Genomic DNA, 62,299 nt, shown 5'->3' on the forward strand with positions numbered 1-62,299 from the left:
TTCGCCTGTTAATTGCCATTTTAATTACCGTTTGAAAAACCTTAAACTCCCGAAGTTCAGTTCGGACACCGCAAAATGTGCGCAATACATTGCCGAATACAAAGTTTTCATGTCTGTGTGTCAGTTTTGGGAATTTCCCCTATTCCTTTTATCATCTGTAACAGATTTTCCGTGTGTGTGTGTGGGGGGGGTTAAGAAAACAAACCTGTTTCTTAGCAACCGCTCCTACCCCTTGTCAATCACAGTGTGTGTGTGTGTGTGAGGTTAGAGCAGTTTTAATAGGCCGGGCGAAATTAAAAATTAAACTTCCAAATTCCCTCCCCTCCCCCAGCCCGTCTCCACGGCAACCACAGCAGTCAATCACTGCCGAAGTGGGCGGGTAGAACGGGGCTCGAGACTCCGGCTTCCCGCCCCCTCCCCCCCTCCACACACTCTTACTCACGCGCGCGCGCACGCACACACACCGCTTGTCTCCAATGGCAACGGAGCTGCCAATCAAAGCGGGGGGCGGGCCCGTGGCGTCTCGCTGTCCAAGAAAGACCCCAGCGAGCTCGCAGCCGGGAAAGAGCGCATAGATACAGCAGAGCGGGTCGTCCAGGCGATCGGCTCACGGGCCTCCTGACTGCTTCGTGACCTGTCGGGGGGCACCACACCCGTGCGATTAATATTGTGCTTGTGCGGCGGGGGCGGGGCAGGAGTCGTCTACACTACACTAAAAACACACAAAAAAAGGTGTAAAAGCAGAACCACGAGAGGTACTCGCACACGTCCTATACACGCAGCCTTGCACAGGTAGCGCTCCCCCTAGCGGACGGCTGCGGTATCACAGCCCCCCCCGGCGGATGACGTAACGGCGAGTACGGAGTCTGAGTGCGCGAGACTGCCGTGGCGTGCGGGGAGTGGGGGGGAGGAGAGAAGAAAGGCACACCAGCAAGACAGCTCGCCTCGGCTGCTCGGAGGGCCGGAACAGACCGGGCTTTTGTATCGAGTTTCTCTCTCTCTCTTTTTTATTTTTTTGCCCCCACCTCTCTCCCTCGGTCCTCCCCCCCCCCCCTCCGCCGTGGTGGTTGGTTTGCGCGTGGAGGAGAGTGGAGAGGCGCGAGCGACACGCTGGGCTCTGCGGTCGCGTCGCGTTTTTACAACTAGTTTATTATCAAAGTGTGGAGTTTGGTACACGGCGACCCGGTCGCGCACGGCGGGAGCGGCGAGGAAAGACGGGAGCGCCGCACGGGGTCGTGTTCCCGACTTTGGACGGAAAGGGAGGTTGGAGACTCGGGATTTTTCTCTTACACGTTCCCCATCTTCTGTTGTTCTGTTCGGAAGATCTCCCGACAACCCCCCCGTCTCTTTCTGTTTGTTGTGTTTTTTTTTTTCCTGGAGAGCGGACCCGTTCCGTCTGAATTCTCGGGGTGCGTTTCTCTCGTCTTGGGTTTGAACTCCGGACAAAAAAAAAAAACGAGAGAAAAACCCCCCACTAGTTCTGCGTCGCTTCCATTCTCGCTTCTCCTGGCTGCCGCGAGCCGACACGGCGTCTCGAGGTCTGTGCGCGCGTCTCTGCCCAGGGCTTCACCCCTCGCGACAGCGCGCTATGCGATCCTGCGTCTCGGGCTGCTCTCCGTCGTCGGGAACAATGCCGTGCGCCGCCAGGGCTCTCTGATCGCCGCGGCTCCCGGACTGGATGTAGCTCTGCCCGGCGTCGGTGTGGCCTTTTCGGTTTTTTTTTAAAGCTTTTATGTTGTTGTTTTTTTTTTTCTTGTCGTTTCGGAGACGGGTTATTGTTTCTTGCCGCTCCGAAACTAGGGGATACTTGCCGTATTTGATGGGCCAACGCGTGCATCGGTAATAACTTCCACTCCGTGTTTTGTAGAGCCCGTATATGTAAATACATATATGTTTTTTTCCTCCCAAGTCCGAGATTTCTTTTTCTAAGCGAGCGGATTGAGTTTTCCTCGGGTCGAGAGCCCCGTGTGTGCAGGGAGAGAGAGAGTGAGATATTTACAAACCCACCGCCACCGTCTCGGCATTACACACCACCAGCCCCGCTCCCCGAGAAAGACGGCGAGCCCGCTCTCGGAAAGATGGATGACCAGACCCGCATGCTGACGGGTCTCTCCGGTCTGAGCGGACTACAGCAGACCGACGTCGGGGACCCCGACTCGGTGCGCAAGCAGCAGGCGCTGGGGCAGCCCCAGCAGGACATCGGCGACATCCTCCAGCAGATCATGGCCATCACCGACGAGAGCCTGGACGAGGCGCAGGCCAGGTGAGGCGGCCGCAGACGCCGGGAGAGGAGTGAGGGGCGAGGGCGGGGAGGAGGAGGAGGGAGGGGGGGTATTGAGAGCCGAGACAAAGCGCCGAGCCGGGGTTGGGAGTGGGGGGGGGCGGTGGTGTGCTGCACGCGGACGCGAGTGGAGCCCCCCGTGTGGCGCGCGGACCCGGCCCGCGCGCTTGAGGCGCTGCGGCTCGTGGCAGCTCGCGGAGGCTGGTCCGCGCTGTGGCCGAGGTGGCTGTGCCTGGTGGTGCTGGGTGGTGGGGGAGGCGGCGTGAACGCGCACAGGGCGCTGGGGAAGACGGCGGACGGACCCCCACTCTCCTGCTGCTGTTACCCCCCGGCCCGTGTCCGTGTCCGTGTCCCTGCCCCGGGGTGGTGTGCGCGGGTCAGCCCCCTTGTTCACACGCGCGACGTGGCTGGTGCCCCGCTCGCTCGCGGACGCCTATCTCGGAGGTTGGCTACTGGGGGTTCGGGAGAGAGGTGCCACCCGAGAGTGTTTAGTGTTCCTCGCTCCCGTGGGAAGCCTTGCCGCTCAATGCGCTAGTGCTTAGGGTTACCCACTCTCCCCCGAGTCCGTGACATGGGGTGGGGGCGTGCACAGGGGGCGATCCGTGTGTCCTCGTGCAGCTCTCGGGTGGGTTTTGAACTCGGGGGGCACCCCCCGCGTGTGGATGGGGTCTCGAGTGGGCTGTGCAGCCCTCATCCCGCGGGCTGCTGTTCGGCACGTGTTGTCCAGGTCACCCCAAGAGCAGAAAGCCCTCCTGCTGGCGGCCTTAAGTGAGTGGGGTCCCCCGCGCGGGGCCGCGGTGCAGAGCGCTGTGACGTCGCGCCCCCGAGCTCGAGGCCCCCCGTCTCGGGACTCTGCGGCGGGTGTGGGGGAGCCCCGGCAGTCCTGGGATGCGAGTTTATCCACAGGTTGTGTGTTTGTGTGTGTGTGGGGGGGTTACCAGACTTTTCGCGAACCGCTATTTTGGGTTTTGGGGGCGAAGCCCGTTTCCGACCGGTCAAAACTGGGTTTTGTTTCTCTCTCGCGCCCAAGATCGCTCTCCGGGTTTGAAGACGTTTCTGAACGTCCGGGAAAGACTCTGGGGGACGAATGTCTCTCGGAAAAGTAAGACCCGGAGGTCACTGGCCTGTTCCTGATAGGTTAGCGGCCGCCGGCGGGTGAGCTGAGGTAGTGGGGTTCGTGTCCGTGGGCTGGCCCGGGACCGCCGTTTGGAAGACTGCAAGCGGGACAGAAAACAGGAACGTTTCTCATGGCAACTCGCTGTGAAGCCCACCTGAGAGAAAAGGTTGAGGGTGGCGCCTTGGTACCGGTCCGTTTCGGTCAGAACCTGTGGCGGGTTGTATCGCCTACCCGCACACTCGTTCAGTTCTGGTATGATACTTTTTTTCACAGCTAGCATTTCTGGTTAAGAGGTTTAATTAATGTCTGGATGCTGACAGAAAAGTACAGTTCGATATTCTGGGAAAAATATCTTTTTATATAAGTTTTGTGTCCAGTGGTTTGTATTATTAGTATATTAAAGCCCCCCCTCCCTGGCAGTTTGGTCTAATTTATTAAAAAGCGCCGTTTGACCAGCTGGGTCCCATTCTTAATTTATTCATTTGTTTCCTATCGCTCTGTATCGCTCCTCTGCGCTGCTCATCCTGATGTGTGGCCAACCGGACCCAATCAATTCTCCGATAAATAAGTGTGGCTTTGCAGCTGCCCGCAAATTGAGTTTCCATTAAGGAGCTCTGGGCCTCAAGCACGGCTTGGGTAGGAGGGGCAAGGAAATTATAATTGACGTTGAGAGTCTCAGCCGGAGAAATGAGAGGAGTGGATTTCTTTTCTTTCCCCTGCTTGTAGCTCGCAGTGGGGCCCTGGAAGTCCTCGTAGTCTCGGCCCGGTCTCTTTGGTTACCGGGCTTCTGGGATAACGACGGTGGCTTGGTGGTAGTTCTCGGTGTGTGGGGGTCCCCTCGACCCCACGGCGACCCGCCTTCGGGCCCGGTTGGTCCAGCACGGTCGCCGGACCCTCTCGGATCCTCGTCCCGTCAGGCCCCGTGTCTGCCCCCCCCCCCACCCCGAAAAGCTGTCCACATCTTTGAGACCTTCATCCAGTAGCAGGGCGGCTGGCTGTGCCGAAAATTAGACCAGACTGGGGTTACCTGTCGCTGAGGGGCCTCCTAGGGCCCCAAGCCAGTCCTGGAGCGAGCGCCACCTACTGTTGATTTTGCTGCTGGAGAACTGTGCCGAGGCTGAAAACAGTGGGGCGCAGATATCCGCGGATTTACAGGTCTCCTCCTGTTTGGGCCGCCACCTGTTCTACGGGTTGTCCGGTAGCATCTCGGATCCCGGGATGCTGTTTTGGAGCTTCGGGACATTAAAGCAGTCCCAAACTGGTGTGGGCTCTGGGCTCATCAAGCTCCCAGAATCTCATCCAGCCTTTTCTTAAAAGAGATCGGCTTCTCATCCTAGCAAATCTCCTTTTGCTCAACGACAGCAGGTGGCTTGAGCTCCACTCTCCAAGGAACACGGCACACGTCCTGACCTAGGTGTGCGTGCTTTGGGTTCTGTCTGCTGCTCCCAGTTCTGGAAGTAGTTGTGTGGCTTGGCTTGGTCTGCTCATTGCAGAGAGACCAGTATGTACTGAGAAAGGTCAGACTCCCAGTGTACAGCAGTCTGATCTGCACTGGGTTTTCTCAGCTGCAGCTGTGTGTGGAAACGGGCGCCTGGGGGCGGGTGATCGCAGGTTGTTAGCTCTTCAGCTTCGAATTGCAGAAGCCAAGGAGCTAAATTAAGAAACCTTTGTTTAAAGTGCTCTTCTGCTCTATCAGTGCCAACATACCTGTGTTCGTGAAACCTGGAACAGCTCTGGCAGCTGTGTGCTGGGAGTCTAATCTGGTTGCCTTATTATTCGGCGTCCTGCGTGTGGATCTGTCAGTTGGTGTGTTTGTGAGAGCTCTGTGTCTGTGGCACCCCAGGCTGTGATTTCCAGGCTAGCTGCTGTGAAGCCGCAGAGCTGGCGCCCAGCTGGGCAGGCAGGGAATGGCTTCTGGGTGCTTTAGTTTCCCACAGTGCGATCACATGACAGTCTTGAGCCTTGACGCGGTGTCACACGGCAGCTGTGCCCACACGGGAGCCCTCTTATCTTGGTACTACATCTGCATCTCAAAGTCTGTGTCGTCTCTTTTTCTCTGTCTGCATCTATTGCTCTGCAAGTCCTGTTTGTCCAGGACACTGACACACCCCAGTCACGGGGCTCTGGACTCTTCTAGTCCCTGTGGAGTCCAGGACACTGACACAGCCCAGTCACAGGGCTCTGGACTCTTCTAGTCCCTGTGGAGTCCAGGACACTGACACAGCCCAGTCACGGGGCTCTGGACTCTTCTAGTCCCTGTGGAGTCCAGGACACTGACACAGCCCAGTCACAGGGCTCTGGACTCTTCTAGTCCCTGTGGAGTCCAGGACACTGACACAGCCCAGTCACAGGGCTCTGGACTCTTCTAGTCCCTGTGGAGTCCAGTACACTGACACAGCCCAGTCACAGGGCTCTAGAGTCTTCTAGTCCCTGTGGAGTCCAGAACACTGACACAGCCCAGTCACAGGGCTCTGGACTCTTCTAGTCCCTGTGGAGTCCAGTACACTGACACAGCCCAGTCACAGGGCTCTGGTCTCTTCTAGTCCCTGTGGAGTCCAGGACACTGACACAGCCCAGTCACAGGGCTCTGGACTCTTCTAGTCCCTGTGGAGTCCAGGACACTGACACAGCCCAGTCACAGGGCTCTGGACTCTTCTAGTCCCTGTGGAGTCCAGGACACTGACACAGCCCAGTCACAGGGCTCTGGACTCTTCTAGTTCCTGTGGAGTCCAGGACACTGACACAGCCCAGTCACAGGGCTCTGGACTCTTCTAGTCCCTGTGGAGTCCAGGACACTGACACAGCCCAGTCACAGGCTCTAGACTCTTCTAGTCCTTGTGCAGTATGGTCAGTAGTATCGAGCATTGTTGTAAATGTAATCGTATTACCAGCTCATGTCACCAATATTAAAGCCAAAACAGTTATTGCGTGTCAATATAATTTTCTACATCAGTTCTACAGTTTTTAACGGTGCTCTTTGATGCTGTAAAACTCGAAATGGCTCAAACTGCTATGCAGCTAGAGGTCCATTGGTTTTCTGTGATGTTGGAGTGTCTCAGCCCTTTTTTTCCCCAGCTGTGCACCATTGGTGTTCTACTGCACCATTGCCTGGCTGTTAACGTGAACCTGCTTCGCTGCAGAGGTCAGGGTCCTCCCTGTGGGCATCTTGTTGTCCTTGGGAGAGCCTAGGCTGTGGTCTTATTCAGTCCCTGTTCTTGATTCCTCAGTTGGAGTCAGGGTCTTCCATTCTTAGAACTGGCAGACTTCGAAGGACTGGTCAGTAAAGGAGGAGGCAGAAAAGGGCTCAGATTCCTGTTGTTTAGCAGTCTGGTCTTCTCCAGGCTTCACCAGCAGGGCGACTCTCGATCGCTCTGGGCAGGCGGTCTAGCTGTGCAGGTTTACTCACCGTGAGGCTCATCTCTCTAGCGCCTGATGCCCCCACCCCCCCATACTAGAGCCCTTGAGTCTAGTCACAAAACCCGGTGTGGATCAGGCTTGCTAAACAGCAGGAGTTCGACTACGAGCCACTGTTGGCCTCTGCGGGTGCGTGTAGCGTTTCGCGGGGGGCAGGAGGTTGGGGTCGTGTTGTGGTTGCTGATGCGTGCGCGCTGTGTCCTCAGATCCTGGCGTGACGAGCGACCCCGCTGGGGGGCAGGAGAGGACCGTACTGCCCCAGGAGAGGGAGGGGTCGCAGGGGGGGGCACGGCAGGAACTGACCTGCCACTCAACTTCCAGCACAGGTCAGTAAAATAAGCCCCCCCCTTTCCTCCTCCCCCCCTCTCTCCCCCTCCCCACTTGCTCCGCGGAGTAGCTACATGGTACTGGCAGCAGGCCTGCACACCCTTCGCGAGGTGCGGAGGGCGCTAGGGGTTACAGGGGGGTCAAACCCGGCTCCCACTGGGCAGCAGTCCGACCCACCCCCCCCGCTTGTGCGAGCTGCAGGAGTAGGAAGCTCAGGTGAAATTTTCGGCTGGGGGTGGGGCATGTTTATTCAAAGCAAGGTGGGTTTTGGCTTACCTGGAACCTCGCGTGGAGAGTGTCTGCGTGAGAGCCGGAGCAAACCTGGAGCGGGTCACATCGCTGCCGGGGCCTGATGGGTGTCCCTGTGGCTCCGCTCTTCATGGAGCAATCCGTCACATAAAGAACTGCATGATCTCACACGGCCGACCCGCTATCCCGGCAGCGTGCAGTTTGTGCGTTTGCACAACGCGCCGTCTGCTGACGTGTGGGACTGGGCCATTTCCGGTCCCCGACGTGCCTCCGCTTTTAAGTCCTGCCGCCTCCAGTCCTCGTCGGGAGCTCGGAGAGGCTCATGGGTCTCGGTCGGAGGGGCCGCGGGTCCTCCGCGCGTCGTGCTGGAGCACGGGTTCTCGTTTCTGACGCCGGCCCCTCTCTCTCTCTCCCCCCCCCTCTGCAGGAAGCACGCGCTGAACTGCCACAGGATGAAGCCGGCCCTCTTCAGCGTGCTGTGCGAGATCAAGGAGAAGACAGGTGAGGCGGGTGGCGGCCGAGCTGGGCAGGTAAAACTGGAGCGGTTCCGGGCTGCCGCTGGACCCTGCGGGGCTCGTGAATCGACCAGCGGGCTGACCCGTGGGTCACTTGGGTCGATGGATTGGTTTTGTGGCGCCTTTGGGCTTTTTACAGTTTGACTGGGTGACGGATGAAACGGCTAGGTCACCGATTGTCTGGTTCTGGGTCGATGTGCTGTTGCAGTTCTTGGACGATGTCCTGTATTGTTTTTCTCAGTGTTTCTGTAGAAAATAGTTATTCCACCTCTTGTTGGGCACTGACTATCATTCTGGTTTTAATGTGATTTGTAGTTTTAGTGCTGTTTGACTTTTGTGTTATTAGTGTTATTTGTAGCATTCAGGTTGTAGAAGAACACATGTGGCTATAGAAGATGAGTATTACTATGTTTTGTCCACCATTTAAATGGCAAGATCTTTGGGTTGAGTTTCTGTGAGCTAGATTAATTATTAGAGATTATAGTCGGACTCACACTGACGGAGCAGTCTGAAAGTCTCCAGACTGGACTGACTTTACTGTGAGGTAGATTAGTTATCAACTGAGATTATAATCAGATTCACACGGACTCTGACAGAGCAGTCTGAGACTCTCCAGGCTGTACTGGGCTGACTTTACTGTGATCTGGATTAGTTACTGAGATTATAATCAGACTCGCACTGACAGAGCCGTCTGAGACTCTCCAGGCTATACTGGACTGGACTGACTTTACTGTGAGCTGGATCAGTTACATATATTGTAATCATACCCCTGTTAGTTATTAGCCAAGATTATATTTGATCTCTTTCCTAACTTCAGCTTCACTCTCGACTCGCTACCTCTCCCCCAAGACCACATAGACTTCTCTCATTGTCTCTGAACATGGACACTCTCCTCTCCCTCTCTCTCTCTCTCTCTCTCTCTCTCTCTCAGTATTGATGGGATGTGCTGTGAAAGGCAGCCTCTGCCGGCTGTCATGGCGATCTGTCAGTCAGCCTCTCACGCTGGGCTCTGATTGGCTGGGGACGGAAGGAAGGGGGGTGTGGGGGGGTCAGGAGGGGGGTTCAGTTACCCTGGCAACCAGCTGTCTTATTTACCTAATGTCATTCACTTTGATTTTTTACGTTTTGCCTTCGAGCCCCTGAGACGGAGAGGGAGAGAGAGCAGAGGAAAAGGGAGAGGGACAGAGGGAGGGAGCAGTAGTCTTATGAAAAGGGTAGATTGTTGTTTAAAAAGATATTGAGATTGTTGCCCTAGTGCGTTTACGCTTTGGGTATGTCCATAATTGCAGTCTCGAGTTGCGGGAATTCTTGTATGTGAACTGATCATTGCAGTCCGCTGCAGGCCTGGTCGGCCTCCTCCTCCTGACCCTCTTGTCATTACTCCTCTTCCTCCCCCCTGCTCTCCCTGTGTGTCTCTCTCTCTCTCTCCTCCTGACCCTCCTGCAGAACAGGCGGAGCAGGGCCTGGTGCTTTGATATGTTAATGGCGGAGTGTGGAGGAGAGGGGGAGGGGGTTGTGAATTCCTCAGGGATCAGTTTGTTGGATTGTTTTCATTGTGAAGGAAGTCTCCCTGCATGTGCCAGGTCTGTTCGCTCTCTCTCCTCTCCTCTTCTGCTTCTTGTTTCTCCTCTGTCTCTGGTATGGGGAGGTATGCAGTTGTATTCAGTCCGTGCCTCTGGCGCGCAATCTTTGTCCTTCTCTGTGATTTGACAAGATCAAGATCAGGCCATGCGGCCTGCCCTGCTCGTTTGGCTTTTTAGTACCCAGTTGATCCAAGGGTCCCATTTTGTTGTTCCCTGAAAGACGCCAGGTTTCAGCTTCAACAGCACGGCTGGGTAGCTTGTTCCATTTTCCCACAACCCCTGGTACAAAGAAGTGCCTCATGGCTCCCTGTTGGTTCTGATGAAGTCTCCTGGGTTGACTTTGTCGGTGCCTTTGAGGACTTTGAATACGTGTCGGGTTCCCCCCCTCCAGTATAGTGCTGTATGTTCTGTGTGCTGGTGTGTGGAGCAGGGTCCTTGTGTGTTCTGGTGCTCGGAGCTCATGGACCAGGTGTGCCGATAGTGTTGCTGAACTGGGGTTCGTTCTGGACCTCCTGCAGGACAGCTGTTCCCGCATGGAGGGCATCCCGAGGCCTCTGCACTTGATCCCCTTAGTCGAGCGTGAAATAACTTTGGCCCATCTGATGAGAATCTCTCCGTACGGTCTCGGGAGGGTCTGGTGTCCAGTCTGGACTTGGGAACTCTGGGTATGGAGAGTGTCTTGTGTCCAGCTTGGTCTGGAGAAAGACTTGGTGTGAGGAGCACGGGGGTCTGGTCGGGACTGGGGAACTCTGGGAGCGGGAGGTGCTGGTGTCCAGTCCAGCTTGGGATAAGTCTGTTCTGTAAGGCTCGTTGGACTGCTGGGAGATTCGCTTCCTCGAGTCACTTCGCCGCTGAAGCTGAGGAGGAAATGCAAACCATGAAGATGTTTAAATCAAGCTGTGCTGAAGTGGTCTCTCTATTAAGCAGCGTTTAATTAGTAAAGCCTGTAAATTATGGTAACGAGTGTGAATGGGGGGGTGCAGCTCTCGTCATCTCTGTGATTAATTGTGCGCAGCGAGGAGCGCAGCTGGTGATGTAGCACCCTCCCTCCCAGCGCGTGCTGGGGGCAGGATGGTGGTGGCGGTGGCAGTGTGGTGCACCCTCCCAGTGCAGGCATGTGCGGTCCACCCCAGCGCAGCACCGCGCCCTGCTGCCTGTCCCGAAGCCCAGCTCTGCCACGTCCCTCATTCCCCCGTCTCTCCCTGTCCTGGGTTTTCCCCTCTCCCGGCGCCCGCTCTCTCTCTCTCTCCAGGTGGCGTGAGGGAGCGCGCTGTGATTGATGAGGACCTGGGAGCTGCAGTAATTGCTCTCTGTCTGATCGCAGCTGGACTGGCAGCCAGCTGATACCCCCCACACACGCGCGCGCGGCCCTGACAGCTTCACCCCTTCCCCCTGCGACACAGAGCCCTCGACTGGGGTCACCTGCTGCCCCTGCTCTGGCCCCGCGCGGGTGTCTGTGTGGGCCACACGGTGGCCATCGCTGTCCGTATCGCCACCGCGTCCTGTTCCATCATTTGCGTGGTATTTATCCTTCACCTTCGCTGCTTTGTCTTCAGAGCAGCACGGGGACGAGTTTCTCTACGTACCCTGTTGAAGGGATGCATCTGCCTAGCGCCTAGCCTGAACAGCAGCAGGCTCAGAAAACGGCAGAGCTGTTGGGGGGGCTCTGACTCGCAGTTAGTTACGGCTTCCTCCCATTATGATGGGCTGAGTTCTGTAGGAGCTTGTGGGGTCTCTCCATATACACACGGAGGCAGATTTGTGGCAGTTGCGCATTGTGGTATAAACTTTTCCTCGGGTGAGTCTGTTTCCACAAAGATAGTTTTAACTTCATCACATGTGAGATTCTGGAACTAGTGAACCACAGGCTTGGCCTTGTCTTCAATCGGACTCCCTATAGACAGCAGACTGATCCATGCCAGTGCTTACCAGCTGCAGGGGACTTATACAGAAGCAGCACCAAGAGGACCAGTGGCCTGAAGCCTTTATTTGAGTGTTTCCCTTGGCTGCAGTGTTGTTGTGGGAAGGTGTTTGTTTGCGTTGTGAGGTGTGACGCGCTCCCTGCCCTCTCTGCGTGTCTGTCGATCTCTCTTTCCCTCTCTCCTTTCCCCTTCAGTCTCTCTTCTGTCCCCCTCCTCCCTCTGCCTCTGTCTCGGGGCCAGCACACAGCTCATTTAGGAGCGCCCCATCTCTTTAATTAATGATATGTAAATTTCTCTCGGATGGATTGCATTAGCATACCGAGGGAGAGTTTTGGCTGCCCGACTCGTAATATAGCCTAATTAAGGCTTAATTAAAACTGATGCCCGTCTCTGTGTGCCGTGTCTTATCTGGACGGATGGGCGGCCTGGGTGTGGAGAGGCCTGGTCCCTCTGACTGGGCAGAGGTGATGATGATGATGGAGTGTTACTGTGAAGATACAGAGGAGCTGGACTGAGTGTCTCTACAGTTACTCTACAGATCTGAGGATGATGATGGAGTGTTACTGTGAAGGTACAGAGGAGCTGGACTGAGTGTCCCTACAGATTTGAGGAGGATTTAGTGTTAATGTAAATATCTATGCAACGTAAATGTTGCCTTATGATCAAGGTAACGATTTGATTTCCAGCCCCTGTTTTTTTTCAGTGCAGGTGACCTGCATCTGCTACAAATCAGGTGTGGATTGGATCTGTGGATCTGTACTGGGGCTTGGACACTGAGTTGTACGTCCTGGAGTAGCTCAGGCTGCTTTGCGCGGGGAGGTGGATATCATTTCCCATGTTGTGTGGAAGTGTTGCTGACGGCGTTCGCAGCGATGGGCGAGTAGATACCGGAGTTGATGTTCTCCTGTTGTCTTGACTGGAGACAGCTGTGCGGAGAAAAGATCAGGCTTCTTTTCTTTCTCTTAGTGATCCCTGTCTGCGTTTTCTGTTGGCCATTTGTCTTCCCTTGAATTTCACGTTTGGTTCTCCCAGCCCCCCCCCCCGTTTCTCTCCTCCTTCTCCTTTGCTTCTTTCTCTGTTCCCTTTGTCATGTCCCGGCGTGTTTCTGACTCTTCCTGTCCCTCCCCCTCTCCCTCTCCCGGTCTGTGGCTCTGTCTGGGCTTGATACCAGGATCTGTATTGTTCAGCAGTGATGCTGTCCGGTCCCCCTGTCTGCCAGGCGCTTATCTCTCTGCCACAGAGCTCTGCTCTCTGTGGGCTTGTGTGTGTGTGTGTTGGGGGGGGTTCTCCTGTGTTTTGTATCTACATGCGTGCACCAACACTGATGTGAACAGTTCAGTAAAAATTCATAGAAGGACATGGAGAGATGTGGTGAGTTTTTGAGAGCTTTGACTTGATGCTACAGGCCATGTTGTCAGAGCATCTCTACAGGTCTGAGGATGATGATGGAGTGTTAATGTGAAGATACAGAGAAGCTGGACTGAGTGTCTCCACAGTTACTCTACAGGTCTGAGGATGATGATGATGGAGTGTTACTGTGAAGATACAGAGGAGCTGGACTGAGTGTCTCCACAGTTACTCTACAGGTCTGAGGATGATGATGATGGAGTGTTACTGTGAAGATACAGAGGAGCTGGACTGAGTGTCTCTACAGTTACTCTACAGATCTGAGGATGAGGATGATGGAGTGTTACTGTGAAGATACAGAGGAGCTGGACTGAGTGTCTCTACAGTTACTCTACAGGTCTGAGGATGATGATGATGGAGTGTTAATGTGAAGATACAGAGGAGCTGGACTGAGTGTCTCTACAGTTACTCTACAGATCTGAGGATGATGATGATGGAGTGTTAATGTGAAGGTACAGAGGAGCTTTATGTGATACCTCTAAGAAGCTTCTCATATCCAGCACAAACAGTATGTAAATATTGGTCAAACGAACTTGCGTGTGCGGCTCCCCTTGCAGTAGGAGGAGGGTGAAGGGAGCACTGTGGTTACTGAGCCGGATCTGGGGACCCGGGACGAGGGGCCGCGGCTCATTCCTGGCTGGGCACAGCCGAGGGCGGCTCAGGTTACATGATCCGCACCGCTTGTCAGACGAGCTGGCACCGTCGCCGCAGGAAGACAAACTCGTTTAGAATCACAGGTTACAGGGACCGCGCGCAGGTCCAGCGCTGGACGTTGGTGTAAATCAGTCTGTAACGGCCGTGTGTGAGTGATCTCCTGTCACAGCCTGAGAAACAGGGAGCCTCTCCAGTAATGTTTCTCTTGTATATGTCTTGTTAATTGTTATTGCTTTGGCAACACTGTAATTCATGGGTCTGGCAGATAACATGCTGTGAATTTGAATTTGTGCGTGATTTTGTCAGGGTGTTTGCCTGGGATAATATTTTACCCATGAACACAAAGTTACAAACGAGGGCAGCGGGCTTGGCTCATCGTGCTTGTATGATCGCTAGAAACGACCCGATCCTCTGATCTCATCCTTGAATGAAACCAGTGTACCTGCCTCAACCACACGTCAAAGTAGTTTGAGACTCCACTTTGTGTAAAGACATTCCTCCCAATCTCATTTTAAATAGTTCCATGTGGTTTCTACGTGTGTCCCGTGGTTTGTGTTTCACTGATTTTGAAGACCTCTGGGTTGACTGCCAGTGCCTTTCAGGTCTCCTGGTAGTTGTCTCTGTTCAGGACTAAAGTGGTTCTGTTCTTCCAGCTTGTAAGTATTCCTAGAATTTATCTGGTTGCTCTTCTCTGGCCTGCTATCTGAGCAGAAATAGGTTTTCTATAGTGACAACCAGTGCTGTACGCAATATTCTACATGAAGCCGTTGTGCGTTGCATTGTTTTAACATAGTTTTTTTAGTAGCCACTGTTTCCTGTTTAAAACTTGTAGTTGCTTTATTCGCCTGTCCAGAATTCAGTCACGTGCATTACCTTGAGTGTCTACTGACTGTAATCTGAGAATTAATCCATTATATATAAACTGGAGCCAAGGCCTTCTGAAAATCTATGGGCTCTGTGTATCCATTACTGTTGCTGCTTTTCCAAGAGCTCTCTCAGGTTAAGTAAGGTTTTCATCAAGTCAGAATTTCCTGGTTCTCAGTCCTTGTCCTGGGGGCCCCCTGTCTCAGCTCGGGTTCATTCTAACTGGGCCTTTAACTGCCTGCTGCCTGGAACTGATCTGCATGCTGGGCTTCTCTCCACAACAGGGACTGAGAACCACTGGCTGAGAATCGGTCGTATAGACGATCCTCTAGCTTAGTTCTAGTACTTGTTTTTCCCAAAACCTCGCGTGTGATGGAAGCCAGAGTTGTGATCTTTTGGCCCCTGGTAGGAGTGGGCGCAGCCCTAGCGCTCCTCCAGTCCGCGGGTGCCTTTTATTGGCATGCGCGTCGGTGTTTGCGTGTTCCAGTTCTGGCTGTGTTTAGCAATGTGTGGGGCACTGTGAGGGATTGAGGAATTAGAGGAGAGCACTAATCTGTGATAATCTCCTGTCTTTCGCACAGTGGGGTGTGAACTGGCCTTTCTCAGCCAGCAGCACCGTGCGCGCGCACGCACTCGTTCACGTGCAGTCGGAGAGGAGCTGGGCTGAGTGTCTCTAAATTTTTCCTGTGGATGGCTCTGTTCTGTGCTTTGTAGATGTTATAAGGGAGCTGGGAACTCTCCTGGCGTGGGATTTCAATCATGCTGGAAATTATGGCCCACTTTTAAAATTAGGGTTGCCACCTTCTTCCACAGTGAGTTCCCAGCAAAGTGTCGCACGCACCTTGTCTTTATTTCTCCTGTGCTGTACGAGACTGATGGTGTTGTCCTGGGACTGTAGGGCACTGCTTCGCCTGATACTGCGCTGTGAATACAGGGTTATGCGTCGTTAGCCTGTGCAGGGCTGCTGTACTGTATTTGTGCGCTGTTCTACTGTACTCTTGTTCTGTAACTGTACTGTACAGGGCTGTGCTGTCTGTCATTATTCTCGTTTCATGTTATAAATGAGAGGAGCGCCTCGGAACTACTGCTTAATTGCCACCTAATTTGCATAACTGTGCAAATTAATGACCTCTCAAATGAGCATTCATTTTTCACAAGGTCTTTAGGAGCTCCTTAAGAGCCCAGTGTAATTAAAACAGGAGACAGGCAGGCATGCGGGCCCGCTGGCAGACTGTGAGAACCGGTGCCAGTGCCAGACGGGCACACCGCACGTGCACCCCGCGCTCTCTGGTCCCCCTCGCTCCCCCCCCAACTGTGGGCGCGTGCGCAGGGATGGAAGTGTCGCGTGTGGTGCCTGCATCGCCCTTGCGTTGAACTGATTTCGTGGTGGGAGATGTGTGTTTTTAGTGCCGATTGCGTTCTCTCCCCGTTTGTAGATCGACAGGCATGAGTTGGAGCCGTGTGCGACGAGAGTCCACACCTCTCGCTTTGTTCCTCATTGCTTGGTGGCGGTGCCCCCACCCACTCCACGGCGGTCTGATCCGGTCCAGGTTTTGCCAACTGCGGGCTGTGCTAATGAATCGGGAGCATCATGGGATTTTGTTTTGGAAATCGGGGACAAAGGGGTTGTATTGTACCCCCAATTTGGATGTGGGTTCTCTCATGAGCAGGGTGGTGACCCTCATACGGTCACGGCGCTGGAGATCTCGCGTGTCTTCCCATCTTCCTCTGAAACGGTCACCGTGGCGGTACCCACAGCGCAGCTTCCTCCGATGGGAGGGGCGAGGAGCCGGTGGTGCTGGACTCGCTCGCGGGCACTCGCCACCTCAGATCTCTGATGTCTGGATTGTAGGGCTATCTCTGCGCCCCCGGATCGCTCCAGGAGCCCCTGGCGTTGACTGCTACAGCCGTTCCTCAGAAAGTCAGCCAGTGCGGTGCAAAGTTAAGGTGGGGAGCAGTAGGGAGACCTGTTAGGTGCTGAAGATTGCAAAGCGCCTTTCGGACTCTAGCCATGAGCTTATTGCAGCCAAGGAATCTGCTAAACTTAGAAGCGCATCAGCGAAGAGACTTAGCAGACTCTGTTTGCCAGCTGTAGAAGCCTTATGTGATTAGAGACAGCCTGGAGCCTGTCCTACGGGGCTTGATGTGGATGTTTCGGCTTATAGCCCCTTTAACGCCTCCGCGGGTCACGCCCAGCCCTCTCCTGTGTGGGACTGTCCACCCTGATCTGGCCTGGTGGAGGCACTGCTGAGAGTCCACCCATTTGCTCCTGCGTCCGTGCCCCGTCGGCCAGCGCGGGCGGTACTTGCAGTGCCTGCCAGTCTCTCTGCGTCCAGCCTGTCCGTCCGTCTCTTAATCTCTGCCCTCGGCCTTGCTCGCTTGAGATCTTGCTGCGTCTCGAACAGGGGATGAAAATTGTGCTTTTTCGTTTTTTTTTCTAAAGGTCACTCTGTCCATCTCTAGCACTCTCTCTCTCTCTACTTCATTGTTTCTTTTGCTTAGCTCTCTGCCTCTCCTCCTCCTTTCATTACTTTTTTTTCCTCTTTCCTTCTCTCCCCTCTGCCTCTCGCCCCCGTCTCTGCCCCCAGTGAAAGGCAGTGAATACTCCAGGGAGCTGATGCAATTAAAATGCTAATCCTGTCTGTCTAGAGCGAGCAGGGAGACTGACAGCGTATGAGGGATTGCAGCTCACAGCCAGGGCCGGACTGAGAGGGAGAGAATAGAGGGAGCGAAGGGGGGAGGGGGCCGAGAGGCAGGCAGAGATGGAAAAGAGGATAGGACAAAAAGGAGGGGGTGAGTGAGAGCTAGGAGGAAGTAGGCAGGGGCAGGTGTAGCACTGTGCTTCCTCACTGTACAGTACTGCACCGGCTCACCATGATGAAATGCACAGACTTGTGTCTAACTGTAGAATGCTGCAGTGTCACAGTGAGTCACTACAGTACCCTGAGACACTGCAGTCCTGTACAGTAAGACACACAATCTGTCCAGTTCGTCCTAGTGAGCCACTATAGTGCCCTGAGACACTGCAGTCCTGTACAGTAGGACACACAATCTGTCCAGTTCGTCCTAGTGAGCCACTATAGTGCCCTGAGACACTGCAGTCCTGTACAGTAAGACACGCAATCTGTTCAGTTCATCATAGTGAGCAACTATAGTACCCTGAGACACTGCAGTCCTGTACAGTAAGACTCAATCTGTCCAGTTCTTCATAGTGAGCCACTATAGTGCCCTGAGACACTGCAGTCCTGTGCAGTAAGACACACAATCTGTCCAGTTCGTCCTAGTGAGCAACTATAGTACCCTGAGACACTGCAGTCCTGTACAGTAAGTCTCAATCTGTCCAGTTCATCATAGTGAGCCACTATAGTGCCCTGAGACACTGCAGTCCTGTGCAGTAAGACACACAATCTGTCCAGTTGTCCTAGTGAGCCACTATAGTGCCCTGAGACACTGCAGTCCTGTACAGTAAGACACACAATCTGTCCAGTTCTTCATAGTGAGCCACTATAGTACCCTGAGACACTGCAGTCCTGTACAGTAAGACACACAATCTGTCCAGTTCTTCATAGGAGCCACTATAGTAGCCTGAGACACTGTAGTCCTGTACAGTAAGACACACAATCTGTCCAGTTCTTCATAGGAGCCACTATAGTAGCCTGAGACACTGTAGTCCTGTACAGTAAGACACACAATCTGTCCAGTTCATCATAGTGAGCCACTATAGTAGCCTGAGACACTGCAGTCCTGTACAGTAAGACACACAATCTGTCCAGTTCTTCATAGTGAGCCACTATAGTACCCTGAGACACTGCAGTCCTGTACAGTAAGACACACAATCTGTCCAGTTCTTCATAGGAGCCACTACAGTACCCTGAGACACTGCAGTCCTGTACAGTAAGACACAAAATCTGTCCAGTTCATCATAGGGAGCCACTATAGTAGCCTGAGACACTGTAGTCCTGTACAGTAAGACACACAATCTGTCCAGTTCTTCATAGGAGCCACTATAGTAGCCTGAGACACTGCAGTCCTGTGCAGTAAGACACACAGCCGTGTGTGCAGCCCTTCACAGTGAGCCAGTGCAGTACTCTGACATTGCGGTCCTGTACAGTAAGGCATAGAACAGTCTGTGCAGTTCATCACAGGGTACTATAGTGGCTCACCATCATGAACTGTGATGAACTGCACAGCCGGCTTATAGCCCCTTAAACACCACTGTGTTCGTGTCTCTTACTGTACAGGACTGCAGAGTCTCGGTACTATAGTGGCTCACCGTGAACTATATCGAGACTTACTGGGGTTCCCTGGTCTTGGGGACCCTACAACTGCTGAGTAATAGAATGTACCCCTTAATTAGCTTAATACAGTAAATGTTTTTGTTGGGTTTGCCTTTTAACAATTGCATTTCAGAAGAGTCTCTAAACATTTGAATGAAAAGCAATGTTCCATTTGAGCAACTTGAAAGATTCGGTTAAGAGCTAGAGTGAGGGAGGTCGCCATGGCACCGGCAGGGACCTGTAGTAAATCGTATTGAGACACAAATTGTCCTGTACTGTACAGCAGGTACTGTCCCGCCCTGCTGCTAGCTGTCCTCCACTGTCCTCAAGTACAGTGGTTTCCCATGGAAACCTGGGGCAGCTGCTGTCCCTAGTTAACCCAGTGGATCGGCGGCATTGCTTTGTAAAAGTCAACTTGACCCAAATCATTTAATTAAAAAAAAGGCGCATTGAGGCCAGGAGACGCCAAAGATGAATTAGTTATGCCTCTTTAAATAGAACTTCCAGGGCGACAGTCTGATGGTGCTGGAGTGCTGTAAGCAGATCCTGAACGCCCAGCTCGCTCCTCTCCTTACAGCCCGCCTCTCGTGGAGCTGTCCCGGCGTGTGCATTGGCGTCGCCGTGGTGATTGGACAGCGGGTCAGTGATGCAGCGAGCGGACTGTGACACTGGGGAGGGCGAACGAAGCCGCAGGCTGGGTGAGGGATGGAAAGATACTGGAGGAGGTCGGGAAGATGAGCTGTTGAGGAGAAGGGGGGGGTGAGACTGAGGGAGAGGATGGCGATGAAGGTGGAGCGTGTGGGTGGAGGGTGACAGGAAGTGATGGCGGGGTCTGCCCTCTCCCCTGCTCTGCCACTCCACTGGCTGTGTGCTTATGTGTGAGTAATTAACAGTCATCAGTGTTTAATTACAGTGATTAAACGAGTCACAGGAAATTAAGCTGCAGCTGGGGGCGGGGCGTGTGGGAGGCGAGCCGTGTGTTGGGGGGGGTGACGGGGGTGAGAACTGTGAGGCGTCCCGTAGCGATGCCATGAGAGCACCAGCACCAGCTGCAGAAGCCCACAGTAACACTGCGAGAGGGAGGAGCTGCAGGGCCAGTGGAATAAGTGGTGTTCGAATTCAATTCAAGATCAGCTCCTCCGACTCCATGGGCTATAATAGTCCGCCAGGAGTGGGGTTCGAACCCACGCGGACTCTTGTCTACTGGTTCTTAAGTCCAATGCCTTAATCACTCAACTGTCCCGATGCTGCTCTCTCAATTCAGTTCAATTCAAGGTGCTTTATTAGCATGACCGATGGGTAATAATAATAATTGCTTACACTTATATAGCGCTTTTCTGGACACTCCACTCAAAGCGCTTTACAGGTAATGGGGACTCCCCTCCACCACCACCAATGTGCAGCCCCACCTGGATGATGCGACGGCAGCCATAGTGCACCAGAACGCTCACCACACATCAGATATCAGTGGGGAGGAGAGCAGAGTAATGAAGCCAATTCATAGATGGGGATTATTAGGAAGGCATGATTGATAAAGGCCGATGGGAAATTTGGCCAGGACGCCGGGGTACAATCGGTGTTGCCAAGGCAAATAAAAATAATAAAATTAACATGGAACAAAACACAAAATAAAAGTCAAATTAAATCTACAGACATTTACAACAAAGACATGTCGTAAAATATTGACATACACTGTAAACATATGGAGCATTATTGGGAGACAGGCTCACTGTTCCTCAGGCTGTGACAGGAGATCACATACTGGGCTGCCAGTTCAACTGAGTTCCCTCCTCCCTTCCTCTCTCTCTCTCTCCTTCTCCAGTTTCCCCTCTTGCTCCCCCCTGACCCTTGACTTTTTCTTTTTAAGAGGAGACGGAGTGCCCCTCCCCCCCCCTACCCCGCGGCAGGAAGTGGCCAGTCTGGGCCTGCTGGAGTCCTGCCCATGGGTGGCTGTATATCAGGGTGCAGCGCCCTGTGTTAGTGTATGGATCTGCAGTGTCATGTTACTATGTGAAAGTACAGCCCAGTGCAGGATCTTTGTAACTGCAGTGTGCTGTGCTACACTGAGTTTGCAGTAGTGCCATGTTTGTATGCTAAACTTGCTTATGGCACATTGCGGTCTAGTCAGCTGCAGTAGGATTGTTAACCTTATGTACCCGCATGGTTTGACACTTTAGGCTCCCACATTGGTGTCTTTTGCTCTACAGTGCTGGATGTTATGGAACTATAGAACAGTACTTTGTATGCTGAACCATGGCCAGCAGTCCAGCAGTTCATATTCAGTACAGACCGACAAGCCTTAGTGACAGGACAGTTTACACAAAGGGTTATAATTATAATATCTGTTACAGTTATGTAGCGCTTTTCTGGACACTCCACTCAAAGCACTTTACAGGTGACGGGGACTCCCTTCCACCGCCACCAGTGTGCAGCATCCACTTTATGGGAGCTGTGGGAGTGTGGAACAAGCTGCCCAGATGTGCTTTCAAATGGATACCGTGGCTTCCTTCCAGAAAAGACTGAGATGCTCAGAGCATTCTTGGGTGTTTAGGGCAGGTGAAGAGGAAGTCCCTCTTTCTCCGGCTGCTCTCTTGGGCTCTCTGTGGACCCTGGCTGGGTTCTGCTAGTGTTGGTCAGGATGACTCTGATAACGGGGTCCAATCTCCTTCAAGTTGAGAGCTTTAATTTTGCTTCTTGTTTTCTTGGCTTAGTGTGGACTCCTGCATTATTGCTGGTGGGGTTTCTGTCCTGGGTGGCTCAGTTCTGGGGGGTGGTGGGTGACCCCCCAGGGCTTTGTGGACCCTCGGAGTTTGTTTTTGTGGGGAGTGGGGCGAGGAGAGCCTGTGTGGGGGGTTTTCCAGAGCTCTGAGCCTTCGGGATTTCCATCCATCCCCGAATCCCTGAGCCTTATTGGCTGTATGGCACGAGGGGCTGTATCACGCTGTCAGGCCTGCGCCCCGGTTTTCCTTGGGAGGGCTTTTTTTTATCAGATCAACTATAGCAATCCTTGTCCCCACTGGGCTCCCTGTCGGGCTGGTGTAGTAGCTGCAGTGGGACTCCGGGGGGCGCTGTCTGGAAGAAAGGTTACGGGGTGGCGTTGCCAGTCCAGGAGCGCATTCTTTTCCCCAGTCTGAGGGAGGAGCAGGGACTGGCGGCTGCTGCAGACTGATTTGGGGGGGCCAGTGTGGGGAGGGGGGGGGGGGATCTGAGAGTTGGGGAACAGATTGAGCGAGAAGGGATCGGGGCGGCACACGCGCCCAGAGAGAGGAAGAGAAGTATTGGATTGGGGAGAGGGGGTAGAGGAGAGGTCAAAAGTTCACGTGGCGGAGCTGCTGCATTCCAGAGCAGTGAGAGCGGGGGAGGTGGGGGAGGGCGAGGAGCCGCAGCACAGCCCCCCTCTCAGGAATGTACGGGGGGGGGCAGAACAGAGGGAGGCGCTCCTGCCCCCCTCTCCCCCCTGCCACTGGGTCGCTCTCGGAGCAGGTGTGGCACCCGGCAGCGAAGAGAGGGGAAACTGAAGGGGTGTATGTTTTAAACGGAAGCTGCAGGTCTGTCCTCCTGCTCGATCTCATGCGAGAAGCAATGCGGGCAGAACGCAAGCCCTCCGCCGAGAAGCGCCCGGCGCGCGTCGTCCGATGGGACACCTGCCTGCCCGCGAGCGGTTTTCTTCCCCGCTTTTCAGGGATCTGCCGCCCTCGCAGGTCCGCGGGCCCCCGGCCGCTGCTGATCTCCAGTTCCGCCGTGCGCTTCGTGGCGAAGTTGCGCTCCTTCAGTTTAACCTGTGGAAGACTAGCCCCCGTGTTAAAGCAGTTCAACTGCACAGTGCACGGAGCCGACGTGCTGCCGGGTCAAATCGGAGCGCAGGAATGATTTCCCTGTGTGCTGCTTGGGCACAGCACCGACGGGCAGGTTTACATAGCTGTGCAATTAACCGTTTCGTCCAACACAAACACGACCCCGTTATTAACCGCGATGTCGGTTGTGCAAAAGCAGTGGAAGAGCGCCATCTGCTGGTGCGTTGTGAAACTGCAGGGTTTTTTTCCAGGGAAAGTGTGATGAATGACTTTTTTACAGTTTTTAAAGTTTTTCTCTGTCCGTAGTCAAGGTGCTGTAGTTAGCGGGCAGCGGTTTGACCCCTCCCTCTTTCTCTCAGTCCTCAGTATCCGTGGGGTACAGGAGGAGGACCCCCCAGACCCCCAGATCATGCGGCTGGACAACATGCTCTTGGCAGAGGGCGTGTCGGGGCCGGAGAAGGGCGGCGGATCGGCGGCTGCGGCGGCGGCGGCGGCGGCAGCGGGGGGGTCGCCGAACGACGGCAGCATCGAGCACTCGGACTACCGCGCCAAGCTGGCGCAGATCCGCCAGATTTACCACTCCGAGCTGGAGAAGTATGAGCAGGTGAGAGGGGTAGGGGGGGGACACCCACTGATTCTGATTTCAGCCTGGGGTGCACGTCCAGTGTGTTGACTTTACTCTCAGTGGTGCTGCACTGGGAGGTCAGTGGTTTCTGGGGGGATCCCCTTGCCAGTCTGGCATTGGTGTTCAAGCATCTTCCTGACGTTATACTTCATGCATTGTAACACGCCATCCCTTGGCGCTCTTTCTCTCTCTCTCTTTTCTCCGGACGGCTTGTCCGCGTGGCGCTGGGCGTGCTCCCCGGCCAGGCGTGCAGCGAGTTCACAAACCACGTGATGAACCTGCTGCGGGAGCAGTCGCGCACGCGGCCCATCTCGCCCAAGGAGATCGAGCGCATGGTGGCCATCATCCACCGCAAGTTCAGCTCCATCCAGATGCAGCTGAAGCAGAGCACCTGTGAGGCCGTGATGATCCTGCGCTCCCGCTTCCTGGACGCCAGGTCAGTCCGTGTCTGTCTTTCCCACCTGGTGTTTGTTCCCTCTCCGTCGTTACTGCTTCCCGCGGCAGGTTAGCGCCCCCTCACCGGCCTGTCTGGGGGCTCTGGCCCGTGTTTGTGTCGCAGGCGCAAGAGGCGCAACTTCAACAAGCAGGCCACTGAGGTGCTGAATGAGTACTTCTACTCCCACCTGTCCAACCCCTACCCCAGCGAGGAGGCCAAGGAGGAGCTGGCCAAGAAGTGTGGCATCACTGTCTCTCAGGTGAGATCGGGGCCTGGGGGAGGGGCTCAGCGTGGAGGGGGAGGAGCAGGGGGGCTTGGGCAAGAGGAGGATCAGGTGGAGGGGCTCAGCATGGAGGAGGAGGAGCAGGGGGAGGAAGAGGAGGAGCAGGGGGGGCTCGGGCAAGAGGAGGAGGATCAGGTGGAGAGGCTCAGCATGGAGGAGGAGGAGCAGGGGGAGGAAGAGGAGGAGCAGGGGGGCTTGGGCAAGAGGAGGAGGATCAGGTGGAGGGGCTCAGCATGGAGGAGGAGGAGCAGGGGGGCTTGGGCAAGAGGAGGAGGATCAGGTGGAGGGGGTGGGGTTCAGGGAGGGAGGAGGAGGAGCAGGGGGAGGAAGAGGAGGAGCAGGGGGGCTCGGGCAAGAGGAGGAGGATCAGGTGGAGGGGGTGGGGTTCAGGGAAAGAGGAGGAGGAGCAGGGGGAAGGGTACCTTACGAAGCAGAACAAACACTAGAGCAAATAAAAGTTACACCTCTCTGTGAGTCACCTGTCCTACACTTGGTCACTGTTCCCATCCCTCTCTGTCCCAGGTGTCTAACTGGTTCGGCAACAAGAGAATTCGTTACAAGAAGAACATTGGTAAGTTCCAGGAGGAAGCTAACCTGTACGCCGTTAAAACCGCAGTGGATGCGGCCAGTGTTTCTGCGCAGGCTAGCCAGGCCAGCTCTCCGGCGACACCGAACTCAGGTACCGTCTCCAGCCCTGAATCGGCACCCCTCCCAATCACCGCACCCCTCACCGCACCCTGCCTCACAGAATATTGGCCTGAAAGGGCCTAGGGCACAGCCGAAACCAATAGACAGACGGACAGATGGACAGACGGACACACTGGCCGCACAGACCTGCTTTCTGCGGAGATCAACAGTACTCTGCTGCGCCCTCTGCTGGCTACAGACAGCCCTGTGTTACAATCTCAGCTGTCTGTGATGCTGCTACACTCTTAACCCAGGCCAAATTTAAAATTCAGACTGGGGAAAAAGTAAAACCTGGACCGTCTGTAGTTGTCAGGAGCTGGAGCAGAGGAACCCAGGTCCATTCCAGGCTTTCCTAGTCCTGACCCTCTTGACACCCACCCTCCAGTGTATCTAGTTTTGTCTCAATGAATTAATTGGCCAAATGGCTTAAGTTGTCCATGTGATGTTTTCACCTAATTTCAATTTCATTTCAAATGACACATCTCAAATTGGAATTTAAGGAAATTGGATTTTAAATTTAGAAGAAGAAAAAAGTAATTTCCTTGCTCGGTCAGAAACTCATTAAGAAATTGACTGGAGACTGGGTTCAGAGTGGACTCCCTGGGCAGGGTCGGACAGGTCTGGTGATGGCACACGCATCTCTTCTTAAAAAAAAACGCACACACCACCCCCCCCCATGACCCTAAGAGGAGGCCATCCGCTGTTCCCTGTAGAGAGAGTAGTTCTGTAGTTCTGCTGTGGCGTTTTACTTCACACTCGTTCAAAGATGAAAATCGAGGTGTAAGAACCGGGCCTTTGTGTGGAGGTGGCCCTGAAAGGCAGACAAGGCAGAAAGTGAGTGTCTTTACTCATGGGCCAGCTGGAGAGCTGTGCGCCCCGTTCACAAACAGCCAGTGCTCCTGTTGGGGGTTTTAACGAGCTTGCGCTTTCCCAGCCTGCTGGACTGTCCGTCTGTCTGTGCGTCTGTCTGCTTACTCACCAGCACCCCCCCCTCCCCTCCAATAACCAGCTCGTCTCCTGTGTGTGACTAACTTCAGGCACTCAGACACATGGCACCATGGGGGCAGCAGTCCTGGGGTGATGCCAAGCTCCTGGGCATGCCTGTGTATGTGCCTGTACGTCACTGTTGCCCATTTGTCTTCTGTCTTTTGATTCATTTAATTTTGTTTTACTTTGGTTTAATCATCGCGTGCCAGGAAACACACACCTCCCATTGCCCTGAGGATATTCTGACCTGGGGTTCCCAATCCTGGTGTTGGGGGACCCCACACCTGCTGGGTTTGGATCACCTCAGCATTCAAATAATTGAACCCCTAACAGACCTAATGAGCTCAAATTGTAATCCAGAACTAATTCAAATTTTTCAGTCTCTGAATATATTAGAGGTAGTCTCGTAACTATGAACTTTCTTAAGGTACTTGCAAAGGTTCTAACCAAACAGCCTTTTGGTTCATTTAAAGGGGAACTGCAAAGCTATTTCAACATTTTGTGTTTATAATGAATTGGCAATGATGAGTGCTTTTCAACCCACAATGAAACTACCAGGTATGTGGTCACGTGTACAGCCCTTTAATTGCCATCACAAAAGTGACTAAGTTTCAGTGTATGTGCTATATTGTCACCATTGTCTGTGATTCAGAGGCAACAAGTGTCCCCATTACATTGTAAACGTGCTTTAGACCAAACAAATTCTCCTACTGCATTGATAGTAAATATTTCCATGGACCCGACGTATACAAAGCAACGTGTTTTTGACATACTTAATGGTTAAGTATGGCAAAAAAAAAAGAGCAGCCTGCCAACCAGCTAAAATAAACTCACAGTGAATGTTGTTAGGAGACCATGTCACTGTAAGCCAATGAGAAACTAGTGAGCGGGAAGGGCTGATGTCACATTACCGTTTGAGGAAACTCTCGTTCTCGCCCGTGGCAATAGCAGCGGGTTGTGACGACATGGCAGCCATACACGGTACCTTTCACGCTTCTTTACTTAACCCAAAATTTGAAAAAAATTTGTGATACCATCAGTTTTATTTTGTTACCAAGGTTTTATAATCTGAGAATAGAAGTCTGAGAATTTGGGACTGCAGTTCCCCTTTAAAAGGTCTTTAAGAGCTCAGCTGCAGTGAAAACCCAGTGGTGTGGAGGGGTTCCCAGGACTGGGGTCCCCTCCTCTAGCTCTTGAGCTTGTTCATGCACAAACCGGCCAGTTACCAAGGTGTTCTACAGCTACCAGCGTCGGAGTAGGAATCAGGAATACAAAGTTGACATCTGCATTGAAAGCAGGCAAGCGCAAGGGTTGATTTTCGGCTGGCGTAGGGGTGGAGTTTAGGCTGATCAAAGGTTTAATCTAGGCTGCCATAGGGGTGGAATTTAGTCTGGCGCAGGGGCAGAGTTTTAGGTGGAACATGGACACAGTGGGGAAGGGTGGGCAGCACAAGTGCAAAACTGCACCCAGGCCTTGTGAGTGATAAACTGTAGCCCTCAGCGTCTGCGCTAGGGGTGGGAGAGTGTGTCCATTGCTCTACCTGCTAGCCTGCAGCCACGGAGCACATGTTCCGGGTGATCGCTGAGCTATGGGCCGCTCTGGGGCTGACTCGGCACTGGCGCCAGACCTCAAGTGTGAGTCGCAAGGCTGGGCTATTAAGAGAATTTGTTTGAAAGCCCTGGGCACAGAAAGTAGTGTGAAGTGCTTGAGCATTGTAGTGTGTTCCTGAATATTGAGGTTGTGCTTTTCAGCTTTCTGCGAGTGTAGAGCACAGAATAGGCACAACATGACCCCCATGACCTGTGACCTGCGTGGTGCCTGCAGGGTCTTCACAGCCACATGACCTGTTCCATGGTGGGGAGACGTACCTGGCCTTGCGCTCACTCAGTGGGGTGCCTTCTCAGGCCTGCTGGGTGCCCTGCTACCCCCAGTATCCTAACATTGCACTTCTCTTGCCCTGTGATATAATAATGTGCAACATAGTTCCACTGGACTCCTGTCAGCTACCCCAAAACATCACCTCCCTAGCATAATATCACTTATACTACATGTTGCACCACCACCCTACCCCTGATACAGCAGGAGTCACCCCTCTATGCTGTCTGTCTCACCCAGAGCAAGCAAGCTTCTAGTTCTGTTCCCAGGAGGGCCGCAGCATCTTCTGGCTGCCTGTTACAAATGGCTTGCAATTACTTAATTATACTAATTATCTAATTAACTGGGTTCTCATGTAACACTTCCTCCTGATGGCTCAGAAACCAGGGGATTGATTTTCAGGAAATTGTGCCCTGACCCCAGTGCAGTGGATCTAAGGTTCCGAATTATAGCTATTAATCAGATCAGTTAAAGAGCAGTAGACCACAAGTGCATCCAGAACAAGCCGTGAGGAGGAGCTGGAGTCCCTGTCTGTGTAGAAGTATAGAACAAAGTCGTGCCCCTTCCCCCAGCACCAGCTGGTTCTGTAAGATTTCAGAAATGGCTCCTTGAGTTGATCGTGTTTGAAAAGAGATTTTTACATTTGTAAAACCCCAAAATCTGCCCACACATTAAAAACACAGCTTTGTTCACATGACCCCTTTTTGTTCACTTCAAAAAGTAAGTGTACAGGAATCTCAAAGAGAATTGCTGTTAGTCAGGCTCCTAGTCCACAGCACTCTGATCCACCCCAGGTTTTGCAGCGTTACCAGTCAGCCTCAGCTGCTGGGCTTGTACATGAATTGCTCCCGTGAGACAAACAGATCTACCACTTGACTCAAGTTTTTTGTGCGAGATCTCTGCCACCTGGTGTCACTTTTAGCAAGAGCACTGCAGGTGGTAAGAAATGTGGAGAGTTCTAGGTTACTGTACAGTAGGAATCAGATTGTCAATCCTCTCCAAAATGATCGTTTTACTTTTTTTCATATTTTCTCTTGCAAGCGCAGTCACAACAGTTTTGGGTGTTTGTAAATCCAGTGTGTTTGAGGTGTTTAGGGGTCTGAGTGACTCTTGATTCCTGTAATGGTCCCCTGGGATTGGTGTGCAGTTTGTTTGCGTAGCAATTTTGTGTGATTTTCTTAAGAACCACCCCACTGTGTGCCTGGAAATTAGAAAGAATCTGAAGCAGGAGAGCATCTGCAGCTGGTGTAGCTTGTGGAAGAAACTCTTATGTAGCAACCGAGGAGATAAATCGACTTAAGTGTGTGCAGTCCTGGACAATTTATGTGACATTAAATAAACTTTAGTTTAGATTTTGTAGGGTTGGTTAGCGTGGAGCACCTCTTGTCTGAGCCGGTTTGTCTGCCTTCCCCCCTGTGAAGAGCCTGGAGCCTGCCCTGTGTGTCTGTGGGTGCGTCTGCCACTGTCCTTGTCCCAGCTAGTGCTTCTCTTTCATCGTCTGTCCAATGCAAGATTGCAGGGCTGGTTTGCTGAAGTTCTCCCATTGTGCCCAGTGAGTGACAGCACCTCCTTTCTCCTCAGGTGGATACCCTGCGCCATGCTACACACCTGACGGGCGGTTATGAGGAGCTGACAGGGAGCGCCTTGTACCCTCCACGACGCATCAATGTGAGTAGTTGGGGGTGTACTCACAGACACCCCTGTCACAGAGTGAAGGCTGAGAGGCGGGGATGATATTCAGCTTGTAAAGAGCTATACACACACCTCCACTGTGCATTTATATTATTCCCTCTCTCAGTGCAGTGTTAATGTACTGGAGTGTCCAGTCAGTGTGTCTGTATGAACCCCTCTCTCTCAGTACAGTGTTAATGTACTGTAGTGTTCAGTCAGTCAGTGTGTCTGTATGAACCCCTCTCTCTCAGTGCAGTGTTAATGTACTGTAGTGTCCAGTCAGTCAGTCTGTCTGTATGAACCCCTCTCTCTCAGTGCAGTGTTAATGTACTGGAGTGTCCAGTCAGTCAGTGTGTCTGTATGAACCCCTCTCTCTCAGTGCAGTGTTAATGTACTGTAGTGTCCAGTCAGTCAGTCAGTCTGTATGAACCCCTCTCTCTCAGTGCAGTGTTAATGTACTGTAGTGTCCAGTCAGTGTGTCTGTATGAACCCCTCTCTCTCAGTGCAGTGTTAATGTACTGTAGTGTCCAGTCAGTCAGTGTGTCTGTATGAACCCCTCTCTCTCAGTGCAGTGTTAATGTACTGTAGTGTCCAGTCAGTGTGTCTGTATGAACCCCTCTCTCTCAGTGCAGTGTTAATGTACTGTAGTGTCCAGTCAGTCAGTGTGTCTGTATGAACCCCTCTCTCTCAGTGCAGTGTTAATGTACTGTAGTGTCCAGTCAGTCAGTGTGTCTGTATGAACCCCTCTCTCTCAGTGCAGTGTTAATGTACTGTAGTGTCCAGTCAGTCAGTGTGTCTGTATGAACCCCTCTCTCTCAGTGCAGTGTTAATGTACTGTAGTGTCCAGTCAGTGTGTCTGTATGAACCCCTCTCTCTCAGTGCAGTGTTAATGTACTGTAGTGTCCAGTCAGTCAGTGTGTCTGTATGAACCCCTCTCTCTCAGTGCAGTGTTAATGTACTGTAGTGTCCAGTCAGTGTGTCTGTATGAACCCCTCTCTCTCAGTGCAGTGTTAATGTACTGTAGTGTCCAGTCAGTGTGTCTGTATGAACCCCTCTCTCTCAGTGCAGTGTTAATGTACTGTAGTGTCCAGTCAGTCAGTGTGTCTGTATGAACCCCTCTCTCTCAGTGCAGTGTTAATGTACTGTAGTGTCCAGTCAGTGTGTCTGTATTAACCCCTCTCTCTCTCCTCCAGTCTAACGGCAGTTGGCAGGACAGCACTAACCCTTCCTCCGTCACTTCGCCCACTGCTGAGCCGGCGAGTGTCCACTCTGATACCTCCAACTGAGCACCAAATCACAGATCTGAGCACGGACAACTGCATCTCCTCTCCACTCCTCGTCATCCCTGCTGCTCCAGACCCCCCACCCTCCCCACAATACCTGAAACCTCAACCCCACCAGACCCGCGCCACGTCCCACTGCAAGGTCAGCGACAGTGCGTTCAGCTCCTGGGCCGGCGAGTCTCAGGACGGACACGAGTGGACAAGCCATCCACACCTGTGCTCCAGGTCGGATCCATCTCCAGTCGGTGGGGGGTGGGGGGGGGCACAAAGGTAACCCCTGACCCCCCTTGATCCCGCAGGCCGTCTGTCTCTGCACACACATCGCCACTGTGTCTCAACCAGACTGGACAACAGAGACAAAACACAAAACTGAAACTGACAGCACTGGACACAATGGAGCAGACACCGACACCACAGTACGGTGGTAGAGCTGTGTGCGCCACGCAGGCCCTGACACTTGATTGTCAGGGGGTAGAGTGAAGAAGCGAGGGGGAAGGTGGGGAGACACCCCGTCTTCCTTGGATGAGGTCGCACACTTTTTAAAAGTGCATGGACTTCCCTGTGCTGTCCTGGGGGCGCAGGCCCAGCCGAGGTGTTGGGGAAGCTGCCGGCGCCCCCAGTGTCTGTATGCTACAGGGGTTACTGTAGGCGTGCGTGCGCGCGCACGGTATCGGGGTTACTTCCTTAGTAATTAAGGATCAAGGCTCCTGACCAAATTAAATAGTCCTCATATTTCCAAACCATTATTCCTTCCAACACATCTGCTTGTGCCAAAAGTCCTGTCCCAGTACTGTTCCTGAGAATGCCCACACTGCGGCAGATGGGGAAGTTAACCGGATTGTGTATGGAGCAGAGGCATGTGCGCGGAGGGCCTACGGAGAAGCCTACCAGTTTGTGTCAGAATGGACTGTGGTGGGCAGGTCTTGGGCACGCTCCCAGTCTGTACCGATCTCCTGTTCTTCCTGACGTCTGTGGGTGCCAGGCTTTCCCTTGGGTGGGAGCTGCGACCAGAGCCCCGCTAACATCGGATCGCAGCGTGGGGCTTTGGAGACGCTGCAAAAAGCATGTCTGGCATTCGTCGGCATCCGTGAACGTGACAGCCTGACCACGGTTTCTATCCAGACGTGAGGCACACAGGGGATCACAGGAGACCGGGGACCCGTGCCGTACTGCTGGGGATCTCTTCTCCTTTGGTGGCTGGTCAGACAGATGTGTCTTTTCTAACACCCCGCAGGGTGTGTGGGGTCTGAGCTGTCTGGGTGTTGAGGTGCAGGGCAGAGATTCTCGGGGCTCTGGGCGGAGCCTGTGGTTGCGTTCAAACCACAAATGGGATCCCTGAGTTTCCTTGGGATCTTAACTCTCCTGGGTTTTGTTCCCAACCAATTCCTAATTTGTTAGAATGAACGAATTTAACCTATTGGTGGGGAGGGGGGGGGGATAAACATCTGTTAATGTTTTTTTCGAGTTATTCAAGTTTTGAGTACCGGGAGCGCAGATTGATTTGAAAGAAGTTATTGCGTGCTGCTTGGGAATGGAGGCCAGAAGAGGCGGTTCTGCGATCAGCACTGGACCTTCTGGGCCGGGTTTGGTTAGCTGCTCTGGGCCAAAGAGCTCCGCCCCCGGTCTCCCGTCTCGGAGACCCTGCTTGGTCCGAGGCCAGGGTGATGGAGACCCCGGGGGTCTGGAGCTACTCTGTGCAGGTCGAGTCGGTCCAGGATTCCTGCTCCCATCAGCCGTTAGTCTTTCCCTCACCTTGTCCCATTTATTTTCACATGTTTAGTTGAGAAGTTGTAGCCGATTTTTCATTTTTAATGCTGTTTCACAAAGAAAAGCACTGGGCACCAAAAATATGAGCTAGATGAAATTTGGGGAAGGGGGGGGAGGAGGGCATTAGGGTGAGTTAGGGGGGGTGGGTCTATAAACTTTAAATAAAAAAAACTGAGAAAATGTGACCGTCTTCCATGCATGTCGTCTTCTTTAGGTGTGTTTGTGTCGACTGTGTTGCAAACCGATGCTTTTCGTCTTTTCGCGTTGCAGAAAAATTATGTATTTCAAACCACAAGTGACAGTGACCAGATATCTCACTAAAGCCCAGCTCCTGCAGGCAGCCTCGCCTGGTGCCCACACCGGTCCACTCGACTGCTCCGGTGTTTCACAATGTCCCCCGCCGGCCTTTCCTTTCCTTTCCCTGCTTCATTTGGTCAAGAAACGGCACTGTCATATTGAGTGACGCAGCTCATTTCCCCAACTTGTCAGGGCCAAAAAATAGTGAACTGTTGAAGGTTAATCAGAATCGCCGAGTGGCTCTTCTGGAAGCTCTCCGAGGTTTGGTGTGTTTTCAGGCACGTTCTGCTCGAATTGCAGATTTTGCAATAACAGTCCTGTGCGAGGGACAGTACTGCAAGCTGCAGGAAAGGGACAGGCAGCTTCTGTTTTTTTGGCTTAGTTGCTTAATATCCCATCTTGTCAAAAAGGACAATTCCAGAACTGACCCTTGCTCAGCTCACACTGTGATCTGTCTGTGTGACTCCGAATGTGCAGCAGTGAAATCCGCTCCAGGTTTAACAAGTTGCGGGCTCCCAACTCCCACCAGGTATTTCACCTTGTTGCGCAAAGGTACTATTCAATTTGCGATGATGTGTGTGTGTGGTTAATATCAAGTAGAAGAACCACGTTTAGTGTTATAATCTACTCCAGAGCCCCATACCTTTGAATGCCTGAAGTGGATCAGACTGCTGTGCGGTGCAAGACTGTATCCTTGAACATATCAGATGTGTTTCGCTTTCATGTGATCTCTCTGATGTCTGTCAACCTAGCCTCAGCTTTTTTAAGAACATATAAAAGGCCATATGACTGTAATAGTATTGTTTCAGAACCAAATATAGTATTACCAACTTGGTAATGAGTAAGGAAATCAATGTGTATGAGTGAGGGGTACAGGAATGTAATTTGGGGTTATCAATGGATGTGCCCTGTTTTTAAGTCAACAGACGCCTTTTGAAAAATGTTTCTCTTTTTTTTGTTTAAAACACTAAAGACTTTCCGAAGCACCAGGAAGTTTGTGTTTTGTTTCTGCCAGTTCGTGGTTTCTCTAGAACTGCTGTTACTGCTTCTTTCGTTTTAACTTCTGTTAATACACCAAATTGTCTTCCCTGTCTTCTCCCGGCTGTGCATCGATGTCAGTGTACAGATTGTGGGTTTTTTTTTCTTTCATTTGACGATTTTTAATGTTTGGCATATAGCTGGGGAGACTGTAGACCAGATTAAATCAACAGGCCCTCTGTGCCCTATCGGCCATTCTGACTTAGCTGGGAAGATGCGCAGTCTGATTTAATGTGGGCTGATCTTTCAGTGATTGTTTTAGTGAGTTTTGCTGTTTTTTGTTTGGAGTGCTTTTTTAAAATGTTTTCTTTTTTTTTAACCACCTTCGTTTCCCCCCCCCCCTCCCCCCCCCCTGTTAGACTGTGCCTCCCAGCGGCCTGTCCGCACAGCGCTCGTCTCTGGGAATGTCGGTTGGGTGCTTCCGGGGATCGGAGCGGCGCCTTTCCGCCAGGGACCCCGGCCCTCTCGGGGAAGGGTAAAGGGGGGCGCTGGGGTGCGGTGACTGAGCCGGAACCCGCTTGAGCCTGAATCGAAAAGGTCCAGCTTTCCCTGCGCGCTCCCTGGAGAGCCGTTGGGATGAGAGATTCCCACCTCCGATCCCTCGGCACCGAACCCGTGAGGCCGCGCTGCACCGTGACCCGACCCGACCCCTCCTCCTCGCCCCCATCTTGTGTAGAGAAGTTAGCAGGCCGAGCCCTGGGGCTCCACTTATACCTCACGCGTGTAGGACACCTGTTCTGGGAGGAAAGAGGAGAACTGTAGTGTTGCTTATTAGAAAACTAAAAATAAAATCTAGTGTTTTTTTGGGAGTGTTTATTTGCTTTTTCTGAACTTTGCCAGGGCAGAGATCCGAGTTAAGAGCTAGATTTCCTGGTCTTCTTCCGAGCGGTGCAGCCAGGACTGGGGGGGTGGTGGAGCAGCCCCCGCTTGTCTCTACCTCCTGGAGCGGAGTTGCCCTCCTGCTCATGCCTGGTTTCTGCAGTAGCTCCACCCTGAGCGGGCAGGCGTGACCAGTATCCTCTCTGTTCTTGAGACTGTAACCATCGAGCCGTGAACGAGGGCGGTGTTGAAGAGGAAGGAAAGGCGACTGTGGGGTGATGCTGGCTGTTCCACAGATCAAGAGGAGCCAGCCTGCCTCCATTCTGGCTCCACACCCAGAGTGGTGCAGTGACACAGGAGCCAGAATGGCTGACAAAAGGGTCTCGATTTCCTGGCTGATGGGGGCAAGTTGCTCTCATGCAGATGGAGGCAGGTGGCAATAGCGTTAATGGTGCGAGGGGTGGCGGTGTGCAGTCAGGCCGTTCCTGTTTGGCCATGTGCCTATAGAATGTGGTCGTCTACTGTCCTGCATGGACACTGACCCCTAGAGGGTGCCACTGGGTGGGATGGTCCCAGAAGCATCGCTGATTCACAGAATCAAGCCCAGACATGGCCGTGTGGTTTAATAGTCTTGTTCACAGGCAGGCGGCGGGTTCAAGGCTGGCGGGATGTGCGAACCGATAACCTGACCAGTCTTGTTGGGGACCAGCCTCTGCGCCAGCCCGTGGGCAGAAAGCTTTGTTAGAAAAATGCTGCCCCTGTAATGAGCAGACTGAATAATCAGCTGTCAAACACCTTAAGGAACATCTGTCTGACTGAGGAATTGGATTAACTGTTCAGTCTGGAGCAAAGAGCTCAAGGCACTGCTCTTCTCCCCTGCTCCTGCCCCTGCTCCCAGGAAGTGAGTTCGTCAGGGCGACCGGACACCCCACGAGCTTCTTCCGTTCCCATGGGATATACAAATTTCCTCGGATCCGCAACAGTACCCTTTTTAGATTCCCAGATCCCCGAACATCCAAGTGCTGTTTCTCATGGGAATAATTGCCGGGGTGGGAGATGGGGGTGGTCTCCGGGACTGGAGGGCCCCTGCCTCTCTCTCTCTCTCCAGGCTTTCTGATCGACCTGAACGCCAGCTGCTGTTTGAGCGAGACCCGGAGCCCCTGTGGACGGGCCGCTGCCCCTCCAGGCGCGGGGGACTCCCCGTCCTGCCTCTCCACCGCGGCCAGGGACGGTCCCATCGCCGCCGGCTCAGCCCCAGACCCCGGCTCCAGCTCCCTGCGGCGGAGAGCGGCGCTTGTCGGGGGTCTTTTACAAGTCGAGCGCGGGTGTGTGTGAGGTCCTGTTCATCGGCAGCGGTGTAAATATCGGTGTTTTTATACTGGTTACCGAGCTCCTGATTATTTTTTTACTTTTTTATACAAGGGTGTGATGAGGTAGTGGCTCGCTACTATAATAAAGGTTACACAATGTTATAATATTAGCAGGATTCTTATATATACATACACATACATACCCTTCCAAATTGTAACTGCCTGTACCAAAAATACACTTATGTGTGTGTATGTATGCACAGTTTGACATTGTAATTTTAGAAATGATGTATATACTTACACCTGACGCAGGAAACTTAACTCTAGGTTTTGCTAATATACAGTATATATACATATATGTATTGTGTATATACAGAATTTAGTTTCAATGTTTCAAGTCTTGTTGGTGTGTTGTTACAATTTTTAGAACTGTCTTGTGGACTGTAAAAAAAAAAGTTAAAAATTAAAAAACTGCAAACAGAAATCCAAAGGCTTCTGGCAGCTTTTTAAGTATTGTTCTGTCCTCCCCTCCCCCCTTCTTCCTTCTGACTGAGGGGGAGCATTTGGGTTTGCATTTCCCCTAATTCTTTAGGTGCTGGTGATATAAAAGATTTAAAGCGATTTCCAATCAATCCCTCCACAGAGTGTAACAATCCACTTTCAGTGTAGATCACCTGCTGTTCACAGTCGGAGGGCTCTTAACATCTGCAGGAAGAGCCGTTCATCAAAGGCTGGACTTATCTCCTGGCAGAAGACTTTGTTAACGGATCACCGAGAGCCAATAATAACGCCCTGCTTCAGTAGTTCATCGGCTTGATGAATCAATTCATTCGTTCATTAAGCGGGAGAGCCCAGTGCTGGTGCTCGCTCCCTGGTCCTGCACCATCCTCCTCGCCTCCAGAGGCGGCTGAGCTCCGGGTTGTGTAGTCGACCCCGTCGACAGGCCCCCCCGCGTGACGGCGGGATACGACGGGGGGGGTCTTGCACGTGTGCTGCTACAGGAAGGTGGCACGGAGTCGGTTCCCTTGACGCCAAGGCTGTGTCCTCTGGGATGAACTTCCAGAACGTGTCCCAAACACAGAACGGGAAGTCGTGAGCGTTATCCGCGATTCCAGGGAGGAAGAGCAAGGGGCAGTGGTCCTCCTCCCAGAGGGAAGAGCAGCAGTTCAGCCCGGGAGTGTCCTGCAGGCCTCTCCGCGGGGGCTCTTTAATTCCAGGAAGGGAGGGAAGACTCTTGAGGCGTTCCTGGGGGTCTCCCCCTCCCCTGAAGCCAGCGTGTGGTCTGCGGTTGGCAAGGCAAGGGTAAAAGGAACAAGTGCAGGAGCGTGCAAGTGCCTGGAGTCTCCTGACACATCGGAGGTGAAAGGTCAAGTTACCCAGATCTATTGTGCCGATTCCTGGTGGGGGGGCTGATGAGCGAGAGGAGCCTTTGTTGATGGACGGTGGGTGTGTACATGATTTCTGCCCCCCCCCCGCACGGGGAAACACTAAACTTTTGGAGCCCTGAGAAGGAAAGGGTTGTTGTGGGCACGTGCAGTACCCATTCTCGTGTGTGTGTGCGCGTGCGCGCGCGCATGCACCTCTTGCAGTCAGGCTTGATCTGCTCCTCCCTGTGTTCGCGTGCAGATCAAGCTGTGCCGGTTGCCCCTGCCTTCCCGGGGGACCGAGTCGCCTCGCGGATTAAAAACGGAATTAATCTGGGAGCAAAGGTTTTTTGCAGACACGCTACCTACTGCTTAAATTTGCGGTTTGAGCACAAATCGAACCCTTTCTGGCAGTAGTTCCGGCATGCGCTAGGCATTGGATTGACATAAAAACCCTTCCCAGTTACTACTGGATTTCTAACGGTGGAAGCATTCATTTTTCCTCCAAATGTGGAAAAGTGATCTTAAGAACTGTTTGAGTGCAGTAGCATAGGATGCCCACACGGTGGCAGTAGATGGACATTAGAGCCACTATCCATACAGAGTAAAGAGCAAAGTCCCGAAGACCATGGCAGAACAGTTTTAAGGTGCAGCTTTATTGCAACACAACAGCTTATATCAGAGGTCAACCATCAAGATCTTTCTCTGACACTGCAACAAGCTAACAAGTTGTATGGTACTTGCTCCCTTATAAACCTTGTACACAAATGATTATGTATATTTTATCAGAGTATGCATGATTATATCAGGCGTTATCAGTGCACGTTTGTCATTCTTTTTCACCTATGTAGTGATAGGAGTGCTGCATGCAGTGTGCAATACAGGTCCACCAACCAACAGAAATAGCACAGAACTACCCCACCCTGAAACACACAGTCAGCCCAGCTGACCTCTCCCAGAGCAATACTGAGACACAAAGCAAAGCCTTCAGGGGGAAGCTCAGTGCATTTACAACAGAGAACAGGAAGTGCAACTTTACACAAAGGGTTGTGGGAGTGTGGAACAAGTTGCCTAGCTTGCTTGGCTGAAGGATACCCCGGGACTCCTCCGAGCAGGGACTGGATGAGATCCGATTGCTGCGTTACAGGCTGAACGAGCTACATTGGCCTGAGGCCTCCTTCCACCTGCCTGTACAAAACCTTTTATAACGAGTCGATCAAAACCTTTAGAGAAAGAGAACTGGGTGCTGTTTCAATGCAAGGATAAATAAGATATGGTAGGCATCAGCTCCTGCTGAGTCATAAGACAATATTCGAGTCACCATTCAGCAATAATGACATAGTCTCCTGCAGCTGTGGTTATTGCAGTGATGTCATCTAAACACAGGATTGTTATTTTTTAGCATAATGACTAACATCAGCCAAGCCAAAAGGATCTAGTGCATTTTTAACCATCCTAAAAGGTACTGCTACTGTGTACACAGCCAGTGCGCGTCACATGCACACAGATGGAAAGAGTAGAATGTGTTTAAGAAAACAGATGCTGGACAAGCGCTGGAGGGCGCAGCTTCAGTAATAACAGGATAGTTGCCTGCTGTCCTAGAAACCATTTCCATCAGGGTCTGTACAGGGGGCACAGGGGTCCAGTCACTCGCATCTTGCTCTGAGCAGTGGGGCTGCGCTCACCTTGGACCATGAGCCCGGAACAGGACTGGGACTGGGAGTGCGCCAGATGCTTCGAAAAGGGAGTTCAGCCCATCAGGAATATTCGTACACGGGTCCAAGGCCCTTACACTGGTGCTGTCCGGGGCCAGTATTTTCGGACAGGGCACCGCCCTGGGCTCTGGTGCGTCCTGTGGCTCGCACCCTGCTATGGTGAGGGGTTCAGGGGTGCGGCTCTGGTGCGCAGTGCGTCTGGGGTTCAGGGGTGCGGCTCTGGTGCGCAGTGCGTCTGGGGTGCAGACCCTGGCAGGGCGATGGGTTCATGCGCTGGAGGCAGCTGCCAGCTCCGCGGTTCCTCCTTCACCTGTGGTCCTGGCGGAGGCCGGGCCGGGCCGGACCGGGGCGTCCGTCGCCCCCCTGGCTTCAGATCTCGGAGCTGCTGTGGTGGCCGGGCGGCGCCCCGTCTCCGTTGTGGGGTTTGCTGTCGCCGTCGTCGAGGATGAGCAGCTGGGCCCCTCTTGCCCCCTCATCATCGTTGAAGTGGGTCTTCACCGTGCCAGCCTGCGGGACACACAGACACGCACACCCCGACACACACACACCGGGTTAGCATTCACAGCACCGGAGCCCCACACCCACCAGGACAGCACCCCTCCCTCCAGTCTGATCTCCCTGCCTGCCCCTTTCGCGTCCTCCCCCTGTCCCAGTCCCCCCCCCCCCCCCTTTTTACAATGTAGAGTCGCCAGGAGCGGTTACACCGTCGCCCCCTCTGAACCACACACTGCCCCCCCGCTGGTCTCGCTACAGTGACCAGGCAATGCCATCTCCTGCCAGCGCCGGCTGGCCTCTCTCCGGCCTGCACAGCCCTTGTGTGAGAGACCTTCGTGTCTGTCTCGTTTCCTGCTGCGATCACCACATCTGGGAACAGGCATCCTGGCCAGACTGGGCCCTAAGATCCCCCAGATGAACTTTCAGGCTGGCAGCTCATTAGGCAAGACGGCCCCAGTGGTCTCCTGTGGCTCAAAACCTTTCTTCTCGCAAACAGACGGCCTACTGAGGCTCAGGACTGAGAGACTGTCCGCTGTCAGTTGTGAAAGCAAGTCAGTACTCTGCATCTGCTCAGCAGTCAGTTATCTGAAGACAAAACAGGGAGTTAGCACATGACTGAATATTCCTGTTACACTACAGCATGTTGCCTCCTGGATCCTTGGTGCTGAAAGGCTGCTGTTTAACTGCACTCTCTAGCTTTCAACAACCTGCTCCTCCGCGAATTGTGCAAATTGAGAAAGACCTTTATAGAAAACCAGGGGCTGTGTGACCTCTCCTGATACTGGTACTAAAGGAGACACAGCAGAGGTCACTTGACCTTTAGCAAGGGGTGACAGCACACGTCACGTGACCTCTGCTGTGGCGTGCACTCCAGGTCACGCGACCCCTGATGTAACGTAGTAAAAGTCATGTGACTGCGTCCCAGCAGTGCCGAAAGGCTGTTGCTTTGCTGCACTCTGCAGCTCTCAACGGTATGCTCCTGCACAGATTTTGCTGATTGAGCCAAACTGCAGTTTCGAAATGCACAGGCCAGTTAAATAAACCAACCTCTGAACAGGTTCTCCCGGAGTCGGAGATTATCTCGGCAGCTGACTGGGTTCACTGGGAGTTAAACACGAGATTATAGCTGCCAAGTCTGCAATTTCCCCATGTGCTCAAGGTCACTGCAGACTCTGTAAGCCAGTGAGGACGAATACGTGACTTTTCTATGCACAAGAACCCTCTGTGCTGCTTTCTCAGCTCCCCACACAAACCAGACATCTTTTGATCCCCCTCCTCTGAGTAATCAAGTTAGTGGGCTGGTCACATCCAACACACATCTTGAGCAGGATGGCCCGCCCTAGTTCTCCAGGCCCCGTTTCTAACGGGTCAGACACGCTGATCGCGAAGATGGGTGGGGGAGACACCCAGATGCCGGCATCGGAAAGACTCTATCATTTCAAAAGTCACTGGGAGCCGAGGGGGATTTAGAAGCAGATGACAGAGACGCCGCTCATGTCTCGAGAGGCCCGGTGTCTGAGTGCAGACAGGGCAGCTCACCCGCCCGACAGAGAGCTCAATCTGCACAGCTGTGCGCCACAGCAGCCTGGAGCAACAGCTCTTCAGTGCTGCACCGCTGGACGTTTTGAGCTGCAATGGCTCTTTCAAGGGGCTGGAACAGATCCAAGGGTCGCTCTGCTGATGATTAGCTCAGTTCAGAAACTGAGAGCTGGGGAACAGGGGTACAAGGAGCAGGTCCAAGGAGTCTCGGGGAAATCGCTGTACAAGTTTGTCCGTCAACCAAGAAATACACGCAGCCGTTTCAAAGACAAAATAATTTTTTTAATAAGAGGGTCTAGAGGCCAGACAGTTCGTCAACTCATCCTCTAACAAGCGCCACGATGAGGGGTTTTGACAAAAACAAGCCAAGAATGGATTGTTGGCCCTCAATTGCAGTACAGCTTCTGCCTTTTCTCACAATTAGATTGAATTATAACTGTGAAAACATTGTCAGACAAATATTGACCACAGCAGCCAACTCCAGAAAACAGCCCTCAGTCCAGTCTCCCCCTGAGTCTGTCCTCAGTCGTCTGTCCTCAGTCCTCTTGTAGTTTAAGAGCTTCACACAGAGCAGCTGAACTCACCGGAGTCAGCGGTCTATCACTCAGAAAAGCACTTTAGCTACAGACTTTAACACAGACAGCATTTTATTTGCCCTGGTTACCTATTGAGGAGTAAATGAGCCTGTTAGCACACAAATCTGCAAAACAGAGATTTATGGAACACTGGGGGAGTTTTATGGAGTTGGCCACTAGTCTTTAGCACCATATGGCTGCAGGGTGAACAGTCCTGTTCCTGGAGGGGACAGCGTGGACAGAGCTGCCTGCTGTCTTTCTGACAGCTCTGGTCTTGAGGACCTTTAAATCAGTTATCTGTTTAAACGAACTAGCTGGATAACTCATCCCAACTTCAGATACTGAAAAGTCGCTTTGAAAAGTAAAAAAGATCCTGTCGGCACACCGGCCTGCCGTGACCAGTAATCAACACTCCCTGGAATAAAGGGACACAATGCCAAGCACAAAGCTGAGCAGACACAAACACTGGATCGTGTGTGTGCGCCCCGTAAGGCAGGGCCTCTCAACATCCGCTCCGTCTGATCTGTTCCACTCCACGGACTCGTTAATTATCAGTAATTAAACACAGTGGCAGAAAACGTCCGTAATGGAGTGGACTGCAACAGGGTGCAGGCTGCATGGGCCTGCTGCAGGGCCTGATGCAGATGCTCACATAGTCTCCATGTCTCCAAATGAATTGAAAAGCTCCATCATCAGAGCAACTGTCCTCGACAGACAAGTGACACCTGGACAGCCCGGCTGGACGCGGGGGCGCCCTGAATCCACTGTAATTACTGATAATGATCGTCCACGAAACAGACTGTTCAGTATTCCTCACATCTGCTGAGATGTGCACATGAAAGAGTTGCAAATTCCCTTTAAAAATCATATCATGCACTTAGAGAAGTGATTGAAGTTTTTTCTTCTAATTTGTTTGAATAGATATGTATGCCACAGTCAAGATAACATAGTATCAAAAACATTATTTACAATATTTATACATCCTGGGTCACAAGCACATCTAAAATAGTCTATATATGCTTTATATATTGTTCTAAAGTACTTTAGGTAGCAGAGAAGGAGGGGGTTTTACAAGTCACCTCCTATTTTAAAATTAACTCCCAGTTTTATCTCCCCATTTTGTATCTGCGAAATTAGTTTGAAATTTACATTTTTTTTAAACTGTTTTCAAAGTGCATTGACCAATAATGATTGTATTCTACTCTAACCCCTCAGTTCACAAAATTTCAATTTTGATAGCAAACAATATTTCTATTTTAAATGATTTGAAATTATATAAACATCCATGGAAAATAAATCTTACATACAAAACAACCTTAAAGCGGAAGTTGTAATTGGCTCTTCTGCATTACATGATTTGTGCTAGTTTCATATCCTGCTGCACATCTAAGCTCAGCTCTGTTGGCATTACTTATTTTTCCCACTCTGGCTGGGAACTTGCTCACGAGCAGAGAGGAAGTGAGATGGGGGAGGCATTTTTCCGTTGCTTCTTGAAGCAAACTAGCGTGTGCAACACTGAAATGCTTCCCCCCAGCATTTCCTCCCTGGGAGCACTTTTTTTTTTGGTCAGGACACCTTTACTGATAAACGTGCAAAATAAGGTGTGAAATGAAAGTGGACGAAATTGTGCAGGAAAGCAGCTTAAACGGGGCACAAGATCAGGATGAAACAAGAACCTGGACGATGCAGACTAATTCTCGCACCTGGCCGAGTGAAATGGATCAACTATGATTACAGTCGTACCCCCTCTGCCTGGTGCAGCCTGCACTAAGATTCGCACAGCATTCGGCTGCAATGGAAGGGTGACACGAAGGATATTCCCAGTCTCCCAGTATGCGCTGGTGAGACCTCCGCCAACGAAGACACAGCACAGAGCAGTCCCAGAATCCCGCACGCAGCCTGTTTCCTGGGGCGAGAGTCCGTTCTCCAAGTGCTCCGACATCCACGTCACACACCTGCCGAGCGAGTGAGTCCACGCCCCGCCTCTGTCGGGGAGACTTCTCCGAGATCCGCGCGCCGAGAAACTGGGCCTCGTCTCTCAACTCCTTTATTTCTGACAAGTTCTTACGGCTTTGTACTGCAGCAGCAGTCTCCAGGCGCATTTCCACTGAGCTCTTGTGTTAAAGTGTTAAAGACTGGGCCCCCAGGGATTTACAACAAATAGCAATTTTTACAAACCTGAAAAAGTAAGACTGCTCATCATACAGTCTTTAGAATTACATTCCATCTCCTGTTCTTATGTTTGTCACTTGTCCTCGTTCTAAGAATCCCAGGGGGATTTTGGGGCACGGTCCGGGTTCTGCTTCGGTTTACCCTAGAAGAGTCCTTCGCCCCAGGAGATGTAGTGCATTAAGTCAGTAGTCCAATAAAAGGAGCAATTTTAATCCATGAATTTCCAGCGCATGTGCTCCCACCCCAGTCCTACATCACGCACCTGAGACACCCTACAGGAGCAGAACTGGACTTGGACCTGGGCTCGAGACAGCACTCCGGTGGTGAGTGCCTGCTCTGTGGACAGACTGATAGATGGACAGGCAGAGACACAAGGAGGTGCGGACTCTCAGACTGACAGGGGTGCGGACACACACAGAGCGGACTCTCAGACTGACGGGGGTGCAGACACACACAGAGCGGACTCTCAGACTGACGGGGATGCGGACACACACAGTGGACTCTCAGACTAACAGGGGTGCGGACACACACAGTGGACTCTCAGACTGACAGGGGTGCGGACACACACAGTGGACTCTCAGACTGACAGGGGTGCGGACACACACAGTGGACTCTCAGACTGACGGGGATGCGGACACACAGTAGACTCGCAGATTGATGGATAGACAAACAAGCTGCTGGCTAGACAGAGCTGGAGACAGACACTTAGGAGATTCGGGGACCAGCCGCCAGACAGGTGGACAGGGTGTTCAGAAAGGACGGGCGGGCAGAAGACAGTAGATCCCATCTCTATCTTTGCTGTCCACACTTGTCTTGACCTCGACTGAGCCAGAACTTCAAACCCACCCTTCCCATCCTCAAATCTTGGAGAAAAAAAAGCCCACAAAACACGGCTCCGCAGCCCCGCGGGCCCAGGCGGCCAGCGGCAGAACAGCAAGGGCTCGGCTTGGGCAGTCTCGGGCTCGCCCTGACTCTCTCCCTCTCTGGCTCCCTAGTCTGCTCGGCAGCTGGTGTGCGATGGGGGTGCATGTGTGCGGGTGAGACCGCTGCTGTCCCCCCTCTCTCCTTCTCCTGTCCCCCCCTTTCTCTCACAGGGCTGAGTGGTTGTGGCTGCTGTTCTCGGACAGAACTTCCTGCTCAAGAGTGCTAAACCTCACCGAGGGACCCTTGTTCCCGGCGCGTGACGGGCAGAGGCAGCACAGGATCTGCCTGAAGGTCCTCCTCATGTCCTGGTCCCGGAACGAGTAGATGATGGGGTTCACCAGGGAGTTGCACTCAGCCAGAACCAGGCAGTACTTCTCGTACTTCAGAACCTCGCAGGACTCGCAGTGCAGACCGTCCAGCAGCAGGACCACCAGGCCCGGGGTCCAGCAGATCACAAAGGCTCCTGCAAGAGGGACAGGGTGCGGATATGAGATTCCAAAGACAGCCAGGCGCAGCGCAGGACAGGGCACTAGACTGCCATCATACACAGCTCCCCGCTGAATGGAAAATAAAGGAGAGTCAGAGTCGGCTTGTTTCCAATGGTGTCGCAAAGCAGCTGGGAACTGGGGGCACCCAGGGATTGCCGTCTACTTTCTGGGACATGGATCAAATTCAGGGGTGTCCAGTCCTGGACACCTGGTCCAGTGATTAAGATACGGAACTGTCACAGCAGGAGGACAGCCGGTCCAGTGGTTAAGATACAGGGCTGTCACACCAGGAGGACAGCCGGTCCAGTGGTTAAGATACAGGGCTGTCACACCAGGAGGACAGCCGGTCCAGTGGTTAAGATACAGGGCTGTCACACCAGGAGGACAGCCGGTCCAGTGGTTAAGATACAGGGCTGTCACACCAGGAGGACAGCCGGTCCAGTGGTTGAGATACAGGTCTGTCATACAGGGAGGTATCCTGTTTCTTCCAAGGCTCTCTGCACAGGGTGCTGTGTGAATTACTGAGCTCCTGATTCATGTTATTCCTCTTGTGTGGTTTCTTTGTTACCCAGGGGCCTTGGTAACATCCCAGCTGTTTTCCAACCCTGCGTGCTCCCCTCCCCCGCTGCGCCCCAGGAGTCAGAGTCAGTGTAAATATTGACAGGCTGCTGCAGCTGTGTAAGTGCTCGGCGCCCTCTGTTTTCCTCCCACCTGCCCCAGCGCCTCGCACTCTGCCAGGTTTCCAGGCCCCAGGGAAACCCGGGATGGGGCTCGGACAGTCACAGCATTCACGTATGGAAAGGGGGGGCCAGTGGGTCCGCCCCTGACCGTTCTGAAGCGACACTGCCGGGGGGGGGGTCCTCTCTCCCTCCCTGAGAAAGGAGCCACCTAACAGGTACCCCAAAATCTGTCCAACCACACCAAAAGGAATGCAATAAAACAGCTCGCTATCTGGTGGCTGTGGTTTGCTGGGGTACAGTGAATGTATACCCCAATGTTCCCAGGCTGTGCTGTACTCAGCGCTACCGCACTTCTCTCTCCTCCCCCCGCGGTCAGCCACACAACCCGGCCTGCAGGGGGCGGTGTGCTTCCGGCCCGGGACAGGCTGCACACATTCCAGTGCGTGTCTGTGCCGGGGGGGATCGTTCCAGAGAATTCGGAGGGGCATGTGTCTGAACAGGCCTCCCCGCGGAGCCGGGGGGGAGGGGGAGGAACGAGAACAGACTGGCTCAGACAGACCAATGTGTGTGTGAGCGAGTGCGTGTGTACGAACGTGTGTGCAAGCGCACGTGAGAGTGTGTGATGCGTGTCCGTGTGCATGAATGCGTGTGAGAGTTGTGTGTGTGTGTGAGCGAGTGTCCGTGTGCGTGTGAGGCATGTGCATGAATGTGTGTGAGTTGTGTGTGTGAGCAAGTGCGTGTGTATGAACGTGTGTGCAAGCGCATGTGAGAGTGTGTGTGAGGAGTGTGCATGATTGAGCGTGTGTGAGGAGTGTCCGTGTGTGTGTGAGGTGTGTGTAGGAACGTGTGTGAGAGAGTGGTGTGTGTGAGCAAGTGCGTGTGTATGAACGTGTGTGCAAGCGCACGTGAGAGTCTGTGTGAGGAGTGTGCATGATTGAGCGTGTGTGAGGAGTGTCCGTGTGTGTGTGAGGTGTGTGTAGGAACGTGTGTGAGAGTGGTGTGTGTGAGCAAGTGCGTGTGTATGAACGTGTGTGCAAGCGCACGTGAGAGTCTGTGTGAGGAGTGTGCATGATTGAGCGTGTGTGAGGAGTGTCCGTGTGTGTGTGAGGTGTGTGTAGGAACGTGTGTGAGAGAGTGGTGTGTGTGAGCAAGTGCGTGTGTATGAACGTGTGTGCAAGCGCACGTGAGAGTCTGTGTGAGGAGTGTGCATGAGTGAGTATGTGTGAGGCATGTGCATGAATGTGTGTGCGTGAAGAGTGTCCGTGTGTATGAATGTGTGAGAGAGAGCTGTGTGCGTGTGTATAAACGTGTGTGCAAGTGCATGTGAGAGTGTGTGTGAGGTGTGTGCATGAATGTGTGTGAGAGAGTTGTGTGTGTGAGCGAATGTGTGTGTATGAACTTCTGTGCAAGTGCACGTGAGCGTGTGTGAGGAGTGTGCATGAGTGAGTGTGCGAGGAGTGTCCGTGTGCGTGTGAGGCGTGTGCATGAATGTGTGTGAGAGAGTTGTGTGTGTGCAGAGCATGGGGTATATTTTGGGACATTCCTGACAGAGGATGGGTTCACAGGAAGCCAGTCCTGTGGTTGAATCTGTATTTAACAATAGAATATGGGAGCTGTGACCCTGCTACACTGAACCACAAGCTGTGTCCCTGCAGTGTGTGTGAGCACCTCTGTCCTCAGATTCATTAGCTCCTTGCAAAAACAAACCAGCTACAAAAACCGAAGGGTCTCCTCTTTCTGCAGCCCTGGTCTCATCTTATCTGGATCTTATGCAAGTATACCCTTGCAGTTACAGCACTGCGGTTTGATCCACTCCATATTCATAGGGATGATGCAGAAATACATCAGGTGTCTGCCCATGCAAAAAATTGCATGCTGCTGCACCGCACGCATCCACTGTTATTGGATCTGACTGTTATGCACCAGGAGTCCAACACTATAAAACCTGGAGTGGATCAGAGTGTCGTGCACTGGGAGTCAGATTCTACAACACCTGGAGTGGATCAGACCGCTGTGCACTGGGAGTCAGACTCTACAACACCTGGAGTGGATCAGACCGCCTTGCACTGGGAGTCAGACTCTATAACACCTGGAGTGGATCAGAACGCCTGTGAACTGGGAGTCAGACTCTACAACACCTGGAGTGGATCAGACCACCTTGCACTGGGAGTCAGACACCTGGAGTGGACTGGACTCCAGAGAGAGCGCCGCACTCACCCAGGATCATGGAGACGGTCTTCATGAGGCTCATGACGGTCTCCTTCTGGCGCACCTGGGAGGTGTGCTGGGACATGCGGCAGGCCTTCCTCCGGACGTAGACGAAGATGCGCGTGTAGACCACCACCATGATGGTGAAGGTGAGGAGGTTGAGCACGCCCCAGAACACCAGGTAGCTGCGGCTGTAGAGCGGCGCCATGGTGGAGCAGGTCTCTAGGCTGCACAGGCAGTGCCAGCCCATGGTGGGGATCAGCCCCATGATGATGGCCACCAGCCAGATGCCCAGGATGAGGCAGACCACCCGCCGGTTGGTCATCTTGCTGTGCAGCTGCATGGTGAAGATGGTCTGGTGCCGCTCCACCGCCACGGCCAGCAGGTTGACCACGGAGGCGGTCAGGCTGGTGTCCAGCAGCCCCTGCCGGACGAACCACTCATAGGAGGACAGCTTGATGGTCCAGGGCCCCGTGTGGAACATGAGGTAGAGGTAGGCGATGCCGGCGAAGAGGTCGGCGGCCGCCAGGTTGCCCAGGAGGTAGTAGATGGGGAAGTGGAAGCGGCGGTTGCGGATGATGGCGGTCATGACCAGGATGTTGGCCAGGATGACGATCACGCACACGGTCAGGCCCAGCCCCACCACCACCTTGTCCTTGGTGTGCCACACCGCGCTGATGTTCTTCCCGCTCATGTTGTAGAAGAACTCCACCGACATGTTGAAGTAGCAGACCGGGGCCGCGGCCGCCGAACTCATCTTGATTCGCCGACGAAGCGACCCGCCGCCGTCCCTCTCGATCGGATGTCTCTCTCTCTCTCTCTCTCTCTCTCTCTCTCTCTCTCTCTCTCTCCGCCTGTCGTCTAGCGGCTCGGTTTACTGCCCTCTAATCTCCCGGCTGCCCATGGCTCCCGGGAGATCGCGGGTGGGTTTGGTGATCCGTGATCCGCCCGGACCCCCCCCAGGCCAGCTCCTCTCCCCGCCGGACGGAAGCGTTGATTCCTCTCTAAGGAGAAGGTCCGGGCAAGAGGGCGGGGCGTCTCCCTGCTCCTGGGGGATTCGAGCTGCAACGAGATGAAGAAACGTATCAGCACGATAGTGCGGCTTTTTCACAACCCACAACCCCGCTTTTTCACAACATTTCTGCATGTTCTCCCCGTGAGCGCGCGGGTCTCCTCCAGGTGCTGCACATACGTATTTGAAGAAACCCTACCAAGCTGTAGGACTGTGCAGAGCTAGGCACCACAATCCAATAAGTCAGTATGGCACAGGGCAGGCGGATCCGGGCCGGCACAGGCCAAGCCAAGTCAGAACACCACTGGACTGCCTGATCCGGGCCGGCAGATGCCAAGCTGAGACAGTACAGCACAGGGCAGGCGGATCCGGGCCGGCACAGGCCAAGCCATGTCAGTACACCACTGGACTGCCCGATCTGGGTCAGCACAGGCCAAGCTGAGACAGTGTGGCACAGGGCAGGCCGAGTCAGGACAGTACAGAGCAGCGCGATCCGGGCTGGTACAGGCCAGTCAGGACATCAACACTCCAGTGTGCACTGCAGCAGCAGTGAGACTCTGCCATTCAGAGCCAGAGACACACCTTGTAATTACAGAGGAAACCTTGTAATTGAATCTGGGCTGAAGCACACAGCCTCCCTCCAGCCAGCCTGCACACAGACCACAGAGAGGGACAGAGCCAGAGATCAGAGAGAGAGGACAGAGACAGGGATAGGGAGTGGGAGAGAGGAGAGAGAGGATAGGGAGATTGGAGAGGGGATAGGGAGAGAGGAGATGAGATAGGGAGAGAGGAGTGAGGATAGGGAGAGAGGAGAGGGGATAGGGAGAGAGGGGTGAGGATAGGGAGATTGGAGAGGGGATAGGGAGAGAGGAGTGAGGATAGGGAGATTGGAGAGGGGATAGGGAGAGGAGAGGAGATAGGGACATTGGAGAGGGGATAGGGAGAGAGGAGAGGAGATAGGGAGAGAGGAGAGGGGATAGGGAGAGAGGGGTAAGGATAGGGAGAGAGGGGTGAGGATAGGGAGAGAGGAGATGAGATAGGGAGAGAGGAGTAAGGATAGGGAGAGAGGAGTAAGGATAGGGAGAGAGGAGAGGAGATAGGGAGAGAGGAGAGGGGATAGGGAGAGAGGAGTGAGGATAGGGAGATTAGAGAGGGGATAGGGAGAGAGGAGTGAGGATAGGGAGAGAGGAGATGAGATAGGGAGAGAGGAGAGGGGATAGGGAGAGGAGAGGAGATAGGGAGATTGGAGAGGGGATAGGGAGAGAGGAGAGGAGATAGGGAGAGAGGAGAGGGGATAGGGAGAGAGGGGTAAGGATAGGGAGAGAGGAGATGAGATAGGGAGAGAGGAGTAAGGATAGGGAGAGAGGAGAGGGGATAGGGAGAGAGGAGTGAGGATAGGGAGATTAGAGAGGGGATAGGGAGAGAGGAGAGGGGACAGGGAGAGAGGAGTGAGGATAGGGAAGGAGGAGAGGGGACAGGGAGAGAGGAGTGAGGATAGGGAAGGAGGAGAGGGGACAGGGAGAGAGGGGTGAGGATAGGGAGAGAGGAGAGAGATAGCCAGAGTCACAACGGGTCCCAATCCTACTGGGAGAGGGAGGAGGGAACTCAGTTGATCTGGCAGCCCAGTATGTGATCTCCTGTCCCAGCCTGAGGAACAGTGAGTCTGTCTCCCAATAATGCTCCAGCCGCCTACAGTATATGTCAATATTTTATAATATGTCTTTGTTGTAAATGTCTGTAGATTTTATATTAATGTTATTTTTGTGGTGTTTCATGTGAATTTCATTATTTTTATTTGCTTTGGCAACACTGATTGTACCCATCGGTCATGCTAATAAAGCACCTTGAATTGAATTGAATTGAATTGGAGAGGGGACAGGGAGAGAGGAGATGGGACAGGGAGAGAGGAATGAGGATAGGGAGAGAGGAGAGGGGACAGGGAGAGAGGGGTGAGGATAGGGAGATTGGAGAGGGGATAGGGAGAGAGGAGTAAGGATAGGGAGAGAGGAGAGGGACAGGGAGAGAGGAGTGAGGATAGGGAAGGAGAAGATGGGACAGGGAGAGAGGGGTGAGGATAGGGAGAGAGGAGAGGGGACAGGGAGAGAGGAGAGGGGACAGGGAGAGAGGGGTGAGGATAGGGAGAGAGGAGAGGGGACAGGGAGAGAGGAGTGAGGATAGGGAGAGAGGAGAGGGGACAGGGAGAGAGGAGAGGGGACAGGGAGAGAGGAGTGAGGATAGGGGACAGGGAGAGAGGAGTGAGGATAGGGAAGGAGGAGAGGGGACAGGGAGAGAGGGGTGAGGATAGGAAAGGAGGAGAGGGGACAGGGAGAGAGGAGTGAGGATAGGGAAGGAGGAGAGGGGACAGGGAGAGAGGGGTGAGGATAGGGAGAGAGGAGAGGGGACAGGGAGAGAGGAGTGAGGATAGGGAAGGAGGAGAGGAGTGAGGATAGGGAAGGAGGAGAGGGGACAGGGAGATAGGAGTGAGGATAGGGAGAGGGGTGAGGATAGGGAGAGAGGAGAGGGGACAGGGAGAGGGGAGAGGGGACAGGGAGATAGGAGTGAGGATAGGGAGAGAGGAGAGGGGACAGGGAGAGAGGAGTGAGGATAGGGAGAGAGGAGAGGGGACAGGGAGAGAGGGGTGAGGATAGGGACAGAGGAGAGGGGACAGGGAGAGAGGAGAGGGGACAGGGAGAGAGGAGAGGGGATAGGGAGAGAGGAGAGGGGACAGGGAGAGAGGGGTGAGGATAGGGAGAGAGGAGAGGGGACAGGGAGAGAGGAGAGGGGACAGGGAGAGAGGGGTGAGGATAGGGAGAGAGGAGAGGGGACAGGGAGATAGGAGTGAGGATAGGGAGAGAGGAGAGGGGACAGGGAGAGGGGAGAGGGGACAGGGAGATAGGAGTGAGGATAGGGAGAGAAGAGAGGGGACAGGGAGAGAGGAGTGAGGATAGGGAGAGAAGAGAGGGGACAGGGAGAGAGGAGTGAGGATAGGGAGAGAAGAGAGGGGACAGGGAGAGAGGAGAGGGGACAGGGAGATAGGAGTGAGGATAGGGAGAGAGGAGAGGGGACAGGGAGAGAGGGGTGGAGGAGAGAGATGGGGGGAGGGGGACAGAGCTTGCCAGACTAGCAGATAATGACAGGCACTCCCAGACAGCGCGGCGCACTGCCTGTCTGTCTTCCACACAATAAGAGCCCACAGCTGCTGTATAAATTATGCAGGTCAGACTGTTTACACGATAAAGAGAGCTGCGTCAGCTCGTATTCACAGGGCACTCTCCACCTGCAAAGGCCTCACTCTGTCCCGCTGGGAAGACCAAACTCCCCCGTCCTGCCCTGAAACCCATTTTGAGTCTTCAGCCCTCTTGCCTGCCCAGGAAGCACCTGACCCAGACAGAGACCCCCCCCCTCCGCTCTCTGTTTCGGGACCACCCTTTCACCCTCCCGCCGTGCCAGCTGCACCACGGTAGCCCGGGAGAGGCGTGCGCCACACTGCGCCAATCCCCCGGCTCGCTCGGTGCCCCTCAGCCAACGCCCCATCGGGACCTGCAGGGAGAAAAAAACAGCCTGCCAGAGCAACGAACCTGCAGGAGGAACGAACCTGCCAGAACAACGAACCTGCTGGAGGAACGAACCTGCCAGAACAACGAACCTGCTGGAGGAACGAACCTGCCAGAGCAACGAACCTGCCGGAGCAACGAACCTGCTGGAGGAACGAACCTGCCAGAGCAACGAACCTGCAGGAGGAACGAACCTGCCAGAACAACGAACCTGCTGGTGCAGCAGACCAGACGGACAAATAACCTCTTCTTCTGTGGGTCTGCCTTAAAATCAAGCCAAGCTCCAGACTGCTTCAAACCAGCCTCGGTAAACTGGCGTTGTGCAGGAACGGTTCTTAAGAAGAGAACACAAGGGCAACTTCAAAGAACCAGAGGACGATGGAGTCTCCGATCGCTACACGTGGCGAGAAACATGTTAATCGTCCAGGCAAGGTGTAGCAAATAAGTAAGTGACTAATCAACAGCCACCTGAAACCCACCCCACTGTCTCCAAGCTTGTTCAGTCACGTGTCAATAAACCCTCTGGCACAGCGCAAAACTGAACCGACCTGCTCGGCAGCTGCATTTCAATCACCAAAAGCTCCACCCTGAAACTGCCAAAGGCCACCAAAACATTTCAGGCGCTGGGTCAAACACCAGCTCACGTGATGAGACTCCAGAGGTACAGAGTACTTTGTGTTCTGGGGTTTGGCGTTGGCGTGCCTGTCCGTGGGGATCGGAGACCGACAGCCCTGCCTCGCCGCGAGGAATGAGCCAGGGAGGCAGCCGACAGGGTGAAGATGGGGTGGAGGAAAGATCAAGGCCAGGGGGCAGGGGCAGGGGGAGGGGGGGCTAAGCAGGAAGAGATACTTCTGGGTAAGAAGGCGGAGGTGCGAGATTCCTGTTCAACAGCTCCGTTCGGATCTCGGATGTCAGGATATCGCCGGATAAAACTGGCACAAGAAATGGCTGGTGCATCATCAGCTGCTCTTGCAGATCTCGTGGAGCCTTGTTAGCATGACTGAAGAGGACAATGAAGGAGCAAAATAGGTCATAAGATGCACCCCAGATTTAGGGGTGACCTAACGTGCATCGCGTCCTTGGACAGATTAATCAGGGGTCTCAGACCCACTCCCTGGGGGGGGCCCAGTGCCCTCTCGATTTTGTTCCAACCTGAGCTGGCAATTATAAACAATGAAGTATTCTGTTTGACGGATACAGGTTGTTGCTTAAGTTCTTTGACAGTCAATTCTTCACGCAGGTCAGCTCATTATCGGTACAGCTATCCGCGAATCACCTGGGAGCCACGTTAGGAGTGCTGCAATTAATCAATCAATTAGTGAGACCCAGCGTGTAACCCGGAGGTCAGGCTGATGAGCACGCACAGCTCGCCAACTGTCAGCCGAAGGGAAGTGCGAAGGCGAGGTAGGACAGGAAACGGGTTCTCGCTTCTCACGAAGCGTCAGCGCTGATCCCCAAATAAAGACAGCGCACGAGACTGCGCGCACGTTCTTCGAGGCTCAGAGACCTGGGCGGCCCTGCAGCGGGGTAGTGAGACGGCGCACCTGGGGTTCGGAGACAGCTTCCTGTCACTGCAAACCAGGTTTCACGAACGAGCCAGGATTTACTGCGCTGTCGCTCGGGGCAACGGGCCTCAAAGACACGAACGTAGCCCCCGGCGCGGTGGAGAGCACTTCCTGTTACTCATCGCAGAGACAGTCGCACATCTGCTGTGGGCAGGAGCCCGCAACCAGAATCGGCATGCAACCAGAGACAGAGGCAGCATCTGGCGCTCCGTGACGCTGCATGCGAGACAAGCAGAGGTTGCTCCCGCGCTGAAAGGTGGAAAGAAGGAGTCAATGCCTTGGCTGTTGAGCCTTCTTCAGGTGTGAGGAAGAGAGGAAGTAGGAGGAGGACACTGTGCATTGATTTGCCCCGATACCGTCTCAGTGTGGACACACCAGGACAGAAAAGACCCCCAGTGCACAGCAGTTGAATCCGCTCCAGGTTTTAATAAGACCCCTATTCTTCACGACAGCGATCTAGACAGCAGGGCCCTGCAGCTGCTAGTAAAACCCGGAATGGATCACACTGCTGTGGAACGGCCTGAACTTTTTCCTTTTCCTGGCGTGGATGCGCGCATAACTCTTCCTTCACCGCCGAACCACATCTCCCCGCACGCGGGGGACGCCCCAGAGAGCCGGAAACAATTCACCGCCTCTCCCCCGCCTCCCGGAAGAGCGCAGGGTCACCGCTCCGCGGAGTGCCAGGCCGACAGTCCCGAGGCGAGCTGCCCCGGGTTCAGGGGGGGCGTTCCTGCCCTGCCGGTGCCCTGTCCTTCCCCGCGGGGCCGCCAGCGCCGAGCCGCCGCCCCCCCGTTTCCGTGTGGGAGAATCCGCAGGGCTCCTGTAAACACAGGCTCTGCGCGCAGCCTGTCATTACCGCGGACACACCCGGCTCCCTGACCACACTGCCCAGCCCCGGGGCTGCGCCGCGGAGGGGGGGGCGGCGGAGATGGCCCTGGTCTCCGTTCCGTCATGATGCTGCGGGAGACGGGAAAACCAGACATGCCCGGACTCTGGGGTGACCCAACTCTCAACCCAGCGGTCGCCCCCCCGTAAAAACTGCCCGGGATTCATTGGCCCCCCTGGCAGCCGGAGGATCCGTGAATCCGCAGGGACCCGGGCTGCGCCGGCGGAGCCATCTTCAGGGAATGCGCCGCTGACGTCACCGGGCCCCGCTGGCCTTGGAGGCTCCGCGCGGGAGCGGGCGGGCGGGGGAGTCGGACCCGCGCCTCGCGGGAGAGGCGCTGCGATAAGGAGGAGGAGGGGGGTCTGCTCTGCCTCGCTGCTCAAGGACAGCCGTCTGAAGAGGCCGGCTGTGGGGTCACCCCGGGACAGCCTGGCGTGACTGCACGAAGACGCCCCAGGGTGACACCCCCTCCGGAGGCAGAACTCGGCACAGCTGTGACTGCGCCCCCTGCTGGCCTGCCAGGCGCTCCTGACGCAGAGGTCATGCCAAGCGAGGCGCCACCCCCCCAAGCATGACACCGAGTCTCAGATCAGACAGGTCCAGAGTCCGTCTCTCTGATGGATTCCGGGTGTAAACAAAGCCACGCACTACAGCAACCTGCAGCAGAACTGGAGAGAGCTCAAGGTGATGAGGATGAGGGTGATGGGGTGTTTCTGTGAAGATACAGAGGAGCTGGACTGAGTGTCTCTACAGTTACTCTACAGGTCTGAGGATGATGATGATGGAGTGTTAATGTGAAGATACAGAGGAGCTGGACTGAGTGTCTCTACAGTTACTCTACAGGTCTGAGGATGATGATGATGGAGTGTTAATGGGAAGATACAGAGGAGCTGGACTGAGTGTCTCTGATCTGAGGAGAAGGATAATAATTTTATAGGTCAAACATTTTCCTCTCACAAATGTCATCTTCCTCTTATGACACTTACCCTCTCCAGGGTAACCTGACCTTCGTGTGGTTCACACTTGGTAAAAAGAAACTCAAGAGTCTCTGGTTGTGAGGAAGGGCTGATGTTCAGGTCTTGGACTGACAGAGGTCTGCACTTCCTCCTGTCCCAGTTTTAAAACCACAAGCAGTCAGACTGAACTAAAAAAAGCTGCACGAAGCAGCTGCCTTCCTCACATTGATTTCTCCTCTCTCAACAGCAGTCGCCTCTCTCTCTCTCTCTCTCGGTTTTCTTTTCTTCAGAAACACCCACTTCCTCGTACTTCTATGTCACTGCTTCTCTGGAAGCAGTGATTGATAACCAGCCTGACTCGCGCCTCTGTGACATTTACCATTTACGGGCGGGCGCTGCCCGGGGGAGGTGGAACACCACCTGGCATAAAACAGAGCACGCACAAACACACTGGTGCAACGGTGGTACTGCCCAGGACCGGCCTGCGGGTGTCAGCCCACACATCCCAATGAGTGCCTTTGCAAAAAGAGGGTGGCTGTGCCGTGTGGCTCAGACCGAGGGGTACCCCAGCCCCAGACACTGCCCCCCTGTGGCTCAGACCGAGGGGTACCCCAGCCCCAAACACTGCCCCCCCTGTGGCTCAGACTGAGGGGTACCCCGGCCCCAGACACTGCCCCCCTGTGGCTCAGACCGAGGGGTACCCCAGCCCAGCAGGGCTCCTGGTTCTCTCGACCCGGAGGAGGCCGGGCTCAGTCGGGTCAGGAAGAGCCGAGCTGGAACCAGAGCCTGCGCACACAGCAGCCCTCCTGGACTGGAGCTGGAGAGCCACACAAACCTTTCAACTGGGGCTCCTCCCCCCGGCCTCCCCCACTTTACTGAACCTCAATTCATCTCAGGCGCGGGGGGATTAGTACCCTTGCGAGCCCTTTCCTATTCGAGCATCTCTGCTGCTCGGGGAGATGGAGGTGGAGGCCCGCTCCCCGCACGCGCGAGTGTCCTCGCGGCAGCCCCACCGGCACGTTCGGTTTCGTTTCGTCTCAGTTCAACGGCTGCCCGAGGAGCGAGGCTGGTCGCGAGGGCGAGAGCGCTTGCGCGCCTGTGCTCGCCGGCCGGCAGCACGCGCCGCCCGGGTCGCCTCCCCACGCCGCCGCGCGACCCCTAGCCCCAGCAGTAGCCCATCTCGCCCAAGACAGGGCGCAGACGAGGAGGGAGAGATCCGCGCTCCCTGCACTCCTGAAATCCGAGCTATGTTGTTTTGACTTCGCTCTTCAGGAAGAGGGCGAAGAGTTTCTTGCAGGACGGGTGTCCGAGGGCGCGCCTGCCCCTCCCCCAGCGTCACAACACCCCCTTCAAGGGCCGGTGTGTTCTTTAGGCGAATGGGCTCCGCTGCCCTATCCCCGTGGGGCCGCTCGGCCACCGCACGAACCCCCTTTCCGCTCTGCGCTTCCTCCGCGCGGGGACGCCGGCACGGTCTCGCACCCCCGCCTCGCTCCGGGAGGGTCGCGCGATTCCCAGAGGAAACGCAGATGCCCCCGGCCGCGAGCTGTTAATGACCAAACCGCCCCCCACCACAAAAGAGTCACACATGCAAACAGCGGGATCTGATAGCGAGAGAAGCGGCGTAATTAGCGCTGCGGGTCGATGCCGCCCCATCGCCCAGCCAGATAGCGCGCCGGAGGGATCAAAGCCCGGCGGCTGGCTTTAGATATGCGGATCCTTCAAGGGCTGCCATTCCGAGATACCTGGACACAAACAAAGAGCCCGTCAGTTCCGGGGGGGGGACAGGCCTTCAGGGACACCACAGTCCCTCTGTCTGTCTGTCAGTCCCTCCCTGGGGGTCTCGCTGCGCCCCCCGCTCCGACCCTTTGATCTGCTCGGCAAATCAACATCCCGGCCGACAGCCGCGACCGAGAGGTCCGAACGCGTCCGGTCCCAGGGAGAGACCCAGCAGGTGAAGTTTCGCCCCGGCGGCTCCAGGGCCGGACTGACGGCCACAGCTGCGCCCCCGACAACCCCCCGAACACGCGTGAGAGCAGAGATTTGCAGTACAGGCGCAGAGTCACACCTCCCCGAAAATACTCGCGAAGGCTCTGCCTGTACACACTGAACAAAGGCGGCATTATTGACCTTCGCAGTCCAGGCCGACTTTATTTTATTTTTTTACGAGACACTTGGCTCGAGTGAATGACAAAACCCGCTTGTTGGGGTTTGTTCCTGTAAGACGGGGAGAGCGAGGGCGGGGGGACGTCGGCCAGCTCGGCGACGACTGTCCTGAGGTCAGCCCAGCAAAGAGGCCCGTCCCTTCGCAAACACCGGGCATGGAAACTCACGTCCTGACACACCGAGGAGTCTTACAGTCCGGCCGAGGACGTGTCTGAGATCTTGGAGCGCCTGTGACAGCTGGCGGGCTCTCGGGTTGTAGCCGGCGGCTCGGATATACAGGTCGGTCCGCAGCCGCGGCGGACGAGCCCAGACTCCCGGGCAGCTGTCAGGAGATCCCTTCTCCCCCACGGCCACGGACCTCGAGCTCCGTCCCCACGCGCACGGGGACAGGCTTTTGCCCTGGCACGGCGCGAGGCTCCGGCTCGTGATCCGTGCCACCCAGCCGCGCTCTCTCTCTCTCTCTCTCGCTCGCGCGCGCGGCGGGGCGAGATCGCGTTACACTCCGCGCCGTCACACACCGCACATTTCACAAATCACGTCCCCCGCGTCCCGCGTGGCAGGGGGAAAGCCCCCCCCCACCACCACCACCACCTCCCAGTGCGCGCTGGACTGGCAAGGTCCGGCTTCATGAAGGAGGGGGCACGGGGAGAGCGGGGAACTGCGCGTCCTGGCCGCGAGAGCTCCGGCTCCAGTCCTGCGCGCCTGCTCCGCCAAACCCCGACTCGCTACGCAGGCGACTTGTTGCCAACGTCTTGTTTGTTTAAAGGAGGACAGATAAGAAAAGCCCGTTTCTTACCTCGTGTTTCTCAAGATTTCTGGACTGCACCTCCAGCCCGCAAACCAAAAGACATACGTACGTCGAGGCGTACGAGCCGCTCTTGGGGGTCTCCCGCCGCTTTGCTGCAAGTTGTTAATTGTAAGTCCTCAGGAGTCGGGCTCAGTGGCAGGGCGCGGCCCCATCTCGCCTCCGTGTATCGCAGAGCTGGCCGAGCTCGAGCTCACCCGAGCCCGAGACAACCTGGGCGCACGGGCCCCGCCCCCGCCGCCCGCCGATTGGCCGCTTCCCGAGCCGGGCGTTCCAATCAGGCGCGCCTCCGAGCCCTGAGTGACAGCTGAAGTTGGGTACCGTGCGGGGTCCCTTTGCCTTCTGCGAGTTACTTCGCTGGCGTAGCGTCTTCGCCGGAGACGAATCGTGCGGGGTCTCCTGGCTTCGGCAAATCTGATCTATCTCAGCCAGGCCAAACAGCCCGACGGGAGATATTGCGAAGAGAAGAAAGGTTTTTCAGTCTGTCCTGTGACCGGGGCTCTTAAGAAATCCTTTGATCCCCCGCGCCCCATCCTGCGCCCAATGAGACGGGCACGCCGATGCGATCATCGGTCGGCGCGGGTCCAGTCCAGCAGCCGGTGTGTTTGATGAGCAAATTAAATCATAGGACTGATTTTTTTTTTTTAGACAGAGATAAGGAAGGAACGCACGCCGGGATCTGTAAAAGAAATATTTAAATGAAGCCTAATTGATAATGTCAGCCCCAACGCCTGCTGATACCCGAGAATCAATATGTCTGTCTTGTCTTCAGGTTCAGCGGGGCTGTTAATCGATCCCGGTTCCCAAGTCAGTTAAACAATAATCTTCAATCATAACAGTATACCACATTTTAGACGGCACCTTTAAAGCCAGTCCTCCCACAGTGTTTTGCAATACGTAAAAAGCACATTACAGGGAAAAAAAAAAAGTTTTCAGCCTAGATATCACAACACCCAGATGTGGCTGAGACTCCGTTTTCCTTTGGGGTACGGTCCCAGAGCTGTGGGGTCCAGCAGCAATGGCCCCGTCACCCCCAGAGTGCAGAAGAGTGGGGGACACACCGTGACCCAGAATCAGCTGAGCGGCTCTGCTAGAGACTGAAGATGAGCCAGATTGCATCCGAAGGAGTCCCCGTTATTCATGAAGAACATTGCCAGTGAAGAGGAAGCAACAGGAGCTGCTCAGGGGCCGGAGGTGTGTTGTGTGAATGCCGCCGGGAGGACAGTCCCGGTGCAGAGGCTCTGCCACCCTGCAGGGGGCGCCCGTGAGCACAGAGGGGAAGTGAGGCGCGGACACACGAGAGAGAGGAAGCGGAAACCGGGGTCCCCTGCCATCACAATGCAGATCTCCGAAGGGAGAATCCGACAGTTTCAGGACGCCGGAGGCCAGCTGGGGCCCGGGGCCCCTGGGACCCCCTGATTTATAGCGTGGGGCTGGAGACGTTAAGATCCCAGGAGATCACCAGGAGGCGCTGTGACGGGCCGCCTCCTGGTGGCTCTGGGCTCCACGGCCCTGAAAACCGCCCTCCGTCGTCTTTTTCCGAAAGCACTCAGAGAGAGCAGAGTCCCCCCCAGAAATCTCCCAGTTTTGAAACTTCAAAGCCAGCTCCAGAGAGGCTCATGGGCTGCCTGCCCAGCCTCTGTGTGTGTGTGTGTGTGTGTGTGTGTGTGTGTGTGCGCGCGCGCACGCAGAGCGAGAGGCCGCCTCCCTGTTTGTTAGAGGCCCAGGCTGCTGTTTCTCTGCGGCCTCCTGTGAGCAACAACAACAACACAACACATGTGGCACAAACATCATCTGGAAAGCGTTTGCTGTGGCCTGCCGATGTGTCAGGGCTGGATTCATTAAGAGTCCCGTCACGCAGGGAGGAGGGGAGGAGAGGGGAGACGCAGCAGGGCCGGAGCCCAGAGCCAGCCGCGCTCTGGCCGCAGACGCACTCCGACTTGGGTCGGCGGCGCTTCAGCTCCAGGAAGTTCCCGCTGCCGGGCGGCGAAAGGGAACGTGACACTGAACTGCTTTCGGGCGAGCTGGAAGGCAGCTACGTCACACGAACAGGTTTGTCCAACAAACAGGTTCGGGCTGAGCCAACTCTTCCTTGAGGCGGCTTCGGAGGGGCCCCTTCCGGAGCGAACGAGAGCCGTGATGCTCGTCGGCCCCCCCGCCGGGGCAGGAGACGGTTTCGCAGGCAGCTGGGGGGGGGGGGGGGGGGCAGGGCTGCGGAGACGGCTCTGCGGGGCCCTCGGCCTGCGTGCCAGCTGTGATGCCCTCTGGACTAGTGGGAGCTCTGGTGTCAATTAAGAAGAGCCGCTGGGCTGGTCTGGGCCTGGGGGGGGCAGGGGGGGAATTTTCCACTCTGGGCTGCCCTGCTTGCTTCTTCGTGCTCAAGAGACCAGCCCTCTCCCTGGGCTCCCCCCATCCCCATCATCTCCTTTCCCAGGCACCCCTCAACCCCCTCCCCAGACACAGCCCCCCCACCCAGGTTAAGAGCAGCTCACTGGGATGAGCACAGCCCCCCCCCACCGCACACACACACACAGTCAGACTGTGAGCACCAGTGTGTGTGTGTGTATGTGTGTGTGGGCAGGGAGGAGGGGGTATTTACTGTAATTGAGCTGATCCTCCCATCCCTCCTGCTAGCGGGGAATGAGTAAGAGAGGAGCCAGAGGGCACCAGGTCACACGCCGCGCGGAGGGGGGGCGGGGCGGAGGAGCTGCTGTCCCAAGACCTTTTTCCTGGAACACGGCTGCCTCGGCCCTCACGCCCTCACGCCCAGACTCGCGACAACCCGGAGCGATACAGTCTGGATTGGCATACAGGCTGGACTGGGATGGGGTTTGGATTGGGATATGGTTTGGACCGATATAGCTTGGGTTGGAATATGGTTTGGGGGTTGACCAAGGCCAGGATCAGATCAGAAGGACCAGCATGTCCTGGCGGGCTACAGAGACAGGGCTGTCTCAGTGCTGTACCTGCATGGCCACCTCTCAGTCAGAAAAGGGGGATTATTTGTATTGCCGCCTGATCCCGATTCTGAATGCTGCACTGCAGTACTCAGTATGGCCATTCCCAGGCACAGCAGCGTCCGCAGACTCTGGATTGCAGAAAGGCTGATTCTAGGATCTCCATGATGCCGCCTGGACCCCTGTGGTGACTGAGGACAGGCGAGGTCCCTGCGGTGCAGCCTTGCACCTGCGCTGACGCCCCAACAGCGTGGGCATTCCCAGTGGGCGAGAGAGCGTACAGACACAGACACACACACACACACACACACACACACAGTCTTGCTCGTCTACGCTCACCTGTGAGTGTCAGAGCAGTGGTGCTGAGAGCAGGCAGCCACAGAGGCACAGAGGTGTGACACAGCAGCTCACATCCAGCAGCGAGGGCAGGCTTGAGTCAGGGCCCAGATGTGCACTTTCAAAATAATTCACAGTCAAGGTTCACTCCAGGATGAGCACAACACACATGCATTCACACGTGCACACGCACAACACACATGTGCCCACAAATCAACACACGCACAACACACACCACAAGTGTGCTCACACATGCACAAGCACAACACAAACACACGGATGCTTAAATATACACACAACACACATATACTCAACCATGCACACACAACACACACATGTGCTTAAATATGCACACACACAACACACACAGACTTGCAGAGGGCCCTGTGTGCAGACAATGGGATCTCAGCTGTGTGTTCTCAA

At 54.4% G+C, this 62,299-nt stretch overlaps 2 protein-coding genes across 12 annotated transcripts; one reads left to right on the forward strand and one right to left on the reverse strand.

Annotated features, from left to right (window-relative positions):
• Positions 1-601: 601 nt before the first annotated feature.
• Positions 602-34,162, forward strand: pbx4 (pre-B-cell leukemia transcription factor 4). 5 transcript variants are annotated; one of them, XM_088603364.1, is made up of 10 exons: positions 602-2,263; positions 7,019-7,138; positions 7,816-7,889; positions 22,764-23,008; positions 23,275-23,465; positions 23,589-23,724; positions 24,271-24,427; positions 27,247-27,314; positions 28,861-28,965; positions 30,162-34,162. In XM_088603364.1, the coding sequence occupies exons 1-10, from the start codon at positions 2,079-2,081 to the stop codon at positions 30,252-30,254; spliced, it is 1,374 nt and encodes a 457-aa protein (XP_088459490.1). In that variant the 5' UTR covers positions 602-2,078; the 3' UTR covers positions 30,255-34,162. The 5 variants fall into 5 exon arrangements, 4 of the variants coding, with proteins under 4 accessions (XP_088459490.1, XP_088459487.1, XP_088459486.1 ...); XR_015925997.1 differs by lacking the exon at positions 27,247-27,314 and having other exon boundaries at positions 618-2,263; positions 28,879-28,965; positions 30,162-32,611; positions 32,674-34,162; XM_088603361.1 differs by lacking the exon at positions 27,247-27,314 and having other exon boundaries at positions 612-2,263; positions 24,271-24,319; positions 28,879-28,965.
• A 3,320-nt stretch (positions 34,163-37,482) lies between these two features.
• Positions 37,483-58,816, reverse strand: LOC148650011 (lysophosphatidic acid receptor 2-like). 7 transcript variants are annotated; one of them, XM_088603369.1, is made up of 5 exons: positions 52,420-56,206; positions 52,267-52,283; positions 47,652-48,704; positions 44,500-44,729; positions 37,483-39,068 (listed from the first exon to the last, which is right to left on the reverse strand). In XM_088603369.1, the coding sequence occupies exons 3-5, from the start codon at positions 48,397-48,399 to the stop codon at positions 38,931-38,933; spliced, it is 1,116 nt and encodes a 371-aa protein (XP_088459495.1). In that variant the 5' UTR covers positions 48,400-48,704; positions 52,267-52,283; positions 52,420-56,206; the 3' UTR covers positions 37,483-38,930. The 7 variants fall into 7 exon arrangements, with proteins under 7 accessions (XP_088459495.1, XP_088459497.1, XP_088459491.1 ...); XM_088603371.1 differs by lacking the exon at positions 52,267-52,283 and adding an exon at positions 52,352-52,368; XM_088603365.1 differs by lacking the exons at positions 52,267-52,283; positions 52,420-56,206 and adding an exon at positions 58,575-58,816.
• Between the last annotated feature and the right edge of the window lie 3,483 nt (positions 58,817-62,299).

Source organism: Lepisosteus platostomus, chromosome 13 (assembly GCF_059453375.1).
Source record: "Lepisosteus platostomus isolate fLepPlt1 chromosome 13, fLepPlt1.hap1, whole genome shotgun sequence".
NCBI classification, from domain to species: domain Eukaryota; kingdom Metazoa; phylum Chordata; class Actinopteri; order Semionotiformes; family Lepisosteidae; genus Lepisosteus; species Lepisosteus platostomus.

What these genes read in the sequence shown, in the direction of transcription:
- pbx4 (XM_088603364.1), top strand. Translation starts at nt 2,079, where the DNA reads ATGGATGACCAGACCCGCATGCTGACGGGTCTCTCCGGTCTGAGCGGA. An exon ending in CGAGATCAAGGAGAAGACAG is followed by an intron (nt 7,890 to 22,763) that starts GTGAGGCGGGTG and finishes TCTTTCTCTCAG; the next exon opens with TCCTCAGTATCCGTGGGGTA. An exon ending in TCCCGCTTCCTGGACGCCAG is followed by an intron (nt 23,466 to 23,588) that starts GTCAGTCCGTGT and finishes TTTGTGTCGCAG; the next exon opens with GCGCAAGAGGCGCAACTTCA.
- LOC148650011 (XM_088603365.1), bottom strand. Translation starts at nt 48,399, where the DNA reads ATGAGTTCGGCGGCCGCGGCCCCGGTCTGCTACTTCAACATGTCGGTG. An exon ending in GACCGTCTCCATGATCCTGG is followed by an intron (nt 44,730 to 47,651) that starts GTGAGTGCGGCG and finishes TCCCTCTTGCAG; the next exon opens with GAGCCTTTGTGATCTGCTGG. An exon ending in CCGGGAACAAGGGTCCCTCG is followed by an intron (nt 39,069 to 44,499) that starts GTGAGGTTTAGC and finishes TGTGTCCCGCAG; the next exon opens with GCTGGCACGGTGAAGACCCA.